The sequence below is a fragment of the Diplotaxodon limnothrissa genome, linkage group LG4 (assembly GCF_057381915.1).
Source record: "Diplotaxodon limnothrissa isolate DT_005_m linkage group LG4, D_limnothrissa_male_GT1.1, whole genome shotgun sequence".
NCBI lineage: Eukaryota > Metazoa > Chordata > Actinopteri > Cichliformes > Cichlidae > Diplotaxodon > Diplotaxodon limnothrissa.
The window spans coordinates 22,835,417-22,907,505 of record NC_140599.1 but is presented as its reverse complement, the minus strand read 5'-3'; the positions used below and the strand labels follow the sequence as shown (position 1 = coordinate 22,907,505).

Genomic DNA, 72,089 nt, shown 5'->3' with positions numbered 1-72,089 from the left:
CAGGAAAAGTGGCTCTCTCAGGGTTTTAGGTATAAAGTTGACCATAGTGTCATTTTTCCGCCATTTTCCTTTCTCTGTGACTTTGTCTGCAGAGAGGCACAAGCCCGCAATGATCCAGGCTTCAGGCTCTTAGCATCTACAACAGACCACTTTAGATCAGATACTACAGTGAGGAAGACCTATAAGGGTTTGGTCTCTGCTCACAAGACGGAAATATCACAGGGGAAAGCTGGCCAAGACAGCGTGAGAGAGCAAACCTGTGATGTGGAAAGGCAGTGCCCTATTCATAAAAAGCCACATCCCCTCAAGCGCTGCAGAGGGTTTCGCAATAAACCCATTGAGGAGCATAAGACCTTCCTCAAGGACAATGGTATCTGTTTTAGATGCTGTTCTTCCACTAGTCACATGGCCAAGAACTGTAGCACAACAATCAAGTGTACAGAATGTGAAAGCAGGAATCATATCTCTGCCCTTCATCCAGGACCACCTCCTGCAACTCTCTTTGGTCATGGCGGGGAGGGCACAGAAGAGACAACTCAGCCTGCTATAACATCGACTTGTACCGAAGTATGTGGAGAAGCTCAGAGAGGAAGATCCTGTTCTAAGATCTGCTTGGTAAAGGTTTTCCCAAAAGCGCAGCCAGAGCGAGTGACAAAGGCTTATGTCGTGCTCGATGATCAGAGTAATCGGTCACTTGCCAGGTCAGAGTTTTTTGATGTTTATGGCATAGAGGGGTCAGAGTCTCCATTCACACTTCGTACATGTGCGGGAACAACAGAAATGATGGGTAGAAGAGCTACAGGCTTTGTAGTGGAGTCACTAGACGGAGCCACATCAGTCACGCTGCCGACAATAATTGAATGTAATAACATTCCGAGTAACAGAGCTGAGATACCTACCCCTGAGGTGGCAGCAGAACATGCTCATCTAAGGCCAATAGCCCATCTCATCCCACCACTCGATCACAAAGCAGAGATCCTCCTTTTACTTGGACGTGACCTACTTAGTGTCCACAAAGCGAGGCAGCATAGAAACGGTCCTCACAATGCCCCATATGCACAGAAACTGGACCTGGGATGGGTCATCATTGGTGACGTCTGTTTAGGTGATGCTCATAAGCCTGCAGCTGTGGATGCCTATCACACTAATGTGCTTGAGAACAATCGCCCATCCTATTTCAGACCATGTCCAAATATGGTTCATATCAAAGAGAAGTATGGGTCCAAGTCTGAGCGTAAAGCCTTCCCTACCACCGAAACACCTATAGTTAAGGCATGCACTCTTGGAAGCACCATCTTCGATACATCCGAGGACGATAACAAAATCGGCCTTTCTATTGAAGACAAACTGTTCCTAGAGGTCATGAAGAGAGAGATGTTCATAGATGACAGCAACAGCTGGGTGGCGCCACTTCCATTTAAGGGACCTCGCCAGTGGCTGCCCAACAATCGTGACCAGGCCGTCAAACGCTTATCCTCTCTTCAGCGCACCCTTGAAAAAAGGCCTGAAATGAAGAGGCATTTCTTTGCTTTCATGCAGAACATATTTGATCGTGACCATGCTGAACTGGCTCCTCCACTTGAGGTGGACAAGGAGTGCTGGTACTTACCTACGTTTGGGGTGTACCATCCTCAGAAGCCGGATCAGATCAGGGTTGTGTTTGACTCAAGTGCAAAGTGCCATGGCGTCTTTCTCAATGATGTTCTCCTCTCTGGACCTGACCTCAATAATAGCTTATTGGGAGTATTGTTGAGGTTCAGACGTGAAACTGTTGCAGTAACCGCTGACATTGAACAGATGTTTCACAGTTTCATTGTAAGAGAGGACCATCGAAACTATTTGCGCTTCCTCTGGCATGAAGACAACAATCCTGCCAATGACATCTGTGAGTATCAAATGAAGGTTCACGTGTTTGGCAACAGCCCCTCACCATCCGTAGCCATATACGGCCTTCGATGTGCAGCAGCTCATGGTGAAGAGGAATTCGGATCAGATGCACGACGCTTCATTGAGAGGGAGTTCTACGTTGATGATGCGCTTATGTCAAGGCCCACAGCCAGTGAAGCTATTGATCTAATGAAGAGAGCACAGGAAATGCTTGCCACATCTAACCTTCGCCTGCATAAAATAGCATCAAACAGCTCTGAGGTTCTTGATGCGTTTTCTCCAGATGACCGTGCAAAGGGGCTTAAAGAGCTAAATCTGGAGACTGATGTGACACCTACACAGCGAAGTCTTGGTCTGATATGGGACCTAAAGAAAGACGCCTTTACCTTTCGAGTAGCAGAGACAGTGAAGCCCTTTACAAAGCGAGGTGTCTTAGCTACAATCAATGGTCTTTTTGATCCCTTAGGATTTGCTTCACCGGTTACAATCCAGGGAAAGATGCTGCTGAGAGAACTTTCAAGTGAGGCCCTAGACTGGGACACTCCACTGCCTAGAGAAAGGGAGGCCGAGTGGGATACATGGAAAGAATCTCTTGTCGATCTCAAGAATGTACATATTCCAAGGACCTACGCTTCTGCTACGATGTCAACAGCAATCAGAAAAGAGTTACACATCTTTTCAGATGCCTCCACTAAAGCCATTGCAGCAGTTGCTTTCCTAAAGACCACTGGCGAAAATCAGAACCATCAGGTGGGCTTCGTTCTAGGGAAAGCAAAATTGGCCCCACAATCTGCTCATACAATTCCAAGACTGGAATTGGGAGCTGCTGTTTTAGCTGCAGAGCTTGCTGAAGTCATCACAAGTGAACTGGACCTAAATCTTGAGGCAGTTGAATTCTACACAGACAGTCGTGTGGTTTTAGGCTATATAAGCAACCAGACGAAGAGGTTCTATGTATATGTTGGCAACAGGGTGCAGCGAATCAGGAGGATTTCAGGACCAAAACAATGGCACTATGTCCCTACGAGCTCTAACCCTGCTGACATAGGCACACGCTCGGTGCCTGCCGCCATGCTTGGTGACAGTGCCTGGCTTAAAGGACCTGCCTTCTTGTTACAAGCTAGTGTTACAAGAGAAGCTGAAACCTATGACCTTGTGGACCCCGAGTTGGATGATGAAATACGCAGCTTTGTCACTCACACGAGTAATGATGGGTCTCTGCTTGGATCGCAAAGGTTCAGACGTTTTTCCTCTTTGAAGAAACTCCTCAAGGTCCCTCTTGCAGTTCATGGCATCATTGCAAACAGTCTCGCACAGCAGAGGAACTGACAAAGGCTGAGATTGTCGTCATCAAAAGTGTGCAGAAGGAAATGTTTGAGGAGGAACTTGCCTGTATTGCTAATGGTAAAGACATACCAAAACACAGCTCTTTACAAAAACTCAGTCCCTACTGTGATGATGAAGGACTCTTGAGGATAGGTGGAAGGCTCAAACACGCCAACATCGACTACAAGGAGAAACATCCTCTCATTATTCCAGGTGGTAGCCATGTTGCCAAGTTGATAGTAGAACACCATCACCAGCGAGTAATGCATCAGGGACGGGTGTTCACAGAAGGTGCAGTCCGTACTGCTGGATATTGGATTACAGGAGCAAGGAGGCTAATCAAACAGATTATCCACAACTGTATCACCTGCAACAGACTTAGGAAGAAAGCAACTGAGCAAAGAATGGCAGATCTGCCTTCTGATCGTATCAGCACCGAACCTCCTTTCACCTTCGTGGGTTTGGATGTATTTGGCCCTTGGTCTGTGGTCACAAGGCGCACAAGAGGAGGCCAGGCAAATAGCAGAAGGTGGGCTGTTCTTTTTACGTGTCTTAGCACACGTGCTGTGCACATTGAACTGATTGAGTCGATGGACGCATCAAGTTTCATCAATTCCCTGCGTCGATTCTTCAGTTTGAGAGGGCCTGTTAAGCAGATTCGATCCGATTGTGGGACTAATTTCGTTGGTGCTTGCCGGGAGCTAGGTTTCACACTGACAGATCCCGACGTGTCAAGCATTAAAACATACCTGGGAGAAGAGGGATGCACCTGGATCTTTAATCCACCTCACTCTTCTCATATGGGAGGAAGCTGGGAACGTATGATAGGATTGTCCCGACGTATCCTGGATGCAATGCTTCTCCAAACCCCGCACTCTCACTTGACACATGAGGTGCTTTCTACTCTAATGGCAGAGGTAACAGCCATCATTAATGCTAGACCTTTGTCTCCTATCACAACAGATCCTGACACACCCTTCCTGTTGACACCTTCCATGCTTCTCACTCAGAAGTTGTGCACTCCTCTTCCCCCTCCGGGAAGTTTTATTGAGAAGGATCTCCATCGACAGCAGTGGAGGCAAGTTCAACACCTTGCAAACACATTTTGGACCAGATGGAGACGGGAGTACTTAGGGACACTGCAAAGCCGGAACAAGTGGCAACGTAACCATACAAACCTCAAGGTGGGAGATTTGGTGCTCATCAAAGACGCACAAGCGAGGCGGAATGAATGGCCAATGGGACTTGTCAACCAGATCTTCCTGGATAAGGATGGCAGGGTCAGGAAGATTGAAGTGAGGGTCTCAAGAAATGGAACTATTAATACTTACCTGAGACCTGTGTCAGAGACAGTGTTATTGATGTCCCCAAAGGACTGAGAAGTATGTGTGTCATGATGGTAAACATTGTATTCAGATATGATCTGTAAAATCTTGCAGTTTATGATGTTTCAGTTGGTTCATAATGGTATTTTACAATACCAGACGGGGAGTGTTATGGCATGCATAGGTTCTTTCTCTTCAGCACCCTCTGCTGGTCATAATGGGAATTCTCACCTGCTTTTATTTTGGTGGGGTTTTTCTGTGTTCCTGTGGGTAGTGGAAACAGGAAGCTGGTCGCTTGTTAGCCTGCAGAATATGTTGTTGCTCTTTAAAACGTTTCTGCCTTGGAGAGTTATTGCTTTTTTACGGGAAGAAAAGGATGTCAATCATTGAACTACTGACGAAGTAAAAAGCCTTAAACTTACTTCCGCCTCCAATGTTCATTGAAACCGTTAGCTGTCTGTCAAGTTGGGCAAAGGGACGCACAATAAGGACAGAACAAAAAATGTGCCCTTTCTTCACTCGGTGAGGTGATGGTTAAGCTTCAGCAGCAGTTTGCTCTCAAGGTGCATACACATAAGGTAAATGTACACCAATATTCCAATGACAGGTGTGTGATTCATATCGAAGTTATGTGCGGATTAGTGTACAATGATAGAAATTTAGTATGTTTTTAGAGGCCCGTGTGCAGTGTTGGTGCCCAGTCTGGAATTGTTACATCCATTTCACATGCTGGTTTGCCTGCAATAATGTATATAAAAATGTATATAAAAATTGGTGTATTTCAAAAATAAAACTATGAAGATATTCAAAATAAATTTCCTGTGGTGGGAAACTATTTTGTGCAACTTTTTTGTATTTACAGTTTTGAGGCATAAGCCTCTTAAATTTCTCTAACTAGAAATATATGTTAAAAAATCAAAAGCGATTTTCTTTTTTTTCTTTTTTTTTTTTAGCTTATTGCACTTTTTTGCAATTTATGTAATTACTATGCACTTAATGCATACATATTATTAAAATTTGGGCTATAATGGTTGTATTGATAGCAACTTGGAATGCTCCCACAAATGGCACTACAACATGTAAAAATATAATATAAGCTCTTAGGTTCACAGGAACAGTTTAATTAGACACACGTTTAGCATTTTTCTTTATATTCTTGTTTCCATCACTGACTAGGGATGGGTATCGTTTAGGTTTTATCCGATACCGGTGCCAAACCGGTACTTTTGAAACGGTGCCGGTGCTTAAACGGTGCTTAAACCGGTGCTTAAAGAATGGAGAACACAAAATTGGTCCAAAAACCTCTCATGTTCAGCTGTTTTTTTGTAAAAAGATAACAATGTTAGCCTTTTCTGCAGCTATAGGGGATTTATGGCATCACTCTTGGCTGGAAGCAGTGCTTAAACAATGGAAAAAACACAAACTTTGTCCAAAAACCTCTCATGTTTAACTGTTTTCCACTTTTTCTTTGGTCATTTTAGCCTTTTTGGCCAGGGTGAAGGGAGTATCTGCCATCAAACAAGAAGACAGCTGCATGTAGCTATGATGATGTTTGCTAGTTCACCTTACATACATTAATGTAATAACGTGGTTAGCCTACTCAACGTAAATTACACACGAACAACATTAAGCTACTCATGCAGAGAAGAATGGCTGCTGCTGCCATCATCATCCGTCATCATTTCTGCTACACTGGCAGGGCTAGGGGCCAGGCCTCTCCTCTTCGTGTTTTTGGGGGATGTTGCTAACTCCGGGTCCGATAACAGGCAACCCACCCGCAGTAGATGCGCTCGGTGTGAGGTCTCACAGCAAGCTATCAAATACGGCGCATTTCTCGGCTTTTAAAAAAAACGCTATGCATCGCCAGGTGTTTCATCAGATTTGAGGTGTTACCTCCTTTGACAGTATTACCTTAAATCACTTGTTGCAGGCTGCTGAGTTTGCATATTTTGCTGTGAAGTACAGCCAGACTTTTGACCGCTTTGCCTTGGTCATTTTTAATCTGTAGCTCTGCTCTAAAAGAACGTACGTACCTGGCCCCGCCTGCTATCCTCGGAAACGTAAAATGATTGGCTAGAATCTAAAGTGTATCACAGCTCAGGAAAAAAAAGCACCGAAATGTGCGCTGCTTTTCGGTCTGGTTACTACCGTTTATGTCAGAAGTGGTACTGGTACCCATCCCTATCACTGACATGTTCAATATGATTACTATCAAAGGAGAAAATAAACCCTGTGTAGTTTAAAAAAAACTTTAATTTAATCAAACTGAAATGTTGCCGAACTCTGATGGACATGTCTTTTAATCTTGTCAACAAAATCCGTAATCATCTAAAGCTGCCATTTATCATCTTGTAAAATGTTCCCTCTGCTGCTGTTGCACATCTCCCCCGACACTCTCTTCTTCACCTGTCATGTGCAGCTGGTCCAACCCCTGCATGCCTCCTTAAACTGGTGTGTTTAAATCTCTTTACCTCTGTTGTGAACTTTACACAAAGTTTGTGGTAACAAAATCAAACTGATGAAGATCTCCTTTGAAAAACACACACTCACGAGACAAAATAAAACCAGACTTCTCAAAGTAAAAGCAGAGACCTCAAAGCTGGTAGTACAAAACACAGTGACAACGTGCGTATTAGATACCCTCACTCCAAAAGCATAAATATAAAAAAAATGAATCTCCAAGAATATCACCCTAAAAAATGGCACTGAGGGGGGTATTACAGTGGAAAAAAAGCAGCCATATTTTCATCAGAAAATGCTGAATTTTAGTAAAAACAATGCTCTGCAGTTTGATACTGTCATTACAGACAAAGCGGATGTTTAAAGCATTTGGACGCACATTTGAAATGCCATAAGTCTCCTTATCAGCTGGAAATATTAAAGCCATAAAATGACTTTTGAGAGTGGATAAAAACTATTGAACAACAGCAATGTTGAGCCTGTTCCAAAATTTGAATGTACATGTGTTGAAGGTGCGACTCTTGTTGAATTATTAAACATATTTTTCTTCAATCTTTCGAGCCATAAAAAAAACAAAACAACTTTTAATTTTCTTCTGCTTGAGTCTCAGCCTCGGGTAGCTCTACTTATCATTGATGAGTCAGTTGTCTGTTTGTGTTACTTTTTTCAAGGAACAGTCACCCTTACCAACATTATTGGTAAGGGTGACTTTATGTGTTTGGTTACTTACTTAAGTGGATGTACTGTGGAAAGTTTAACCTTACATACTGTTACACCCCGGCCTAGGCAACCGGCGTGCAACACAGGAAAAATAAAAATAAGGAAAAAAAAAACAAAACAAAAAAAACTACTACGGGTCTCCACAAAAAAATCCCAAAACGAAAGTATCGACAACTACTTACATCAAAGCAAAATAAGACATTTATTTACATCAAAACCCCAAACTATTTACAACCGGGGGGGGGGAGATCGCAACCCTCACAAACTGAAACACAAGGCTTAAATACATAGAGGGAGCAATCAGGGAATGGACCACAGGAGGGAAACACAGCTGGGGCAAATCAGACCTGACGAGACAAAAAAAGGTGAACTGAACACACTGAGATACAACAGACCTTCAAAGTAAAACAGGAAACATAACAGTCATGCCTAAAACAAAACACTGACAACACCGAATCGTAACAATACATAGATCTGACAGTACAGGTTCTGAGGTAACTATTTACAAAATGTATCCTATCCAAAAGTTCTTTGCAATGTTACATTGAGAAACATTATCCTTAACATATTTGACCCGCATAAAGTACTATGGCCATCACGCTGTCATTTAGAACTGTTTAAATAACTCGTGTCTTAAGTCATCCCATCATACAGAAAATAAAATAGCCGCATGGTTCACTTTTACATCACAAAATGTTAGAAATATAAGCCATTCATAACAACCTGAAAGGTTGGGAGTTTAAAATGCAAACCAATGGAAGCAGAAGTAGAAGACCATAATGTCACAGAGCACACAATGTCTCTTATTGTGTAGACATTTATAAATAAGAGCTTAATAAAGACGCTTCATTTCTTAAGAAATATGCAGGTGGAGTGGTCTTTATCAAAAGTAGAAGTCACGTCTGTGGCTATGCCATTGTACACCACAACTTTAAAAATCTTTAGTGTGTGAGGCTGTGCAAATAAAGGGTGACTTGCCCTTCTTGAACCTGCTGTTGTGTTGCTTTTTGAGTGTTTGAACCCAGCGTGTGACAAACCATCTGTTGGGGATTGTGGATTTGACACCTTAGCATTGTGAAAGTGGGGAAATACGCTTCAGGCTGAGCATAATAAAAACGCAGTCATTCATCTTCCAACTGTATCTTTCTGTTCTGACTTCAGAGTCCTTGTTTGTTTACTGAGTCGTACTTTGGGAGTCATACTGTTGTGATGCTGGGGAGAAAAGGGTAAGGTGTGAGAGGCTAAACCATTACACACAAAACTTCAAAAATCTAAAGAGTGTGTGAGACTGCTAGCTGTGTTGTCCAGCAATAAACTTATCTACAATGTGTTAGTGACTTGTACTTCTGTCCCATTAAGCAACGGTTTAACAAATTTCACTGCAAACTATAAAAGGAATCTGGATCTGTCAAATCTGTCAACTTTGAGTAGAGTTCTGTTATTTTGACCTCTTTTATGGGCCCAAGATTTTGATTCTTTTTGCATGATTTAACCAATTATGTTTTTTGGGTTAAATAAAAAAACATTTTTTTGGACTTTAACTTGTGCCTAAGTTTCCTTCACTGCTCGGTCCATCACACATAATGTGCATGAACTTAAAATCTTTAGAGTTTCATACTTATAAAGTATAGAAAAGAATACATTTATTCCAATGTATGAAATACACTTCTTGTAAAACAAAAAAAGTTGATTCAAAATGCATTTTAAAAAAAAGAAGCTCCTGCCATCACCTTTCTCCTGTACACACACACACACACACACACACACACACACACACACACACACACACACACACACACACACAAAAAGTGCCACATTAAAAACAAATCAGCAGATCCACAAATTATGGATACAGACTCTTCAGCTATAGAGGTAAAGGTATACTTCATGCACTTATCAGCTTACAGTTTAAAGGCTTGCATTACAGTGCATTGGTGCACACTTAGGCATCTTTTATTTAACATGGTTATACCATTGTGAATTTTGCTATATAAATATGCTCAAGAGTCTATCATATGTGTGACATCCAGCTAAAAATCGAAAATATATATTTTTAAATCAGTAACTTTGCAAATTTAGAGGAAATGTTTTTGGACAACAAATGAGTCGCCTTTAAAACAGGGTTTGAATAATTAGCGCTGACAGACAGACATACTTACCGTGTGAAAGGACCGCGGATGTCTTGGAGCAGAGAAGCACGCTGTATTGTTCCTTCTCTCTTATGCATAAGCAACGCCAGCCTGTCAGAAACGCTCTGTGCGGGCAAAGCTGGTTCCAACGCACGTCGAGGCATCAACTGGCCTTTCTGCCGGCTGGCTGGTCCCTCAGCTTTCATGCTGGGATCTGCAGCACAACTTCGCACTGGCCACTGGGGCACGGCAAAACTTGCAAGTCCTAGTCTGACTCTTCACTGCTCGCAAAGAATTAACAATTAAAGAAAGTGATCCAACACGAAACTCAAATCAAACAGCGCAGTCGGAATTGTCCACAACCACGCTCAGTTTCACAAATAAACAAAAAACTTGCACCAGCCATAGACACAGGAGGGAAAACTGAAAACTTCCCAGAAACTGACATTGTAATAAATTAATCACGCTAAAGTCACCTCTACGCCTTTTTGGATAGGTCCAGAGCCTTTATACATAGCATATGCCAAGCAGACTTAGTGCGAGATAAATAATGTGTAGCCTTAGAATTTAACATTTACAGTATAAAGAGACACACAGGTCAGTACCTTCGCCATTGTCTCTAAACATTGAGATCCATTAAAAAAAACAATCAGTTTTATCAACAGAGGACCCATGAAACGAGCAAAGCTGACAGTTCTGAAGAGCACGGTGCATGCTCTCATTTCACAAGTTGGCCTACATTTTCCAGAAAGACCACACAGTTAAAACCTGTAAAAATACTGAATTAAGAGTTTTGCACTATGTTTCACCAAATTAAAAACAAATCCTGCAAAGCTGCTTCTAACACAAACATTTATCTTTCAGATCAGTGTCTAAAAAGCACCAAGCGCTGGAGCTTGCTGCTACTGGCGGATATTTTACCTGGATCTTTGTTTAAAAATGTCTTTCAGTCTATTGGTCCCTGTGTGCTCACAATCATCAATACCTCACTGGTTTCTGGTCAGGTCCCTGTTTATTGTAAGAATGCTGTTATTCACCCACTGTTAAAAAAAAACCTAAGCTTGATGCTTCTCTTCTCAGTAGCTACAGACCGATTTCAAAATTACCGTTCATTGCTAAGATTTTAGAAAAGGTTGTGGCTAAGCAGCTTATAGCTGTTCTAGATGAATACAGCATTCTGGATAAATTCCAATCTGGCTTTCGTAGAGCTCACTCTACTGAAACTACACTTCTTAGAGTCTCCAACGACATTTTGATGAGATGTGATGGAGGAGAATGCTCCGTTCTGTTGATGTTGGACCTGACCTCTGCCTTTGATACTGTGGACCATCATATTCTGCTAGATAGGCTGAGACACTGGGTGGGTATATCAGGGGCTGCTTTGGACTGGTTTGAATCCTATTTGCATGAACGATCCTTTTCTGTGGCTACCTCTAAGTACAGTTCCTCTTCTACTTTTCTTGCCTATGGTGTGCCACAAGGTTCAGTTTTGGGGCCTTTATTGTTCTTGCTGTATTTACTTCCTCTTCAACACTTATTGAGCACTTTTAAGGACATTTCGTATCACTGCTATGCAGATGATATTCAGTTATATATCTCCTTTAAGCCCCATGATGTTTCCAAGCTACAGATTTTGCATAAGTGCATAGACTCCATTAGAGGTTGGATGGCTGGAAACTTTCTTCAACTAAATGAGGAGAAGACTGAAGTGTCATGCCAGGGTGTCTCCCTCCGAGTTGGCATCTCCACCCCTGGGAGGGGCCTCAGTGTTCTGCTGATTGCTCACACCTGTGGGTAATTAAGCCGGGGACTCATAAGGCCAGCGCACTCAACCTCTCTTTGCCAGATTCTCAGCTAACCCTAGTTAGTGCAGGCCACCACTGTGATGTTGCACACACTTTGTAAACTACCTTGTCTCATTGTGTGTTTCTCTCACAGCCACGCACCAAGTTGCCAGTAGTGATGTGCGATACCACTGATTTCCTTTCCGATCCGATACCAAGTAAAATTCAGGGTGGTATCGACGATACTGATCCGATACCGATACTTTGTACAAAAACTTATTTTATTTATTGTATCTCAAATTTAAGTGTCATAATGATTAAAGGACAACAGATTACTTGTTCTTATCACTTAATAATGCAGAGTTCATCATATAGAAATAAAAAAACTGAAGTTGTGCGCTATTTGAACACCTTGCCTGCCTGCAGCACTAAAGGACTCCATGACAGACGTCTGTCTCGCCCTAGCAGCACCTGTCCCTCTCCTCCTCTTCAGTTCGCCTCAACATACGCTCGTCATATTCTGTGATATGATTTACTCTGAGGTGTTTGACAAGGTTAGTGGTGTTGCCACAACACCTCACTTTTTTGCCACATGTATCGCAAACCAGCTCAGCTGTTTGTGGAGGTAAAATACGTCCGCGCATGACTCCAATTACGCTCAGCCATTGTTGTGAGTGCGCACGCCAAGGGGCTGCAGACATTTATGCAGCCGTATTTCGCACATGACTATGAAAGGCGGAAGAGGAAGTAGTTCCTTCGAATGTAGACAATCTGAATGATATAGTTACTTTCCACTGTGTTCATGTTAATGGTAAACTACAAATTTACCCTAAATTACTAAAATATCGATATTTTAATGTGAGAATCGATTCTAAAACATAAATGACTGGTATCGGAGGAATTGATATTTCAGGATCGATCCGCACATCACTAGTTGCCAGACACAAATCTCCGCCGAAGAGCTCCAATCCGGACGCTGGACCACCTGACAGTCCCACGGGCTGTTCACCCGACTCACCTGCCTGCCTCCCTGCCTCAACGCCAGGAATTTCGGACCACTCACCCGGACCACCCACCCCTCCACGCCACTACAGACCACCCGCGGCAAGTACGCAGTGCTAAGGAAAATTCAGAACGAACAGCTTGCCCATATTCCTCCTGAACCATACCTGAACGTCTGTACTCTATTTACAGGAACTGCTGTTTCCACTGACCAACACCAGATTGCTTACTTAGCCCAGGCTGCTTAAAACCCTTTTGGTTTAGTTGTGGCATTTTGCACTTGTTAAACACACATTCCAGTTTCCTGTTTATGAACACTAACTGAGAAAATAAACGTTGTCTCTAAAACTACTTATGTGCTGTTCGGCGTCCAGCATTTGAGTCCTTTCTCTTTTGAGGCGGCCTCGGCCGTGATATGAAGTCCTTGTTTGTGCTCCTAAAAATTTTGTACCTAGTGTTATGGAAAACTTGGGTCCACTTGCTACATTTGCCAAACTGTCTATCAGGAACCTTGGTGTTGCTATTGACTCAGCTCTGACTTTGGATGCCCATGTAAAATCTCTGGTTCGCTCCTGTTTTTATCACTTGAGAAACATTGCTACGCTGAGTCCCATTGTATCGCGCTTCGAATTAGAAATTGTCATTCATGCATTTGTTTCATCTCGTCTGGATAATTGTAATTCTTTGTTTACTTATGTAAAGCAGGGGTCGGCAACCCTAGGCACGCGTGCCACAGTTGGCACGCAAAGGGTTAACTGATGGCACGACCATAGCTGGACTGGCCATCGGGCATTTGCTCGGTTTTCCTTTGTAACGGTATAAACAATGAAAGGTGGTGGATTGGCCAGATGCTGGTCGGTGTGTAAAAATTAGGGCTGGGCGATATATCGAGTTTTTAAAAAATATCGATATATTTTCATACGAGATATAAGATGTGACAATATCCTTTATATCGACATAGTCTATGTTACGTTATAATTATACTTGTGAAGCCACAAGTTTGCCTCTCTTTCGTCCACTTTTGTCTCTAAGCAACGTTACTCGGCCTCGCCTCTCCTTGACTGAATACAACTCCCCCTCCCCCATAGCTTCACCTGCAGGCAGCGACCAGATGGACACGGCAAATCTCCGTTAGCGAGTTGTGGGGCTGGACGGCGTCAACGTGTTAGCGAGCTAACCGCGCTAACCACGCTAACGACATGCAGCCCACAGGGGCTGCACGGCCTAAAATCCTTTCATTTTCTCAAAAGTTGACAGCACACCTTATGTATGAATTCTGGTTGTGCTTACTGACCGCAAACTGATTTTAGGTGGTACACGGCGCTCAGCAATCTGTCAAAAAATGTTTTACGACTTTGGTAAGCTACGGAGCTGCAGCGCTTGATGAATTGTCGGAGCATTACGGCTACCGTAGTCTGGAGCCTCGCGGAGTGATACGTACTGTGCTTCGATGTAATATTACCGTATTGTGTGTGTATAAGGACCATAAATGGCACCTGTTAAGAGACATGGTTACGAAGCGGATTTCAAACTCAAGGCTGTCAGTCACGCAGTAGAAGTTGGGAACAGAGCAGCTGTGAAATCTGTCTTTGTTATTATGCTCAGCGTCTGTTAGTTTACATTTTGACTGCACAATTATGAGCTTTTTGTTATGCACAAAAACAACATTGTTTTCTTTTATTTATGGAGCATGATTATTTAATAAATGCTGATAATTTATTTTTGAGTAATTTCTTCATGTAAATCTATGCTGTATGTAAATAAAAATGCCTGTGTGACATCTGGGACAGTGTGACTAAGAACTCTCTTTTTGTTCTTAACTTATGGCTTTAAAAAATATCGAGATATATATCTTATATTGCCACCCAGCTAAATAATATCGAGATATGAATTTTGGGTCATATTGCCCAGCCCTAGTAAAAATAACTCAGTTGTTTGGTGGTGGCTATGGCGGAGCTTCCTCAGATTCAGTAAGTGATGGAGGCCAGCAGGTGGATGAGTGAAAGGGGAGGCAGGAGGAGGAGAGACCCAAGGCAGCCGCCAGTCCGAGTGTCAGGTGAACTGAACTTCAGGTAAGAAGTTATGACCTGCAGTCTATCTGGGTCAGATATAAACCAAGTTTAGGTGGAGTTTATTTTCGTTGTGCTGACTTTTTACAGTCAGTTACAATAACTCGTACTGCGTGCTAGCTAGCATGACGGAGTTTCTATAGAGTTGGGTGGGTGCTTTGATGTTAGTGATACCATAGTGAACTGTATTTTATTCATAAGGTTAGTTGGTAGAGTTGCCTGTAAAAAGACGGAATCATCCCTCATTTAGAGAAAACATTACGCGTTTTGTATTAATAATAATAATAATAATAATAATAATAGATTGGATTTATATAGCGCTTTTCAAGTGTGGTGGCAGATTTCTTTTCTCATGGATTAATCACATATTTAATCATTAGGGGTGCAACGATACACAAAATTCACGGTTCAGTTCGATACTTTGGTGTCACGGTTCGATATTTTTTCGATACAAAAAAAATGTTCATGCCTTTTTAATTTGTCATTTATTAAAATTATAAATATATATATTAACTCAAAAGTACAGTTTTTAAATTTAATGTTGCTGAAACAACAAAGTAATAAAAAAACTAAATCTATCTGATCGAGAAATCACTCATCTTTGGAAAAGACTGTTTATTACAGAGAAATGGCTCTTTCCAAAATAAAAGCTATACTATACGCTTCTTCTGGGGTATATTCTCAGCAGCATATTAAACATATCAGGTCCCCATAAGGAGAATCATGTGCTAACGGCTGCCTAAATGACTCGGGTAAAGTTTGTAGCATGCGTGCTTGTTGTTTTTGTCTGCTTCCACTTCTCTTTTCACTAGGATGATGTCGGCGTAAATGTGCAGTCATATTCATTGTGTTCCTACTAGTGCTGTCAGCGTTAATCTCGTTGAAATGACGTTAACGAGCTACCGCGGATCGCCCGTGCATGGGACTGGACGGCCAACACGTTAACAAGCTAACTGCGCTAACGCACTAGTTCCCATCAATGTAATTGAGCATTGCGTGGCACATTCGACATACTGTTTTACTTTTGTCCATGACGCGCTTACCTTCAGGGTCATACTTCACATGAAAACCAAAATAGTTCCAAACGCCAGATCTGAATGAGGGTGGGGGAGGTTCAATTTGCCATGTTGCAAGGAGCTTAACTTCTGTCTCGCTAGCTTGCCCTGCGCTCAGTGAATCTGCGTTTGACTACTCCGCCTAGGCTTCACTGTCGAGCGCAGATCCACTGAGTGCTCAACACAGACAGCATCGTCAGAAGAAAAAAATTAATTAAAAATTTTGTATTGTTCGATACATATGCGTACCGAACCGAAAGCACTGTATCAAACGGTTCAATATCGATACGAGTATTGTTGCACCCCTATTAATCATGTCACATTAGTTATAGTAATATCTCTTTCTCACTTTACTATAGTAAGAGCACTCCTGTCAGTACTTTACATGCATGTGGAAAGTTAACACAGTCAGGCCATTGTAATGGGAGATGTTAAACAGATAGTGAGGTTCCTTCTGCTTATCAGGGATGTAAATCCTTAGGTGATGGCTAAGCAGAAAACAAGGTCATAATTCTCTCTGTGAGGGAGGCAGACTGACAGAAGTGAGGCTGCCATATCACGGTAGGGCAGTGTCTTGCCCAAGGACACAATGACCAGGACAGAGTACGGAGATCGAACCGGCGACCTTCTGGTTACAGATGCGCTTCCCAACCCCCTGAGCCACGGTCGTATTAAGGTGAAAAGGAACACAGTTTGTCCCGTACTTCAGCTAGAATGAAAAAAAGACACAAAGCTGGAGTTATTCTGTCGTTACGCTGCACAGCTGCCTCTTCTCATCTCATTCTCTCCCCATTCTCTCAGTCCTCCAAGTACTCCCATGTCACACCCCTGCTGATTCAGCCGCACTGGCTCCCCGGTAAATTCAGAATCCACTTTAAGGTTTTGACCTTGACTTTCAGGGCTCTGCATGTACAAGCACCAACATATATAAGTGAACTTTTACATCCATACATTCCCAGCATGTCCCTGAGGTCATGTGACCAGGGCTTGCTGGTTGTCCAACACACGAGGCTGAAAACAAAAGGCAACAAAGCTTTTGTAACTGTGGCCCCCAGATTGTGGAACTCTCTCCCTTTGAGCCTGAGATCTGTGGACTCCGTGGTCGCTTTTAAAAAAACAGCTAAAAACTCATCTTTTTAAACTTGCTTTTGGTTGATTTTTATTTTTAGGTTTTAGCTTCTGTGAAGCACTTTGTGATTTTTATCTTGAAAGGTGCTATATAAATAAAATTTTATTTACTTGCTTATTGTCACGGATTTCTAGAATCGATTCGATTCAGATTCACAAGGTCCCAAATCGATCGATTCGATCAGGGAGAGGATGGACAGACTGTTTTCACTTCTTGAAAAATCAGTTCCAATATCAGTTATGCATTAAGAAATGTATTTATTTGAATATTTTGTGACATTGTTATATGTGTTGCATTAGTTTGAAAGTTTTTTTTGTTATTAATAAATTGATTACAACAAACACTTACTGTCACTGAACTCATTTTATTTTCAGGTATTTTTAACATCTATGAACATAATGGTCACTTTGAACAATTTTACATGGATACTGTTAAATTCTCATTTTATTCCATACAATTCTCATTATTCCATGCAACACTTTTGAGCATAAACCATTGGTAGGGGAGATGAGCGCGGGAGGGTGTCCGCCTGATCTCGACGTGTCTCAGCGTTTCCCACATTCTTATACCTTCAGCCCCCCTTCCACAGTCATAAAACCTAAACATCCACATTCTTTATCCCACTTTTCGAGTTTCATCGCTAAATTGGTGTACTTAGGTGCTACTTTTACAACAGGGAAGCAGGTTTTCTCATTAGCAGAAATGCTTTTACAACAAGGAGGCGGGTTTTCTCATTAGCAGAAATGCTCAATAGACAGAAGAACAGAAACCCCAAAAGAAAATTACAGTGAGATTAAGAGAAACGGCCTTGTTTTACGCACACCACGGGTCAAGAAGGAGTCAGAATAATTTTTGTGTGTGTATATTTGTGTGTATTTATCCCACTTTTCGAGTTTCATTGCTAAATTGGTGTACTTAGGTGCACAAGATTGAAAACAATTTATTCTGAAAAAATGCAGATGAAGAGTTGTTTGTTGACAGTATAGATGGTTTGTTTTTAAACCTCTTACCACTCACAGAGTCCCCGGTGACGGTCTAGCTATGTCAGATGCCAGTCATTTAAGAGACTAATACTTTTTTTGAATTGAAATTGTGCTAAATCACTTTGTTCAACACAGCCCCTAGTAACATTAAAAATAAAACATATTAGAATTTTGTTGGACGCAAGAAAAACTCGAGCATCTTTTTAGGGAGCCGAACTAGGGCTTACAAGTTTTGCAGTGACTTTGCTATCTGCACAGAGCGTTTCTGGTGTGGCTTATGCAAAAGAGAATTGCAACAATACAGCGTGTTTCTCTGCTCCCTTTCACACAGTAAGTATGTCTGTTGTAGACTGTGCTTTATAAATGTCTCTTTGATTATTCAAACAGTGTTTGAAAACTTTATCGTCATCGCCAGCATGCTTTGTACCTCAGGCTCATCAGAGACAATCGTATCCAGAGAATCGTAATTTCAGTGACTGAATTATTGCCGGTCATTCGTACATTTACTTTATTATATAAAATATATAAATTAAATCTCTTTGAAACTTATAGAAAATCTAATCTTTTGGTTTCTTTTTTTTTCATAGCCTTTTATCAAACTGTTGTCTGCTACAGAGTTAAAAGTATTGTACTAGTAGTAATATAGCATCCACCATCTCCTGCTTGCATATTTCTGAAAACATCTTAGTGGTGTGGCAGCCATGGGTTGAGCCAGCCCTGCAAACCCTGTGGATGGACGATACAGTGGACAGTGGGAGGAAGCATCCTAAAGCTCTCTTTGCAGACCAGCTTGTGTGATTCTCCACTCGCCGACCAGAAAAGACAAACGGCGGGTCTCAGTTGCAGCACCTCATCCATCCATGTCTGATCTTGCATCGGCAGATTCAGCAACACAGCCAGAGACTCCCTGTAATCTATTACAGTTGTTAAAAAAACAGTCCAGGAACAGGTCACTCAGGTTAATCCTGTATAAACAACTGCGCCTGCGCTACTGTGCATGTATGAAGTGGACCGACTTGTGATCAGGCACACATGAGGCCGACCGGCTGAGAATACTGAAGGATTCAAAGGAAATCAAACTCTTCTGTCTGGTGAAATGTTATACTTACCAAATCATGCTCCCTGGCCTTATATCCTTTGCAGGTGGAACTGGACCCAGTTGTGAAAACCAATGATTTCCGTTCCTGATTTTGTCTCGCCAACAAAGAGTCCAGGCTGGTGATGATATATTTAAGAACAGAAACACACACTTATCAAATTACAAATAAAAAAAACAACCCACCTAACGAGCCCTGGTCAACCCCTCACTTGAATTTTTGATTTTCAGTTTAAGGCAATTAAATTCAATCCAAAAATTCAACCCCAACAATCAAGTGATTCCCTATGAGCAACGGTGGACAGGAAAAACTCCCTTTTAACAGGAAGAAACCTGTGACAGAACCAGGCTCAGTGTGGGGCAGTCTTCTGTCATGACTGGTTGGGAGGTGAGGGCAAAATAAAACTGAACATAAATGAGAGCACAGTATAGTTATTATGTTATAATTAACCAATCAAGGTGGACAGGTAAACTGCACCAAAAATAGCGCCCGTTATGGCAAGACCTAGACCTAGACCTAGACCTAGACCTACGTTACTTGCGAAGTTGGCAACAGCACTCTGTGGTACTTTCTCACGCCTCCTTTCACGCCTCACATTCTCAGTCTCTTCCTTTAGTACACTCAACTCCCATTCAATGTTGTCCATCCTAGTATCAATCATTCTATTTTGCTCTATGAAAAACTCTAAACGCTGAGCTATTCTCTCCATTGACTCACTTTGGAACTGCTGCAGGGACAAGTGTCAAAAGAAAAAAAATGTTCCCTGAATTATTTAAATGTAAAGGTATTACCTTTGTCAAAGGCTCCTGCTTTGCAAAAACAACTCGCTGTTACTGAAGACGCACCAAGGTAAACTGTGTTAAAGCACCTCTATTTAAGGACTCATGTGGCAGAGATGGTGACGTCGACCGTCACGGGAGACTGTGACGTGCGGCCGACCGTCACGTCACAGTCTCCCCTTTGAGAAGATCAAAGGATCAAAGAATAGCTCCGTGTCATTCCGCGCATGCTCAGATCATGCGTATTGAAATGAACGGGATATTTATTTATTCATTTTAAATACCTTGCTATATAACAAAGGCGACTGTGCATTCAAAGGACGAGGAGAGTTCAAAATAGGGCTGTTCGATATAACGACACATATGGATGACAATATGAAAAAGTCTATCGCTTCATATTACGGCAATATTTTTTCATGGTTTTTATGGCTGTATCCCAATTCAGGGTCTGCAGCCTTAAAGTACGCAGCCTCAATGGTCCTCAAGGGCCACGTACTCAAAGACCGCTAAGGCCGGAAGTGCGAGGCTTGTGAAATGGGACGGTCTAGCCTCCGTTGCGCTGCCCAGGTTGCCTAGCAACCATGATAGCTGGAAACGTGTGGTTGACAGAAATTAAGGAGAACATATTTTGTTTGTTTGTTTGTTTCTACATGAGCTTTGTGTGATTTATTAAGTATCTGAGGCTGAGACCACAGGACTGTAAAACATGACTGTTGCATTCTTGCATATTTCTGAAAACGTCTTAGTGGTGTGGCAGCCATGGGTTGAGCCAGCCCTGCAAACCCTGTGGATGAACGATACAGTGGACAGTGGGAGGAAGCATCCTAAAGCTCTCTTTGCAGACCAGCTTGTGTGATTCTCCACTCGCCGACCAGAAAAGACAAACGGCGGGTCTCAGTTGCAGCACCTCATCCATCCATGTCTGATCTTGCATCGGCAGATTCAGCAACACAGCCAGAGACTCCCTGTAATCTATTACAGTTGTTAAAAAAACAGTCCAGGAACAGGTCACTCAGGTTAATCCTGTATAAACAACTGCGCCTGCGCTACTGTGCATGTATGAAGTGGACCGACTTGTGATCAGGCACACGTGAGGGCGATCGTGGCTCAAGCGTTGGGAGTTCACCTTGTAATCGGAAGGTTGCCAGTTCGAGCCCCGGCTTGGACAGTCTCGGTCGTTGTGTCCTTGGGCAAGACACTTCACCCGTTGCCTACTGGTCAGAGGGCCCGGTGGCGCCAGTGTCCGGCAGCCTCGCCTCTGTCAGTGCGCCCCAGGGTGGCTGTGGCTACAATGTAGCTGCCATCACCAGTGTGTGAATGGGTGGATGACTGGATATGTAAAGCGCTTTGGGGTCCTTAGGGACTAGTAAAGCGCTATATAAATACAGGCCATTTACCATTTTACACGTGAGGCAGACCGGCTGAGAATACTGAAATCAAACTCTTCTGTCTGGTGAAATGTTATACTTACCAAATCATGCTCCCTGGCCTTATATCCTTTGCAGGTGGAACTGGACCCAGTTGTGAAAACCAATGATTTCCGTTCCTGATTTTGTCTCGCCAACAAAGAGTCCAGGCTGGTGATGATATATTTAAGAACAGAAACACACACTTCTTACCAAAGAAATGAATATTATTTTACAGTGTTGCTGAATCACATGGATGAATTTAACACCTGGACACAGTTATAGCGTGATGACTGGCAGGAGGAGATCTCACCCTGTGTTTCTCTGCCTGTGGTAGAGGTGGAACCAGATCAAGTGGAGCTGATTCTTGAACAGCCTCAAGTCAGAGCTGGATTGACCTTCTGTCACCAGGTACTGATGAGCCCGCTGTGGAGAAACATCACTGATGATGTTCATGAATCCCCAGCTGACTCTGGTAACCTTAATACAGCACAGAAAAAATGTCACAATATTCATTTATGTTGTGATTATTGTGATAATAACATAAACAGATGCATCTATGTCATCATCTTTGACCTTTTACACTTAACATAATTATAAAAACACGAGTATAAAAGGTGCTAAAACTCTGATGCCATCTTGGAATACTGCACTTTGTTCATGTCATTACAACATTTCTCTCTTTCTAATCATACATGATGATAATGGTTGGAGCCGCTGCGATGCTTTCGACCAAAACAGGCACAGCTTGATGACATCATCAACATGCGCTATCGCGATAGAGCGATATAATATAAGTCAAAATCTCTATCGTTGGCCAAATTTATATCGTTTCTATCGCCCACCCCTACTTATAAATACATGTTCATACTTTTATTACACAATCAGAGAGAAAGAAAACGAGAGAGAGTGCAGGACAGACAGACAGGTGACAGTCTCAGGTGTATACACTGCTACAAATCAGCACCAGAGAAGGAGGATTTAGTGTTTGTGTTATTACGAGTGCTAAACAAGAAGAGTTCCCAGATGGTACAGTGGACACATGTGTGACTCCTGTGATTAAAGCATCTTTCTTTCAGCTTAACGAGTGAACCATCAGCTCGTTCAAACACACGTTAAAAGTCCGTTCAGCTCGACACCACCTAACAGAGGCAGCAATATAACATAGCTAACATTAACAGTGCAGGGAATCCTGCTTGTGCTGATATTTATGACACTAATAGAGTAAATTCACAGACTCCGCCCCCAGCACCATAGGCTCCAATCGAAGCTGAAGTGAAGCAGTTTCAGAACATTTTGCTCTACATATTTGAGTTGTCTGCCATGCTTGGTAAGTCATTTTTTCAAAGATTGTTTCAATTATTATTATTAGCTTTTACTTCTGTGGCTCTTTGGAGTTGAGACAAAGCTGTGTGAAAGGCATTAGCCATGTTGCTCGCTGATAGCATAATAATCTGTTTTAGCTAGCCAAATACTACAGCCTTGAAAAAAAGCTTACATGTGAATTTTCAGTCAAATTTTTGGTTAACTTAAGTACACCTAAAACAATGTCTAGAATGTGAAATGTTGGTATAATGGTGCTACTTGAAGCCTGAAAACGATCTCCCATAAAAAAAAACGAGCAAACAGCAGTAGCAGATGTCTTGACTGGGTTCTACGTTAGCATTTAGATCCCTCCAGAGTTTTGTGCACATGGTTTAGGTAAAAATGAAAAAGGTTGAAGTTTTAAATTTAGTTCAGTATTACCTGTTGCCTGTGTCCTTGTCTTTTGGGAAAATACTTTACACAAGTAATGGCTCAAAAATGATTCCTTTTTTTTACTGTGCTGCAATTGATTACCAGATTATTTGTGCAATTAATTAGTGTCAACTAATTTTTAATAAATTTTTAATCAATCTCCACACAGAATATGCTGTGAATATGAAGGTGGAATATGGGGGACAGCAGAAGTGCGTTGAAGTTCCACAAAGTGATGAATGAAGGACATGCATATTGTATTGAAGAAATAAGTGATGAGAATGCTGTTATTTGCATTTGCCATGTCAGACCTTTTGATAAACAAAATTCTAATGAAAGTGAGAACATGTACATTGTTACATCTTTCAGAAAATGTTTTGAAATTGTGGTGCACAGTTCAGAATAAATGTTTTTCAAAAACCATTGCATCTTTTTAATATATGTTTATTTCCAAAGGAATTTCTAGAAGTTCAGAACAGTAAAATTTCCACTTTTTAGAATTAATTAGAAGATAACTCTTATGTAGTTAAACTAAAATACTCCTTGAGAGTTAATATATAAACTCTTAACACCTAGTTAGCATTAGCAAGTGTTAAATTATCAACTCCAGATAGATTTGGTGTTTAACACTAAATCAGAGTTAACATACCAACTCTCCAAAAAGAGTTAAATTAACACTCTCTGGTGTGGACCCATATAGACACTTTAATAGTGTTGAAATCAAATCTGACAGTGTTAATTTGGACATGCTGGATTTGGTGTGCACTGAAAAGGAGAGAGATGACCTCCCCAAGGGCTTCAATCTGGCTTCACTCAAATGTGAGCATGAATTTGAGTTAAAAACAAAACAGGGCAGAGTGGGTTGTCTATCGGTCAGGAGGTCGTTATACATCGTTGAAGTATCCTTGGGATACTGAAGCCTGAGATCCCCCTGATGCATCCATGAATGTGCACGTGAATGTGAGGTATAGAAAAAAGTGCTTGTATACAATGTTCCCTCTAATTTTTCATGTGTCTGACTGAACACACAAACTTGGACCACTGTGAGCAACAGTAGACATGTGCACTGTGGTCACGCCAGCATCGAATCCATCCAAGTTACATGGTTTATTAAAATAATCAAATTACAGCATTTACATTTATGTTAGACTACTTTTAATTAACTGCTTTAGCCCATTTACAATGAAAATTAAAAAAATCTTGTTCATGACCTGTGTAGTATGTTAACACTATTGGAAGTAAAAACTTGAACTCCAAATTTGAAAACACAACTTTCTTTTTTTTTTTTTTTAAAAAAAAGAAAAAGAAAAAAAAAAGCTGTGACTTGTGTTATAGGTATGAGTCTGTGGTCTGGGAGAGAGTCCTGTAACTCTCTGTCTGCAAAATACAGAATATAATGACCAATGTTTGGCAATTAATTATATAGTTACTTCTTTAAAAAAGTAACTGAGTTATGCAAACAACAAAGTTTTTTGCAGCTGTTTACCTAAAAATGCAGCCAAGGCGTTTTTTTTAAACATTTCAAACTATTTATAGAACAATCAGGTGTTCTGCATCAAATTTGATGCCACACAAATTATTTGTGCCACTCCAAAAAATAATTTCTGTCCACTATGAGATAAAGAAGAATACCTGCAGGCCTGACAACAGGAGATGTATCACTCCTGTAACACCTGTAACATTCAGTAGTGGCCTCATTGTTCTGACACACACAACAAAACTATTGACTACACTACACACTAACTGCACGAGATTTGCGTTAAACGTCGAAAATCTCTCACTCAATCTCAAGACACTGCCGTCGCTCCTAAAACTTCCCCCTTCCTAAACAACTAAATGCCATGTTGCCATATCGTTTTTTGATTGGTCGACATGGTATATTTTTCGACCAATAGGAAAGGTTGGGGTTTTTTTGGTTTTGTTTTTGCTCAAAGGCGGAGAGCGCTTTCGAGGTTTTCCTTATAAAACACCGTTTTTACCGTTTCTTCCCACAGTAAATATAAACAACGATAGTATTCAGGAAGAAAACCAAACGTTGCATATATTTTTATCATAACTCCGGTTTTACGTGGCCTATCAACGCAATATAAAATCTGGTATAAAGTCCACACTTTTCCCGTCAATTGTTCCGTCTGTCCTGCTCACATCTCCAATGGTTGTACACGTTGTGATTAACGTGGCTTCACTCCACATCAGCCACGCCGCTTTGCTAGCTAAAACCCCGGTGTCTGCACACAAGGACGCTGTCATAGCCTGTCAACGACGTTGATTAGCTGCATATATACGAATGTGAATCTCATTATTAGCTGGACTATGGGATAAGGTGGCATTGTTCTAATCCCATACAGGAGCAGCTAGTCACTTACTGACTAACACTGCAAAACAGAATTGTTAAAGTATTAATTTTACTTTAAATTCAGGTTAGATTTTTTTTTTGTGTGCGCAACGCAGATTTTCTGTGCGCAATTGCACTCGTGCGCAGCTTAGAGGGAACATTGCTTGTATATGTGTGTAATTGGGTAAATGTAACTTGTAGTAAAAAACACTTTGACTGATCAGTTTGAGTAGAGAAGTGCTATGCAAGTACCAGTCCATTTACCAGAAAAAGGGACATTGATGTGAACAAAAACACATAAGAACCCATTATTCCTCTCTCCAACATCGGGCAAACAGGTGCCTAATATTAGCCATCAGTATCACCCCAATCATGTGAACAACAACAAAAAATATTACAAAGTGAACTTAACCAAAATATAACTTCCACTAGCATCACATTGTTTACTTTGTTTGAAATTTAGCACTAGTTAACTTAGCTAGCACATCAGTGACCATAACATTGAAGCTTGGAGAGTGGCAGTCGACATGTTAGCATAGCTAGCACGCTAAAAGAATGCAAAAGCTAACCATCAGCTTTTTCTTATGTGCTGTTACTGAAATAAAGATGGTTTCTGTCATATGTAAAATTTTGCATGGGGTCTAATAGAATAATGTAGTAGAGAAATATGCTCTTGAAAAGTAGAAAAACTAACATGGACGTGTCTCAAATTGCAATTACAACTTGAATAGGAACCTTAAAATTGTAACTAGGTAAGGAACTTTTATAAATATTCACTTTATAAATAACAAGACGTATATCAAATAAAACCCACGTTAACCAGGTGAGATTATTAAAAATGTAGAGTTTAATATATATATTTCTTTCTGACATTCTGATAAGGATTGCAGGTAGGCTTCACAGTACACACTGTGTTCCACTTGATATGCTAAGCAGAGGAAGGGGTGGGACGGGTGGGCTTGACAAGCAGCAGGTTTTTTTTGTACATTAGTAGTGAAAGCAGAAGGAGGCAGTACATCCACAGACAACGTCTACTCCTCCACCGTATTGCTCTGAAACCCACAAAGGACCATTTGTCTTAACGATCCACATTCTCTAGAGTCCATCTACAGGCTTAGAGTTTATTCATGGTCCTTCTTACAATCCATAAAGAAAATTGTGATCGACAGAAAACATGGATTATCAAAACACTATCTAAGCGCATGCATGAAACACATTTTCACATTTTACTTTTTTTTTTTTTGCTTTTCTTTCACGCCACCCTCTCACCCATGCACGCACGCACACACATGCACACACACAAAATAATGCAAACAAACTGGGCTTTACTTTTTCAACATACTTGATGATGAGGTGAGTTAGGAAATATAGGCCAACTTAAGTTAAATGATAAACCTATGCAACTTTGTTGCAACCGATGGATATGCACTTGAAATCTGCTGTTAATTTACTGTCGTAATATTTCTTTTAAACAATTATGATTTGTGTTATGGGGAAGGGTACAGATTTTTTCCCTTGTTTGGCGACATAATAATTACACCTATATATGCATGCTTTTAAGTGGCTCCAAGTTCCAGTAATGATTCACAAAAACGTTACATTTATGCTGCTCCGTACTGGTAACAATACATGCCATAAGGCCCTAATCAACCTTCTGTCCAATGCTAACTCTTACTTGTCCTGTTAGGTATTACAAAATCAGGTAGCCTGCTATATGAGATCTGAGTCAGTCACATTCAGAAACAAACCTGCCTCCTTGTATAAATGTATGGATCCAGCACAGAAAATTAAATCCTCTAGCACACATTAATTATGTCTATAGTTCCAAAATAACAACCGGTGTGAGGGCACTTGCAATTGTCATACAATTACCACAACTATCAATATAATCAACATCACTAAAATCTTCATAAACAAAGTCCATTGAGAACACACACTGAGGCATACAGTTGATTACTTCTGGAGTGAGAATAATCTATAATTAATTTTGGCAGAGATTAATTCACACATAAAATAATAATAATTATAATCAAAAAGGCTTTCAAATGAAATTAATGGCTTATTTCTGCAGGTTCGGGAAAGGTGACTTTGACCACTTTTTGGACTCTCGTGGATGAGTAAACACTGTAATTGCACTTTAACTGACAACGTTATTGTACTCGGAATATTTGAAGGAAATTATACTACCACTGCAGCATCTGTTACATGATAAATTTGTATCATTAATTGTCTGAAAATAACAGCAAAGGGCAATTATTTCAAATTTAAACGTGCGCCAATTTTACTACTAACAACAGCAGTTTAGGGGATAAATGTGTCCTCATTATGAATTCATTAGATGGCCCGTGCAAACAAATCATTGAGTCGAACAAAAAAGAAGAGAAGATGGCATCTGTGTGCAACTCCTTCGGCCTTTAGCATGCCTGAAGTCAAAGCTTAAGAGGAAGAATTAGAAAGACCACATTTGATTTTTTTTTCTTTAAGCAGAAAAAAACATTCTGCATTTCTGCTGCAGCATCATAGTTACCTGGTGTTAAAGTGAAAAAATTATGACTCTACAGTAAACCTGTTCATTGTGTGTCGGGACAAAAATAACATCAAATTTTTAATCATTACATTTTCTACACAATAAATATCAGCACATATATCATTATTATATATTCAAGATATGCATTTTACATATAGTTTTCCTCTCAGCTTATATACATCAGTTTATGTACAGTCTTTGTATTTACACAAGGGGTCAAAGGTCACTGAACCTGAAGCACTTGAAACAAAGTTAAAAGAGAAAGACATACGAACCTAAAGGCAGTGTAGTCATCCATCCGTTATCACTCACTGTTACAGCACTGGGGTGGGAACTAAAGTTACTTTTCGGTGTGAACAACAACAGTAACACTCGCACAAAATAAAGCACTGCCATTCTCAGGCCCTTGGTAAGAAGCAGGTCGATCGATATTGGCTTGTCATGCAAACACGTCGTGGTGCTTTCTAAATAAATAATGGATGCAAGAAGTACAAAAACTTGAATCATAATAACATTCTTCTCTTACTGTGCTGGTATAAAGTGAGTTAAAGTGAGTTCACCTAAAGGTAAATTTCAGACAGAGCACTGTAGCTGTACTTACGACAGAAGAGGGGAATTTAAAATGGGGAGTGGCACTAAGAAAAACAACGTTAAATGTTACTCTGGCATGCAAAGCCTGTCTCTGGGGCTCCGCATATTCCTAATGTGCACAAAGCTTGAATACCCTGTGAGCAATAAAATCAGACTACGCTCTCGCTCCGTGTTTCCGTTTCACCCTGAGGATGGGCTTTGCTCCAAACCATGTCAGGCTCTGAGTTTCCCTAACCAAATATTGTACAACTTGCAAATATCATATTGCAATTTGATTGCATGTTCTAATAAGGCAAAAAGAAACTTGAAAACACAGAAATACAGACCACTGCATTAAACGACAAAGCAAAGCTATAAAAAGAAATTAGAAAAAAAAAATCTTTTTAATGCAATACTCATCTAAATTCCAGTCTTTCCTCCTAAAGGCAACTGTTCCTCCACTATGGCATTTTGGTGTGTTTTTTTTTTCTTTTTTCTTTTGGTAGTTGTAGTCACACTAATTTACTAGCAAGCAGTTGGAAAAGTTCAGTTTGTTTGCAGCCTGTAGCAGATGTGAGGGAGGGTTCATTTTCTGGTTGGCAATGGTGCGGCCAGTGTTTTTCCATCGGGCCTTGGCGGAGACAGTTAAAGAGTATGTACAGCCATAGGGGTTCTGGAAATGATGCCTATGGGTGATAGGTCATAGAGTGGTGCTCTGGGGCTCCTCCTCAGGCACACCATCCCCCTCTGGATCTGTCACTGCCATGGACCTCCTGCAGGGGGCACCGCTGAACTCATCGATGAGGCTGTCCAGATTGACATTGATGGAAGGGATTTCATAATTGAAGATATCTAATGGTGAGGATGGGAAAGGTGAGTATGGTGAGCAGAATAGTGTGGATGGTGATAATGAGCACCGGGAAAAGGAAGAGGAGGAGGAGAGGGCAATATGACAATGAAAATGGAGTGTAAAAATGAAAGAGAGCAGAAATAATATTAATTGTTTTGAGTCTGAACTCATGGTAAGTGGCATATGATCGAAGGAATCAGTAGATTACGTGTGCTTCACATTTTACAGTGTGGTGCTGATTATGTCAATAAACTTGGTAGAGGCTAGTGTAGCGAGTCGCTGCCTTTTGTGTCTTTTGAGACAGGAAGAACAGATATTCTGTCAGATAAAATACAATAACAAGTCAAAATGACTGCACAGTGACAAATTACATGTTTACAACAGTGGACAGATAAACATCAAGGAGGCAACAGGATGTGTGTGGAACTCTCTGGAAAGAAAATGGCACCAAGACACCAAGTGGGCTTAAAGTAAGAATGGAGATCTCTAGAGGACTGAAATTAGTATTTGCTGTGAATATAGATACTCTTACGTGCTGCTCCATTTAATGGAAGCGGCAGATCCAAACAGAGACGGATGGCTACTCCTGTGTCGGAATGAGATGGAGTGTGGCAGTGTAGTAAGAGGAAGCAGAGGTTATAAAAAGCGATGAACCTGCCAAAGGAGGAGTGGGGGTTACCTGTGACCCCCCTGATACGAGTGGCAGGGGCGTTGGAGATGTCTGCCAGCATAGGGCTGGGAATGGGGAACAAAAGGAAAGGGGCTTTAAGATGAAACCGTTGTAAGCAATGGCATCTGCAATGTGAGCGCAGTGTGATGCACTCTGGGAAGTCCTTAAGCCGTGCATTATTGGTTGAAGACAGTGCAAGGAAAGTACAGCCAACCTGCTAAAAAAGGACGGGGATTATGATTGGGCATTACAGGGTAGGTATGTTTGAGGCAGGCTGCAGGAGACCCCAGAGGCATCCACGGTACGAGGCCAGGCAGTGAGATGGAGTATATGGGGCGGGGGCGGTCTGGCTTACCCTAAAAGTCCCCCTCACACTTAGCCCACACTGAATCCCTGGCCTCACACAGCTGCAAAGTACACAATAGTAGCAGGGGGAACAAGAGAATGATAAATATAACAAAGTGACAAAATCACTGGTGTATATATATTGACAGAGCACCTCAGTTTGAGAACATCATATTGTAGCTTTATCGTTGGGTTTGTCTGGCTAGGTTTCCACTCCTGCTACCCAGTAAGAGATGCTAGACTGGTGTGAACTGTGTAAGCCTCTGACCTACCTCTGCCAAGTGGGGGTCTGGGTAACACAGATAAACAGAGAGCACATGATGAATCTAATGGCAACTTTCATACAAGCAGGACGAGCTATGCTTCTCTGATGTTTCCACACATTACCCAGAAACATCATCACATAACACAAGCAATGAATACATTGTTCAAGAGATTTCCTTACTACAGTAGCACAAGAAATGCTAATATTTACATTTTCTTATCATTCTCAGGCATCTGTGTCTAAAAGGCAACTTGTATTCATTCGGACATTTGTTTGGGAGCAGTCAGTAAAGGGGACAGGTTTGTCTACAGTGACAGGTTCTACAGAGTCCTACACTCGTCCACCGTCTCCATTGGACAGAGCCACAGCGAGTCTGAGAGAGGGCCGCTGCAGCCCCACCTGTGGGGGTGGCGGTGGGGGTGTTGTTGCCAAGGGTTGATGTTTACCTGTAGACATGCTCTCCCCAGGAGACAGTCCATCCAGGAGGCCCTGCTCCATGGGCTGAGGGACTGGGGCCACAGGTGGGCCAGTTAGCCCCGGAGGGGCTATGGGTGGCTGAGGAGGGGGCAGGCTGGGTCTCTGCCTGGGCTTAGGGGCAGGCCGCGACTTGGTGAGTGTCCCCGTCAGGGAAGGCGGGGACGAAAGAGAGTGGGGTGTACCCAGTGGGGTCTGCCCAGGGGAGGACGGTGGTACTTGACCTGGAGGACATGCCAGTCCATAAGGGGAAGGGGTGCTAGGAGGTGTAGGGGACAGGCTGACTGGTGACGGCTGACCTGTGGACTGGTCAGACATCCCTCCAGACTGGCCGTATGGGACCTTAGGAGGCACGGGAGCCAACTTCTTGGAACCTGTTAACACACCATAGTCATATTAAAGTTACCTGTGGAAATACGAATAAGACATGTTTAAAACTTCAATGTCAATGTCAATGAAAGCACATATTACTGAGGCCCTGACCTTTGCGCAGGGTGTGTGGACTGTGCTCTGTGGAGTGGGGAGACTGGCTGCTGCTTTGAGGGCTACTGCTGGGGGGTACTGTTGGACCTGCGACCTGGATGGCTTTGTGTCCAATTACAGGGGAAAGCTCTTTACTCTTCAATGAACTGAAAAGGATGGATATATATTATTATGTGAACATATAAACATATAAACAGTGTTTTGGACTCATCGCAGTCTACATTTACAGTCACTACACCATCATCACCATCATATACATGGCTGCTTCCACTGTTAATAACATTTTTCTAATCTCAAGGAAAGCAGTTCAAAATCTCAACACCTGTTTGTTATTTTTTTAATAGATTTACAAAAAGTTGGTGCACAATATTCTGTATGGATGCAGATGCTTTCAATCCCCCTGCAACAAAAGCTACTTCTGGGTGTTTCCTTATTCACAAGGGGTTGCCACAGCAGGTAGCTCTACATATTTGATTGGGCAGATTTTTACAGCAGATGCCCTTCCTGATGCATCCCTGGAGGATTTCTGTCTCCCTCTTAAAAGGAATCATGGCTCTGTTGCTTGGCAAATGTGTAAACCACTACACTATAGAAAAGAATAAGACAAACACTTCAAAAAATAATTGAGCAATACCAGTATATTGACTATATATGTGCTAAGAAACTCAATTACTGGGATGTGACATTCATTTTCACGAGTGATTAACAAACAGAAAAATTCCACCTGGGCTTGCAGAACGTTTGCCAGATTTAGTAAACAACAGGGTGTGAATACGGATTGAATGTGTCTTTGGACAGTGACAATACACTCAAAATAGATGAGAGACACTTCATGCAACTAGATATGACTGACAAAGTATTAACTGAGTACATAAATGAACCGAAGTCGAGTGACTCTAAATAAACTGCATGAACAACAATAACAAATAATTGCTTAAAAACGGTTTAGAAACTTTGTTTTACATGACCCATTTGAATACCCCCCCACCCCTCCACCATCACCACCACCACAAGTAAGAAAAAAACAGACAAACAAACAAAAAATAACACACTTATAGAAGTGCCATTTAAAGTTGCCATCTAATTAAATGGTATTCGTTTTAGTTGTACATCTTCAGCAGACTTCCGAACCACAGGTCATCAGCTTTCCAAATCACAGGAAAAGTGTTAAAAAAACAAGTTCTGACCACAGACAGAGATTTGGTGTAATGATTCACACCGTCCTGTTTGGTAGTAGCACCAAAGACTTCTGACTCAAGAAACTATCAGAGGCAAAACTGTAAAACTCAGCACTTTGGGTCCAGCTGGAGGTACTGCACTGTTAGGGTTCCCATTTTGCTAATCTCATAAATCCTTAAAATTCTTCAAAAAAAACAAAGAGGTTTTTCATGTACTGTGTGCTGGTTAGTAGAAAAACTGCAGCAGACTTGACAATAAATACATTTCTATTCTAGTTCGAAGCCATTCCTTGTGTATTTATCATCTACTCAATAACAGCAACAAACTGAGCGCTATATAAGCCAGTAACATCCTTGGTTGCTAGGCAACCCAGCTGACAGGCATCCTGAGACAACCTGTGTGTTACAGAATCTCAGCTATGCAATTTGATGGGAGAGGTAATAAAAAAAGAAAAAAAGAAAAAATATGAGCCAGCGAGCTAAAGGAGAAATACAGCTGCCACTCTGTGATGCATCCATAGTGGCCAGGCGTGTGTTGTATTTACCTAGTCAGCCTGGGGGGTCCTCTCTCTCTGGCACAGGGGCAGGCAGCCCACGGCGGGGGCGGGGGCACGGATGAAGGGAGGCTAGGGGGGTTGCCAAGGCTCTGGTCATGACGGGTTAGTACCAAGGGGGTTTTGACGTAGAGGGGCAAAGCATTAGTGTCTTGTGGGGGGGCATGCGACATGTCACCAGGCGGGCTGTGTTTGGGGAAGTGAAGACAGCTAGGTTTGGGGTTCGAATTGATGTCAAGTGACGAGGAGGAGGAGGAAGAAGAGGAGGAAGGGGGAGGAACAGGGGGAGTGAAGCCAGACCAGCGCATTGGGGGTGGGGGTGAGCCAGGCGGCTGGGACTCTGGACCTGGTGCCACAGGGCGAGCGCAGGGCGGGGGTTTGGGATAGAAGTGGTGGGGGGCAGTGTGGCACATAGAAGTGGGGTAAGGGGGGGGTGGACGGTCCTCCCCTGGGGGCGGGTGGGCATGAGAGGTGTCCGGCCGATTGAGCGACACGTTGTCTGAGCTGTAGATATTAAGAGAATAGACAGCACAAAAGAAACAGCTCTATTGACTGAACAGGGAAACGCACTGGAGCGATATAGGATAAGCTGTTTGGATGATTAAGGTGTGTTAGTGTGTTAGTCAGTTCGAAGCCGAAACCAGTTGGCAAAAAAAAAGTGCTGCATCTTGCGGTGGGCAGTGGGTACACAGTCAGCTTATTGCAAATACAAAGACAAGCACAAAGAAATAGCAAAGAAAATTAAGTTTCATTGTGAAAGAAAAAATGATACAGTGTGTAGGACTCCCTCTGTGATCACCTTGTGTCTGCACACTGCATAGAGCTGTGAGGATCCTTCTCTGGAACCAAAGTGCTGGTCTGCAGCTTTCAGTAATACCAAGTTGAGTTGATGACTGAAACTCTCCTCACTGCTGGATATGGAAGCCCTACCCGCCTTAATCCTATATGACTTGTTTGTATCGCAGGTCCTGCAGTCAGCCCAGGGCAGTGTGAAACAGACACAAAACCCTTTCAAAGGCTGAAAGAGCCACAGGAAATGGGGGTGGGGGGGAGAAAGACAGCCAAGCCAGAAGCCATAATATTTCTTGTCTGCCACATAGGCAGAGCCAGTGACCATGAGGTGATTACTCATGTGTTTAATTGTGATAATGATACCAAAGAAATTGTGAAATCAGTCTGCGTGTCAACAGAAAAATAACTAATTCACGACCAAAGCTGAGAAAGCCAAGCCACAACAATGGGATATTGGATAGATTAGCATGCACGCAACAACTAGCAGGTTGAAGCTTTGCGTCACGTAGATAAACAAAACTTGTTTATACAGTATTAGGACTAAAATCCTTCAGATTTGAAAAGAAATGGGCTTTTTTTTGGCAAATTTTACCCACAGTGACCTGACAAATGGACACAAGGACAACTCTAAGAATGTGTGATGTCTGAAAACAAATTCAGAACAGAATGCGACATGAACATGTTGAGGGAGATACTCCAAAAAAAAAGATGGAAGCATTGCATATGAATGGAAGCATGGTTAACACGGCCAAGAACCAGTGCAAGATGATGGTAATGATGGTGATGACAATAAAAACGAACACGGGTGGATGCATGGAGAAGCGAGGGCCAGGGTCTCCACGGTGACTTACCAAACCCTTTCTCCAAGTGGAGGTGTGGCAGACGGAGAGATGGCAAGCTCTCCGGGCTGCTCGGGGATGAGTGTGTCTGCAGGGGAGCCGGGGCCTTGCATGCCTGGAGGAGTGGAGGAAGCCTTACGCGCCAGGGTGGATGAACCCTTACGAGACACCCAGGAGGTATCCATAACCCTGACGCCCATACTGGAGACAAAAACATGTACAGACTCATGTGTGACATCAGCAAAACTCATGTGAGGCAAGTGGGGATAGTAAGGAAAGAAGTCGTGGGAAGAAGGAATGATACAATACCTTTGTATCTTCCTAATGCTGCGTTAGTAAGGGAGAAGAGAGGCAAAAGTGACATGAGGTCATAAGTAATGCAGACAAGGGTCACAAAATGTTTAATATTTGATATGAAGCAATGATTATGGCAGGGAGATGAGTAGAGGGAACAGTAAAGGGATTCAGAGAGAAAGTCAGGTCATATAACCAGTATGTGCTAATCTGCTGAATGCCATTTAGAGGGTTATTTCTTCCAATTAAACCTTTATAGTCTAAGAAAAGCTCAGGCTTCTCCCCCACATTGAATAGTTGCTTAAACAAATTTAGATTGATGCCTTTAGTGTTACATCCTTTGTGTTCACTTGATTGGGGTGTTTTGTTCAAGGTGTTGGTTCTAATTTCTCCAGTGATATTCCACCGTCTCAGTGAATGAGTCATGCCAGGTGACGTGCAATCCAGACTGTGAACGAGGAGTTGGGTGTGGGAGGATGGGATTGGAGAAATATTTCCTCTTGAAGAAAAAAACCTAGCAGCTCTCCATCAGAAACCTGTTGCCATAGAGACCATGCCATTCAAACTTATTCAGCCCTACGTATTTAAATGAGGGCAGTTTTCAGGCTTCTCTTGATGAATCCTGATAATTAAAGGTACACCTGTATATATTACGGTGAGATAAGATATTTAACAAGAAACTGATTTCTGTGCTGCTTATGAAGGCTTCTGACTCATCCGAATGAAAACTTTAGATCGGAGGATCTTAATGTGCAAACGCTGCTCTCCTCAAATATAAGAATTCAGTATCTGTTGCCTGAGAAGAGGCGTGGGTGGAAAGAGAGAGACTGAAGGAGAGTGAGAGGTGGGTAGCAGAAGTGAGCACTTGGCATCATACCCATCTTTCTTGTAAAACTCCAGCATCATGTTGTCAGTGGCGACACTCAGTGGGCGTCGGCTCTGATCGTGCTGCTGCTTGCGATCGGATTGGTCCATGTCTGGTGAGGGCATAGAGCTGTAGTTGGAGTTGTGGTTGGTGTGGATCGGGCTTCCATAGCTGCCTGTCAAGTTGAACTCAATCTCTGAGGCAGAAGCAGACACACCATCAGCATGTAGTCTATTATACTTACAGTAATGTTTAGAATTGTGTGCGTTTTGAGTGCACACAATTACTCCAAAAAAACCCACAGTTAGTATGAAGAACTGAAATAACTATAATAAAATTAAGATTAAGCTATGCAACAAATACAGTACTAAAATGACATTTTAATGCTTTTTTAGCATATGAAAGTCTACAGAGAACATCCAATCAATAACAGTTAATCTTCAATTTAAGTCACATGCTGCAACATCAGCATTGCACTGTGCTGTGAATCAATGTATAATAGTAGTTGATACACCAACCAGGTGCTGCTGTTCAAATCCACAAAAATGAAAAAAAAAAAAAGATGTATACATTTAAATATCACCAGAGTGAGTTTCTTGCAGTCCCTTCAACATACAGAAATATGAAACATCAGTGGTTCTTTTATTTCTGAAGCGTGACAAAAAACAGGCATTACCTTTGTTAAGGGTCCATAGTGTCTTGTCCATTGTTAAGTATGTTTATGTATGTTTTTTATTGGGTTAGTCAGTTTGCTGTATTGCTGTATGGTGTTTGTTTGTATCATTATTGTCTTGTATTATCAGGCTGGGGAGAATAGCCATGCAACCATATGATTTTTGAGATGTTTGCATGATTATGACATGCAAAACTATGTCCATTTGAATAAAGCTAAACACTTTTTTGTTCTGGGCAATGTTTTTATCATCTCAAATCCCCTAATTGTTACTTACAATGATATAATTTAAACAAGAAAACAGATAAGATGCCCAGCGCAGTTACAATTTTACATACATAGTGTGTAATCCCCACCTCCAGGGAAGAACCAGTCAGCATGCTGAATGATTGGCTCGATGATGCCAACAATCTGTAGGGACACGGTCGTCATCATCTCTGTCATGTTCCTGGATAGAGCAGACAAGTGAGCTATAGCAGAGTCACTCAATCGTTGGTTTAAATCCAAAGAATAAAATTATTAGTTGCTTTAAGAATACATACGGTTCATTGTGTGTCCAGAGCAAGTTTGGTCCAAGGACAATAGCCATGTTACCAGGAGTCATCTTGTTAGCATCCTGATACTCACTCAGCTTGGCTAAGAATTTGATCAAATATCTGTAGGATTGGATAAAATTAACTGTGCATTTTAAAAGTATAACCCACTGTTTTTGGTTAGATGTGACATGTCTGCTTGTACCATTTACTGATTATAAAGTTAAAAAAAAATAATAGCAGCAATATTAGACGTGCCACCTGCAGGCAGTAAATAAGACTGTAAAACAGCATGAGTTATTGCCTGCAGGAGGTACAACTACGAGTACTGCAAAGACATTACAGTAATTTTCTTGTCAGTGATTCTTGTACTTCTAAAGTTGCTGATCCTGCTGTTAATATTATTTCCTGTAGGTGGCACAAGTTGAGTAGATATTTGTAGGATTGAAAGGATTTCACCCGGATTTTCACTTGGATGTGGTCCAGTTTTGTTTCTACATACTTTCCCGGTTTTTGATCTCCTAATGTTTTGTTTATGATAGTAAGGCTACACTGAAACATGTGCAATCCTGCAAATCAATGGGCAGAAAATCAGGGAAAGAAACTGACCTGAAATTGTTTAAGTTGTCTGTGGGGAGTTTTTCACATGTTGCCATCAACGCCTGTAGTCTCTTGTCAATGTCTTGAATGCTGAGGAAATATAAAGTTATTACGGTTTACTGTTGCTCTACTTCTTTATAAATGTCATCATTTTTCTTTTTGACAGTTAGGGGCCCTGTACTAACACGCTGAACTGGTTTCTATTTTTAATCACTGCCAATGGCACAATTTGAGAAAATACTCTTAAGAGTACAGCAACTCACTTGGAGGCTTGAATCCATTCATCATAAAGTTCAGTGGTCATCAGTGGATCTGGGAGCTCACGAAGGTATGATTTCAGGGCCCCTGTGGGATTAAAAAAACAAGGACAGCGTAAAAACTGGTCAGCTCTTTGAAAGAAGTGGAGGGTTGTTTTCTCTCTACTGGCGAGCCCATGCTCCATATCTCTACTCCCCTCTAGCAGGCCCTCATAGCTAGTGCATCTGCCAAAGTCAGACAGCTCAACACAGATTTCATGCTAATCTGTGAAATGAACAGCAATATCTGAAGAGAAAGCTCTTGGGAAGAAGACATTTTCCAAAGAACCACATTTGCAAAGTGCATTATGTCCAAAAAAAGACTGCAAACACTTCAGCTTTTTACAAATGAACTTTTGATCATGGAGTGAAAATAATTGGCTGTTTACAATTTAGCCTCTAACAATTACAGAGAGTTGGGATTGTTGTTATGGAAATGTGCTTTGAACAATGCATTTATGTGGGCGTAGATCACCTGCGATGGCGTGTGGATCGGAGGAGTACTCCTGCACATCAAGAACTCCACAGTCCAGGGACGCTTTCAGCTTCTTCAGCTTGGAGGCTGATGGAGCCACTCTAAAGAGGCCCTACAGCCCCCACACAGGAAACACGTGATGTGTAATTATCATATCTAACACATCTGAGCAGGAACACAACGCAGATTTTGAATATTTCCATTAAATGTTAATTATGGACAAGTGATTCATGTATATGAGCGTTTCTTCTACCTCCTCTTGCATGCCGCACTCTAGCAACATGGTGACACAGGCTTCGATGGGGAAGGCAATCTCTCTCCCACTTATAGTCAGGTGTTCCTCCAGGGACTTGCCATACGACGGCTTCTCCACCCACGCCTCTGCAATACCAAACAGTGCCCAGAATCACACGTGGATAAAAACAACCCTATGCATCATGTCTTTTGTCTAGCAATTGTAAATTAACCATTAATTAAATATCAAGGTGCATAACTGTTCCTTAATTATGTTGTTATGTAACATGCCAGGCCTATTAGTGTATTCTTTACTGATCATCTTGGTATTCCTTCGGGTACAGAAATGGAGCAGATCTCAACACAAACACACACATAGCTCTTGACACAATGCATGACTCACCTTGGTGAGCTTTAATCTGGGGTAGGACACTATGAAGAATCTCTAATGACTTCCTGTGATATTCTGCCTGCGTTTCTATCAGCTACAGAGGAGAGCAGGGGGAAATAAAATATAAGATAATGCACCAAACAATTATGATTTTAAAGTCATCTTCAGTGTTTACTACAGCTCTTGCTTAAACGCAAAAAAAATCTGATTCTTATCAGCCGCAACGTTAAAATGTCCGGCAGGTTAAGACAGCAACACTCATCGTCTTATTCATTCATTCACTGACACGTAGTACTCATCGCTGCGCACCAACCACACCCACCAATTCAGGCAATGACATGCCCTGAAGGCAGTGGCTTCAACCAGTAGGGCAATGCTCACCGCCAAATAACAAACCCGCTCGGACATGGTTTTAATCGACACAACAAAGACACCAAGGCGTTGACCTAACCGAGCCTCTTAGAATCCTAATCTGGATATGCCAGAGAAGGCCTGATCACAAAGGAGCCAAAATATCAAGTTTTAATGCCACATGTCCTGTCCATACCCCAACAGGTTAGAAGTGACAACATGAGTGGGACCTACATGATATGAAGCAGTTGTGTAGCTCCCATATTTAATGTTGTTGGTGTAAATGAACTCTTACACCAAAAGACAAAAAACAAAACAATTTGCCAATTTGATGACATATTTGACTTACCGTCTGGAAGTAGTTTGCATAGTCTATTTCTTTGGCCATGAAATTGTACATATCTGCTGACAACTGATCCTGAAAAAGAAAAATCGTCTTAAGGAAATAATCTCACTAACATCATAGATAGAACTTTAATATCATTCCATGACTGTGGCCCATTTGTGTCTGATTCATGTGCAAGTGTTATAAATCAAAGAGGAGGGCAAAAGTAGCTGGATGAAGGCATGATATACACGTAGCTCTGATCGTTGACTCACTCTGCAAATTTCCATCCGATTGGCTGTCTCCTCCATCTCCTCTCTTAGGGACTCAGACTTGGCACCGGGCTGCAGAGTGCTGGGGTGACTGGATGACTTGGATGACTGTTGATATCTGTGGGTAAATGAAGCAGTCGCCCCTGCTTTAGACATTCCAAGTTTTTATTTTAGCAATACACTAACCACAGCAGGTTTTAGCCTCACTGTTTGAACACTGTTCACCTTGTTCGTGCTGAGTCCATGTCCAGGACAAGTTTAGCTAAGTGCTTCCTCTGTTTCTGGATATTAGGAATGTCCACCTGAAAAAAAAATCCAAGGAGTTAATATGAAAACAGTCAACTCATTATACTTTGTTTCTGCTAATAGCAATGGAAATAAAAACACCAAAATGCAACTTTTAACTGGTACATTAAAATAACACTATCTGCTCACCTCCGCAAGGACATAAAGAGGCTCCACCACATCTCTCTCTATCTGGTACTCAAACTGAATGAGTTCCTGGGCGAGCTTCTCCTCTGTCTCCCCACAGAGCTTCAGCATTTTTCTGTTGGTAAAAGCCAAGCACAAAGTCATAAGCAATCAAATACAATTAAACACAAGGATAATAAGGACAGAGAAGAATTCAGCTGCCAAATCTGTAATTAAAGATGACTCTGTGTGTGTGTGAGTTAAGCACAGGCGTATTAGTAGTCACTAACCCCAGGAGAGAGTCTTCCCCCAACACTGCAGCCCCTTCTTCCATGCATTGTGCCAGGATGGTAAGCGGTAATTTTTTCTGACGGTACATAGAAAAAATGTTACACGCACTTCTGTAAACTTCAACAGTTGCCAGCAGGACTGACGCCCGTACTCACAGAAGGTGACTTTACAGATCTCTTCTCCATATCAGTCCCCTGCTGACCCTGCAGGCAGGCATTCAGTTTTTTGTGAGTGCTGTGTGACACCTGCTTGACCAGATCTAGGCGTTTCTCCACCTGGGAAAGCACACGCAGAGCAGGTGAATGTGCTTACATGCACACATGTATCCTCACAGATGCAACATAACTGTCAGCTCTAACGCAGCATCATGAATCAGCACCTGCTCTCTCTTCACGGTACATACTGACAGTAAACCTGTGATATTTTAAAAAAGGATTGAAAAAAGGCAAGCTTTCTTGCCATTTCTTCAATTAGTCTTCAGGAATAGTTCTCTGGGCTTCTTGAAGGACATTTAGAGCTCTTCTTTGAATTTTGGCTGGTTCTGTTCTGTGTCAAAATAATAAAAGGGCAGCCCTCAGCCCTGACTGATTGGGCATGATGGGAGGAAAACAAAGAAGCAAAAAAAGAAATCCTCTGAAAATGGTCATGTTTGAGGATTTGACTGAAAATAATTGAAAAAGCAGCCAATGTCCAAAGAAAAAATACAAATAAAAAACACTTTGGAAAGCTGGCAGAACTGTGACTCAAGTGCACTTTAAAAAAAGTACAGAATATATAGCAATTAAAGTACATTGTTCCCAATGTACCATGTGGTGATTTTGACGGACATTATTTTTGATGTTTAATAATCATTATCAATTTATTACAGACTACTAATAATTCACTGCTGTTCACAGGTGCACATATATACACATCTGACATCACAGCTCCCATACACATCTACAGCTCACCTGTAGAAGGTCTTCGCTCAACACCTCTGTTTTTTCTGCTCTGTAAAGATAAAAAAACAAACAAACATATATATTAATACGTTTTCTTTCGTATTCTTAAATCCACAGAAACACGATTGCATGTGGCAATTTTATCAGTATGTAGGGAAAGATATGGGAATCAATTCTAGACCAATAAAACATTACTGCAAGATAGCAGAAATTCTTGGAAAATGTTCATTCATCATCTTTCCTATGCAGAGCTTATTAAATTTCATATATTAAACACTGCATTCAAGAAAGAGAAGCAAACTTTCTCACTGGGAAACTAACCCATGGTTTAAAGTATTCGGCTTCTCTCTTCCTTGTATTATTTTATGTTATTTTTTGTTTTCTGATGAAAACAAATGAAAGGAATTATTGCACAATGCGCACAAAGAATTACGAAGCTTTGGTATGCTCTTCATTGGGTAGGCGGCATCTTGGTGCTTCCATATACACACAGAACAGCTGCCACAATCACACAGTTTCTGATTCACACAGGAGAAATAACATCAGACATGCTACCTTTTTAAGTTCTTGATGACATGCCAGTTTAGTTTTGAATAATTTAACACATTTTACAATTCTTGCGTGTCTTTCTCAAAATGCTGTGGGTATAGAAGGCTCATTTACCAATGTGGCAATGCTCCAAAATTTATAGGCCGCATGCACACCTGCCTCTTTGGTGTAAGTGGGTGAGTTTGTGTAAGAATGCAAGTGTCTCTTTAAGTTATCATCTTCAACAATGCATAACAACAGCACATTAAAGCCGCCGATTCAAATGTGTTAATTCCCACTGCATCACATCCTACTAAAAATCCAGCAGATGGGGATTGAGCCAAAGACTGAAGGAAAGGGCTGCAGAGCAGATGAAGCAGATAAAGCTACTCATCCGGAGAAGTGAAAGAGCCATTAGTTCAGAAAAGAGCAAACCACTGGATTTTACAAATACATGGTGTCAGCTCAGTTCAATCAGCTTTCATTTTATGACTTTAGTCAGCAAGGACATTTTCCATATAGCTTAACATGCCGTTTATGATCCTATAAGAAAAGACAGAATAGCCACTTGTCTCCTAAGAACAATTTTATTGTACATTTTCTTTTTTGTGGTAAACTATTACAGAATCTGACACCAACCAAACTTTAATGCATGCAATATATAAACAATATATAAGGAATACCTAATGTGGAGGTTAACATATGCTTTCTGCCAAGAAACAGGGATCGGGCAGACCATCTGACCTCCTAAAATGAGGCATTTTCAGATCCCCAGCAGAACACAGTTACTTGGGACTTCCCTTCCTGTACACACAGCCTCTTCCTGTGATTGTGCCCAGACTATGCCCATGCCAACCGCAAATAATGAATCTGAATTTATCTTGGCAAAGCAAATTATATAAAGGACCTTGGTTTGTGCAATAATTGTCACGAGCCAGGGGAAATAATTCAGAAGCATATTACCAAAATGCTGTTTTCATGTATGTTATCAAACAGGCAACATAACAGCTCTCTAAAACTGTTGCTAAAAAGAGGCAAAGTATGAAATGACTAAAAAGTGTCTAATGTTGACACACAGTTGTTTACACATTACCAATAACAGAAAGCTGAACTATTGAGACATTAGCATCTCCAGCCTCAGAGAAAAAAAAAAGTGAGCATGGAGCCATGGGAACTGGGTCAAATCATGTACCAGTGGATCTAATCACAGCCAGCCTCTCGGAAAACTGCTCTACTCAATGAGCTAGGAGGCAAAATACAGGAAATGTGTGTGTGCATGTCTAAGAGAGAGCGACAGAAAGATAGCAAAGCAAGAGATTTCTGGCGTGATTTATAAGGATAACTGCGATCGCAGATTGCAGATTACATGACAAAGGGAGGACAAAAATAACCCAAGCAGCACACTAAAGTTTGGCACCGTTCTGCTGAACACTCCACCAGACAAAAAAACTCTGAAATGCCATGGTTTATGAAACAACCTCCCATGCAAGACTGTATTATGTACTGAAAGTAGGTAGTTGCTCTGCATTGTCACTGCCACTGTCTATTGCAGGCTGATCAGCTGACTGGATTTGTTGTTTAAAAGGAGGCAATAACAATTTAAATCATAGACATCTAGCATCCTCAAGGACCGCAAGCGGTGTGGCTATTATGACCTAGACATCAAACAGATTGGAGCCTATCTTCAAAGGCAGCGCTGTCTTGTTCTATGAGTTTGTTTGTTTTCAGAGAGTGGCATTTCCTCTTAGGAAAGCAGCATCGCACATAATCTTGCTGCGAAGATGCAGAGAAAAAGCAGCATTGTCGAGGCATGAAAACTGGGGGGTACTGAAGTTTCTTGGCCCTACCGAACCTGATGTAAGTCTAGCTTCAGGGACAGCTTAGAGGTGAGGAGAGATGTTCTTCTCAGCAAATATCGTGCAAAGTGAGACCTGGGAGGAAAATAAAGACGTGGGAGAGTTGGCAGCCTCGCAGGTGGTATGCTCATGGAGGGAAAGGGAGACGTTGCCAGGTTTATGCCAACCATCTGCCACTATGCAGGCATTCCTTTACCTGGAACTGGTGATGACTCAATACAAACACGTGCACAGTCATCTAAAAATACGCAGGTTAATGAAGTAATGTTCAAATTGCAGACATTTATTACAGTCTTGCATGCAAAATGTAACACTGGTGAAAAGGACTTCAAATCGGAGCAATGCAAACATGAACGATCCCAGAGAGCGGAGGAAGATAAATGAGTTGACACAATATTTGCGCAAGATGATCAGCTGCCAGAATGACAAACTTTTTCTACATCTGGGAGGAACATTAGCAAAGAGCTGACATGAATAAAAGTCTAGGTAAGGTCTGTTTAGGACATATTTGTAAGGTTTCAGAGATTATAATTCGTTGTATTTCTGTTAAGTTGCAGTTAAAATGTTAGCTTGCATCTATATATTTTTATCTCAAGCTGTGTCAATGTTGGACAGCTGCATCGTTAACCCCCCGGCACTGAGCATGGTTTATGAAAGCATAAATAATCCATGCTGACATAATCAAAATGCGAATAAAGAAGCAGCCGCTGTCTAGAACATATTGCATTGGTAGCGAGCCAATTGCTGGCTGTTGCTGACTTTCAGTTTGTCTGAGATTCAGCAGGACAAAAAGGAAAAAAAAGGTCATTATCTGGTTTGCTCACACTGCTAGCATGGCTAACAAAGGCCCCTACTCTGAGGCCTGGAAGAGCTACACTGGATGCTAGGTCTTGTACTGCTAGGGGAGGGTAGTGGAGCAGAATGGTGGCCCTGGGCCTCAGCGGGGCATTGCACACCCTGGAGCGCTGGCATGAGATCCACAGTCAGTTATATACATACACACAAGCAATGACACACACAAAAACCCACAATGGTGTTTATGCTTGAGATGCTCCGTGAATATTTCTCCACTGATTGCTTTTTGTTTTCTCTAGACCTGCATCGTGCATCTAAAGGCCCAGTTGGTTTCTACCCAAACGATGAGGCGGGGCAGGCGATGGGATACGGGGTTATTAAAACAGAAAAACCCACTTACTGTAGTTGTCCACTAAACTAGGTCACAGTTCTGTCAGGTATGCAACTGTGAGCACATACATGCACACAGGCATGCACATATACACACACACATGCGTCCAGAGAAGGAGTGAATGAAAGAGAGAGTGAGAGCCTGCAGTGTTCAGTAATGTTTCACTGGAAACACAAGCACTGAGTTATCTCTAATAACTTTATTCATGGTGCGCTGAATAATTTCGACAAAAAGGCGCGCAACAATGTGGCTTAACTGTGTTTTTACACTTGTCATCTTCCGAAAGACACACACAGACACACACACACACACACAGCAGCTAAATGACTTCAAATGCAAGCAAACAATAAACTACGACAAAGCAGCAAAGGTCAAAACAATCCTTTACTTAGAAATGAAACCTTTTTTTTGCCACCTTTTTTGTTAAAGCTATAAATTTCTTCACCATTTTGGGAAATGTAACATGTGCGCTGGCAGAGTCAAACGAATGTGATGAAACAGCTAATACTAAATGAGCGTTTCTAGGCAACCAAAGCAAAGGAACGACTATATTTGCTGTGCACAAAAAAAAAGGAGCTGGAGAATGATTAAACAGCAAAGGGGAAAAAGAGGTAAATAAAACAGGAAGTTGTTATTAGTAGATCAGTGCTTCCTGTTCTGAGCCTATTGACATTCTTGAATGGACGGAAGTGAGCATGCTTAAAGGGAGTCACCCGTCTCGTTTTTCTTTTTAACAATGCCAAGCTTGTCCAGTTCATTTATAGCAGTTTAGTACTAAGAATTATATACCAGAGAACTTTATGTACAGTGGTATCATCATAAATTTAGCCTTTAGTGATTCATTCTCTGCATCCCTGTTGGAGATGATATCATGAGCAACAGCCTGGGTCAACCCTAATACTTTGACATGTCACGTCAAAATATTGATGCAGCAATGCTATTCTACTGCTTTCTCTTGCAATCCAGTTATTGAGTCGCTGTTAAACAGTTAAACAGCTTCCCTGACATTTTGACTTGCTATTTTACGGGTTTTTGTGGGGGGAGGCCTCTCAGATAAATGAGGGTAATGCGAATGGAAACTTAAATGAAGAAGAAGATATTCACAAGAGGAAAATGGTGGATGGTGGTGGAAAGCGAATCAGATCTCTAATTAGCTCAACTGACACATTACTGGAATGAACAATAATGACATTACACACACACACACACACACACGCTCACACTGACATTAAAGCGCAGTGAATAAATACACAATCCCTATTTCTTTTTTTTTTTTTTTTTCTTTTTTTTTTTTTTTTACCAATTTAGGGCAAATTACTTCAGTTACACAGATCTCATTATGTATCAGAGAAGATTGTCTTGTGATATATTGCAGAATTTCTGTGACACCATTATTATCATGTGAGTTCTTCTATTTGCCACCCTGCTGTGTACATGATCACTTGTACAGGAGCCAGGTCAATAGGGACAAAACGAAAATAAAACTCCACAGGAGAATCTGGATCTGATGGGATTAATCAATCTCCTTCAAAATGTTGCAAGTTTTGTTGTTTGTTCTTTAAAAAAAAAACAAAAAAAAATAAAAAATCAGTACCGAGTTTTTTAGTTGATCTTTAGTACAGGGGCTCTTTAAGAGGTTAGTCTTTTGAATGAATCAACACGAGTGACATGGAGAGGGAGAAACAGCGCTTCTCTCTGATATTACATCATCTCTCTTTTGATGGCCAAAATGGCCCCTTGACAAAGGCTCTTTATCTCTACCATACCCTGTAGTATGCTGTCTCTGAAAGGCACTGATGGGGATATGGGAGGGTTACACTTATTTAGCAACGGCTCTCGCATGATCTAGCGCACACTTAATGATTCACTTCTGACTGTTGATGGCTTCATAATAATTCATAACACCATAATGTCGTTCCATGTTCAGCTAGAAATGATTACAAAAAAGACAATAACAGCAGTGAATCAGATTGTGAATGCAACTTGCTCCAAGATTTCTATGGTTCCAACCCAGAGAATCAAGGCTAAGAGGAGGAACAGAGAGCTGAGAGGTGGGGGACGCTGCATTTTCATGCAACAAGTTACCTGTCAGCGACCATATGCCCTTTTAGAGCCTGGCACACATTCTCACCAAGAGGTGTGAATGTGTTAATCTTGCACTGAATTTAAAAACAAGCACAGACACCTACTTCTTATTCTAACAGTAATTTGTTTTCAGTGTTAATATGGTCAGCTACATATTAGTGCTCAATGCTGTTTCTGCCCCTTCCTCTCTCTACTTTATACAGTGCAGTGAGAAAGTATTTGCTTCATTGCTTATTTATTTTGTCACACTTAGATGTTTTAGATAATCAAACAAATTTCAATAGTAGAAAAACCCAACATAACTCAAGTAAATACAAAATGCATTGTTTTATATGATGATTTCATTTATTAAGGAAAAAACGACAACAACTTATCCATACCTACCTGATCCTGTGTAAAACAATAATATGAGCCCTAATCATAATAACTTGTTGCACCACTCTTGGCAGCAAGAACTGCAATCACGCGTTTCTAATAACTGGCAATGAGTCTTTCACATCACTGTGGAGGAATGATGGCCCACTCTTCTTTGCAGAATTGTTTTAACTCAGCCACATTGGAGGGATTTTAAGCGTGGACAGCTTGTTTAAGCTTATATCTCAACCTAATATTAGTACTAAACTTCGATTAGGTCACTCAAAAACCTTTCAAATGTGGACTTCCTGGTGTGTTTTAGATTGTCCTGCTACATAAGCCGAGTGTGCTTGAGCTTCAGGGTATGAACTAATGACCAGACATTTAACTTCAGGATATTCTGGTCGACAGCAGAATTCATGGTTCCATCAATTACATCAAGTCGACCATTTCCTAAAGCAGCAAAGCAGCCCCAGAGCATCACACTGTTTGACCACCACCATGTTTGACTGTTGATATGATGTTATTTTTTATGAAATTCTGTGTTAGTGTTACACCAGATATAACGGGACTGAAACCTTCAAAAAATGTGGACATTTTCCACATCCACAATCTGTAAATCGGCCACCTGCGTGCTTAACAATAATTCATTCGCCTACTGCGTCAGAAAAGAGATAGAAACCGAGTAAGAGACAATGCATGAAAGAGAAAGCAGCCCACAAATGACTGCCATTTTCAGATAATTGCATTGTGGATTGGTGAGCTAGAAGGCACAAGTAAGAAGAATGCATCTATCATAGAGGTATTTGCGAACACCACAAAGGTGGCAGAAGCAGAGTGCAAAGATGGAATGTGGGTGTGTTAGGGAATGAGATAGTCCTGGTTTTTTTTTTTGTATCTATATGTAAATGTTACTGTGCAGGAAATCATATTCTTACAGTCTTGAATCATAGAATCTTTTTAACAGTCTGTCCTAGACCTACATAGGACAGTGAGTTGGGAATAGAGAAATAGGTCAAGAGAAATGAAGGGTGGGAGCTGGATGAACCAATATAAGCTTTTGCTTGCTTCCTGTAAGGACACCAAAAAATTAGAATGTCTTTTTTTAGACAAACGCAAACACTAAAGTACAGGAGAGTTTTCACGGAGACTAAAATCTCAATTAAAGGTTAATGTCCAAAAATAATATTTATAATACAGGTCTCTCCTGCTGTACCAAAACACATTTCTGTTAGCACTAAAGTATGCATGGCTGCACACCCTTTTGCTCCACAGAGGTAATTGGTCAAGCTGGTGATCACATGACATGGGTCTCACCCAGGCAAGCTGCAGCAGAAGCAGAAGCAGCAGCAGCAGCCGCCTTGGAGAGCCAGAGGGATGCTGACACAGCACACCTGAACACCAACCCCCAGCTAAAAGAAGACCTTCATTATAGACTTGCCATTACAAATGCCAATACAAGACAAAAAGACGAGCAGATATAGTAAAAAACAGTTATTAAAAAGATATGAGTTATGAGTCTATTCTTAATAAAGAAACCTACAATAAATAAACTAAAGCATAATTTTATTATTAAATCTTGTTTCTAAATGATAAAATGTAACTCTACATATTCTTAGTAACAGGACCTGTCACTGGTATTATCAAATCTAAAGAGAGCACTGAGTTTCAGGGGGACCAAAGGCCATACCCACAGAGAAACCCTGCTCCAGTCTGAGGATGGTTAAAGCTTGAGTCAGCAGAACAGTTAATATGAAGCCTGTTTTCACTGTTTTGGCACTTTATTCTTTCCTATAGGAGCCCTGCATTACTCACAGGACAAAACCAGCGGAATTAAAAGACAGCTCAGGGGTAAAGCTAAATCAAGTCCATTTTACTTAATGCACTATATAATAGTATATCTTCTGCAAGAGCAGTGTGCAAGGAAGAGCAGCAAAATGACATTGGCATGATAAGACTGTTTCTTGTATAAATGCTTGTAAAAGTCCAATAAATCTGCACATTTGTGATATGTACACATTTTTCCCACTGTCCGACACTAACACTCTAAGGCATGTAGGTGCAGAACACCTGGATCCACACATAGTGTATGCATACAGCATACGTGTTTACTTTATTGGTGGTAATATCAAGAAACATTTATGTTACGCGGTTTAATCTAAATAAGAGCTGTTTAAATTTAGCTCTCCAAATGAACCATGCTTCAGCACCTCTATACACCTCTTAAAATCCTTCAAATTATAAGTGGTGGAGAAATACAGACATAGTTACTGAATGGAGACACCTGCTCTTTTCTAGCGAAAGAAACCTCAAAACAAACAAAACATGATCGTCAAACCAGCATGATCGGGTCATTAGTTGCTAGATTTGGTTTTTCCAGATAGATAGTGATCTATCTCCATTGGCATAGCCAGTGTTTGACACTGTTCAAGGTCACCACAGGGTCAGATCCATTACTTCTTGATCCAAAGATCAAATCTCTGACTATGGTTTGAGAGTGGCAGTTCTTGTTATGGACCACTGTTATTATTAAGAGCCCAGCAGGGCTGTCCGGGGAGAGTTATGTTCCTCATTATCACTGTGGTACAAACAGACCAACTTAGACAGCCCCAGAAATGAGCTAATTTTCTACTTACACTAGCACCACTTGGACCATCTGCATTAAATAAGCTGTATATGTGCACGTACACATGCATAAAAGGAAAAGTGCCATATCTTCTGTGGCCATCTGAAGTCCTCCAACCTGCTTGCCCACACACATATCCAGAATCACACCCACACACACAAACACTCTAATGAGTCACTAGAAGAAATGATGATAAAAAAGACTGAGGCTAGAAAAAGCAGTATGACCTATGGGGAAAACAAAAATGATAGCACCAACACAGCCTGCAATGTGTGCCCCTCCGCATAATAATAATAATAATAATGACCCACACCTCCTGGTCCTAATCCCCCACCTCCCCTCCCACCCCCCTGCTGGGCAGAGAACACCTTCTGGCCCAGCGCTGCTTGACAAGCTGCTTTCCCTGAACACAGAGGGTGGGGGAAGACTGATAAGCCCACTGGATCGGTGTAAAATGTCACCGGATTTCAGAACCATTCAGAAGCAGAGCAAGAACATGAAAAGATTGGACGGTGAGGACAGAGGTGGAAATCTGTCTTCAGAAACCCCTAATTTAGTTTTAGCACGTTCAGTGGAATGGAAAACCGTCCATTTAAACTGACACATATCATTCCAGAAGCGCATCAGGGAGGCGTGATCACGACCTTCAGGAATTCACGGAGTGGATAACTCACGCCTAAGAGGTGCTTCCCTCCTCACAGCTGATATCACTGCGTAATAAAAACATTGCGCCTTTTTCTCATTTTCCCCTCACGTCGCAGCCCACACTGCATCCGTCTGCATCACGTTTACCTATCGACAGGTTCGGTGACAGGAGTCTATTTTAATCACGACATAACTTGGCAATGCCATATTTGTCAAACTCCACCGATGATACTCTGTCATAAAAATTGGGTCGTCACTATTTGATGGTCCATGTCGCTGTGATTTTCTATATTTAACATATTTCCGTGGGCAGGTTGGAGCTACTGTGGCAATGCGCCTACACGCTGCCTATGCGGTAGCCTATTCCAGTTGGTATTACGCATAGAACACTTAGGGCGTTTTGAACATGAGGTATACAATATACTTCAGTAAATAAGCAAAAAGCGCAAAAAGGGGAAAAAAGGGGCAAATTAAAGAATGAAAGTCTGTTTGCATTCATCCGATTCGCATCCTTCTGGGGCCATGCAGGGGGGTTCTCCTCTCTTTGACTTGGCCAGTCGCGACAATAGCGCACGGAAACGGTTTCCTTACCTTCCCACCGTTTGGTTGGCGAGCTGTCGCATCCGATTGAATTGCTTCTTCATCTTGTATTTTCTCTGTTAGCACCTACGAGGGGAAATATTCCGCATTACTTCTCACAATACATATCTCCATCCTCCACAGAGGTGCAGCACAAATTCCAATCTCCCATTCCCCCCCTTTCCCTCATCGCAAGCTGCCAGCGCCGAAGAAGTATTCCACGATTACATATTTTCAATTGATAGATATATGTATATTTTTTGCACATCTATATTTGCTCCATTGCCTGCGCAGGGATGCTGGACCAGTCCACCGCGCGTACACACGGGCAGGGAGCGACAGCAGTGACAAGTAGCGGCTGCGCAGCAATGCAGTGTGGGAAATGTAGTGTATCTATGGCTGACTCTTGAATAAAGACTCTATTCTTGCCGGTTCCTGTGAGCTATTAGGCTTAAACGGATCAAATGTGTATTCATTTTTGCATTTTTGTATTTATTTCTTATGTGTGTGTGTGTGTGTGTTTCTGTAGATATCAGTGGTTGCCTATACTGGTCCACTGAAAGCGTGAAGGGAAGCCCAGTTAATTACTGATTGACTGGTTGATTGATTGAGAAAATTTTACTATTCATTTGTATTTTTATTTTTACCCTTATGGCAAATTAAGCTGCTACAGGAGTTTCAATAAGGAAACGTGCACTCAAACCTCCACTAATAGCTCAATTACTGTAAGTCAGCCTTGGCCACAACCCCATCTAATGTCCATTATGTGCCAATACATTGCCAATTCACCCTTTTGTTGCATTTGCACAACATCCCCATCTAGTGTCATTTGTTTGCCAGTGCAATGTAACTACATGGCACATGTAGTATTAAGTTATAATATTAAGGGGGAAAAGTTAATTATTACGTGAAAAATACGAAACTTTGACTGAAGTTCTTGTGCTCATAATGTAATTTTTAATGACACTAAGAATAACACACATATTTCTGAAATATATTTTCTGTCCTATAACTGGTTGGAGTGCAGAACTGAAAATATCAACTATGAAGGGGTCTTTCTATTTGTCTCCTTTGTGAAAGTTAAAAGTAAGGGCATAGGCTTTGTTGCATCTGTGTTATGGGCTCTTTGCTGCTTTTAGGGTAACTGTCCAGAAGGGAGCAGTCTTGCTTTATAAACCACTTAAAATTTTCACAGCTGCAGTGTGAAATAACAGTGTTAGCATCATAACGTCCCACATTCAAACAAAAATGATGTGTGAGCTCAAATGTTTGGACTAGCTGTACTTGTCTTTTGTGCATGCTCGTCTGCTGAGTTTATCACATAAATCCAAAACTTGCAAATGTAAAATGCATATTTATTAGTCACAGTGTCATTGCTGCTTTTTTATTTATTGCCTGAAAGCACTGTGCAAACCTTTATTCAAGGGAAACACTGCTAACAATTGTGACTACAACCTACGACACATCATTTTGCGTTTTTCTTTTCTTCTTAATGCTAAGCGAATACTTATAAATTAAGCTATAGGAAGCCTATGGATAGAGCTATCATAACAAAATATGTCCCTGCATGTCAGTTCACAGCACAAAGCAGTTAAAACCTCTGACTAGGAGTGACGCCCTCTGGCTTAGTGTCATATGCCTTAATGGGCCAACAGGTGGGGTACACGCTGCTGCCATAAGGTTCAGAGGCCTCGGGGAGTAAATGATACAGAGAAATAGCTGTTTTCTGCCCTCATTAATCTCACATGTTGGAAATTGAGAAGGGCGGGGGAACCTTCAGCCTTGATCTCAACCTTTTGACCTTGTCAGATCATTTGTTTTCATTAGTCCGCACTCAGATGAACTGGCCAGTTCCAGTTCAGACACCTACCCTGCCCCCTTAAAGAAGGGAGGATTCCTAAAAGTATCTCCAGGGGTCTTCTTAACTCTAGAGCCCCCAACCCCCAAAACGTACTGCTCTAGAGTCTCTGGACACTTCTAAATCAGCGTGGATGATTTCTCACATCCGCTTAGCCTGTTTCAGAAACGCTTTCACCGGTAATCCCTGCACAATGAACAGTATGCCCTTTTTCAGGGTGAACATAAACTTAAACCACACGGGAACTGTGTGGTGCATTTCAATGTTAAAGAAAACTATTAAAGATCTCCTGGGTTTACAGTATTTTTGCAGCATATTTCACATTATGGCACAACGGGAAGAAAAAAATGAACCCTTCATCTGGTCTCCTGCTGTTCGTGCCACTGAACGAGATGACTGAGTGTTCTTCCTCTCACTCTAATGCTCCTTTAGCTTGGCAGTTGGGGAGTAATTGGCTCCCAGTTTGTCTAATGAAGCCGTCTCTCAGGTCATGACCTGTCCACCTGATGACCCACTGCTGCTACTGATGTGTCCTCTGCACTTCGACAGTGACCCGGTAAGACGGGTGCCTTGTGGTTCGTTCACTAAGGCGTGGTATCATAGTCACTACTGCAAAGCAACAGGACCTTCGCATGCAGCCAGTGGAGGTGTTAGGTCTTGCTGGAAATGAACTGGTGGCATGTGTTTGCTTTGTTCAAAACAAACAAAGGTAGGGCCTTAGGAAAGCTTTAATGGCATGTTACGAGATCAGGTTAAAAGCTGCCCAGTCAACAAAGGCACGATTGGTGGGATCGTCACGCTTGTGTTTTTATCTTCAGACAGTTAGCATCATATTACCCACATCAATTAGTCCAGGCGTGAGGAGTGGGGTGCTACAAGCCTTTGGTCTTTCATTAAAGAGAACTAATATATTCATCAAGGAAGTGTGGGCAAGGCAACAGATAGACACAGTGGCCCCCCTTTTAAACAAGAAGAATTTACCTATTTGGTAATCATTATGACCCTGTTGATAACCAATATACAGATCTGTGTCAAATTACTTTTAAAGGCCATTCTTTGGAATTAATATACTTTAGTTCTTGTCTCTCGGGTGTGGAAACAAAAAGTTCTGCACAGGCATTAACGTCAGCATTTCAGGTAAGCCCGAGAGCTGAGGCCTGACTTTGTGGTGTGTCTTTAAAGGGTTACCTTGGGCCATAATGAGTCTCAGCAAGCCAAGCACCAGGCCTAATGAAAACACTGTGACATCTGAGGGCGAAAAGGCATTACGGGTCTAAACTACAGGGGTTGTTTTAACATGCAAATGACAGAAAATGATGGTTATCACAAACACCTTTCAGACACACTAAATGCAGGTCTGCTAGCCAGTGGGCCTCGAGTCGAGAGAAACAGCAGAGCGTTAAACACTGATGGTGTGTTGGACATGCAACATATGAGAAAACATAAAAATACTTTTTCGTTTATTTTGCTCTGGACAAAGCAGAAGATAACACTTTAGCAGAAAAACACATGGTTCTATTTATACAGTAAGGTGCGGATTAAGAAGATGGCGCTATCATATCAGCTACGAAGGTGTTATCTTTCACAGCACATCACCTAGATCTTCTAGCATGGAACCCGCGCCGTATCGAGGAAAATTAAACCCGAGAGCAGCAAATGAGCTAAAAGCATACAAATTTTCATCATCTCGGTTGGAAATAAACAGTCACATGCGCGCTAATGAAAACTGTTGCACTCGAGGTTTTCATCTGTGCAGAAAACCTCTCCAGAGAATTGCATTTCCACTTTGATACAAAAATAATGAGAAATGAGAAGTTAAACATAGAAGACCGGCAATAATTAAAGATGTAAAGGACGCTGTCGGAGTGAGTTAACATAAAAATAAATCTTGGCTACAACAGAAAGTTTGTTCTTAAAGAAAATATTTAAAGCCACCTGGCAGTTGTAAAATTGTTGAGTCATTACCCTCTTATCGTTTTGTTTTACTAAACTGATCATTACGTAAGTTTCATAACCAATTGCCAGTTATAACAACCTAATATTATATAAAAGGACTTAAACCATCTTTTATCATTTAAACAGGTAGTGGTTCACCAGAGTGACAGGTCTTTGCCTGTGGCAAGCTCAGTGATGTGTTTTACAGGAAGTTTTTGGCATGGTACACTTGGTCAACCTTTTTTTGATACCAACTCAATAACTGTGCTCGGGTGTGGTGAGTTGCAGCTGCGGTGTATTGTGAATGTATTTGTGATTGGAGTCTGCATGTATACACATGCAAGCACACGAAATGCAAGCTGGGTTTTGCTTGAAAGAGAGCCTGAATATGCACTAAATGTTGGTCTGTCTTTTCTGTTTAGAGGTTAATATGTGGAACTTTTTAAATACAATACTGTGCAAAAGTCTTGAGTCATCCCTCATTTTAACATTTTTCTATGTTTCCAAAGAGTCCAACGTTCTGGTCAATTTTTAAAAACTGGTCTTGAGTAATAGTTCTGCAAGCCACTTGTAAATCCTAATGAATTAAGCCTTAGCTTGACGTTCTTGACGGCTCCTCCTCAAATAAATCCGCACTTCCGAACAAACAGCCTCACCAGACTATTTGTTAAACTTCACAGAGGCTCTTTACTTTGACACCAAGCTATTTACGAACATCGTGGCAGTGCTATGTTTCACCCTGAATGCTTACAAAACGATTAATGATGCGAGGTGATGAGAGACAGACGGGTAAAAGGAAACTGTGAGGCTCTCTCAAATAAATGACATTTTATTATAATAATTATCCCACCTTGTTGAAAAATAACTAAGTTGTACATGAACACTAAATACTGCTCAGAATAATGAATTAGGAAATCAGTTTAACTCATTATGGTGTTCTTGTGAAATACAGAAAATGAAATTAACACAAATACACTATTAAATATGAAAAAATGCATTTAGGCTCCCATCAGTCATTTTAGCATAATTCAGCTGAAGGGATGAACCAGTGTTGCGTCTACTCAAAACAGACAAATTCACAAAGAACCAATTTTAAACTGCACCTTTTGGCACTTTGTTATCTGCAGCCTGTTAAAACACACACACACACACAATTTGTTCCAATTCTTTAGCTGAATCTTTGAAAAGTGCTAAAGATAAAACAATTTGACAAGCGGAAAATAGTATTTTTGTACCAACAAGGTGATTCGCAAACAGCTAAGGACACATGCTGTGCAGTGTGTCCTCTAAAAAATTGAGGATACTGAACAAGTGGAGGATGAAAGAAGAAGTGTCAGGCCTAAAAATCTATCCACAGCAGATGAACAGCATTGGAAAGTGAGAGAAAAAACCCAGCAAAAGCCTGACACAGGACCTGAGAGATGAATCTGGCCTTTCATTTGATCAGTCTACTGTTCAATGAAGCCTTATCAAAAATGGTCTCAGTGAAAGGGTGACTGGGTGCAGGACAGAAAAACACAAAATGGAGCATTGTTAGTCATGGATTGGTTCCTCCAGAGAGCAAACCAAAAAGCAGCAAACATCCAGAGAAGAGCTTTGAATGTCTTTCAAGAAGCCTGGACTTCAAATCCTAAAGACGACTTAAAGAAATTACAAGAAAGCTGCCTAAGACAGCTCAGGCTGTGTTGAAGAATAAAGGTTTCAAATATTGCTTTCGCAAACTATGCAAAATATAAAGAAATGAAGGGTTGTAAACAGGATTGTATACCTCTAGAAATGGATAAAGCTGAACTGGAAATCATGGGTGAGGTGGTACTGCTGTACAACTGTACCTGTGTGATGCTGGTGTTTTAGGAGCAGATGTCACATTATAGGCCTGTAAACTGAAACATGAGGCCACTGTTACCCTCCCTCATTATATTTTCTTATTACTTGTGTGTGAAGGAGCAGTCCAGGTTCAAATGTGCAGTAGATGTTTAAAATGCAGGTTAGGAAAAGTTTCAGAGGGGCATGTGAAGTTTATGTGTGCAGCTTGTTATCAGCTTAGATATGAACAGGTCATAAATCAAAATTTTAACATTAACAGAGTGATCTGTTTTAGAGAATTTGAGCATTTTCCTACTCATTATTATGAGAGAGACTGCAGCTGTAACGCCACACTTAGATATTGTTGCAGGTGGGGCTGGTTCATCGTTTACACAAAGATTTATCCCAGCAGATCACTCACATACGCTCACCCACACAGACACAGAAGACTTTTGATATGAGACCAACACACGGAAACCAAGGCCTTGAGACAGCCTTGGCATTTTATGGATCTGAAAGACAGATTGAGCTCAGATGGTTCAGGATTTATGATGCAAGGCGAGCAACCTGAGGGACAAGCCAACTCCTCCCTGTGCTGGCAGCCACTAGTGATAGAGAGATTTACAGTCGGGATATTACAGCTGATTGCTCATAAAGCATGGGAAAAGTAAAATGTACAGCGAGCAAACAAATTTCGTGTTCTTTTGCAGAGCCTGAAGCTGAGCTGAAGTGTTGGACGTTTGGAGTATATGTTTGACAAAACAGCTCAAAAACCTCGATCTAACAAAGATATTATAATAAAGATGTTTTTGGTGTTTGTCCACACTTCGTACTGTAGTATGTACAGTAAATCTGGAAGAGGTTGAATTTTCAACGGGCTGTCAAATCCCAATGAAATATACATACACTGCACAGATTTGTAGGGCACTGGTGTGTTTATTTAATGCTAATGAGCGCGGTTAGCCTCGCTGAGAGAGTTCATGATTGTTAATGCCGTATTTGTATTGGCCTCACACTACTCCTTCATGCTCTGTTAAGACGGGATCAGTATATTATTAAAATTAATGTTTTTGCAGACATATGGCTGAACAGAATCAAGGTTGCGTGTTTGTCTTTTTTCCCCGGGTTTGTTTTCAAAAGACTGAACCTAATGTAAAAACCAACCTCTTTGTCCTGCTGAGATTTCAGGAATGTAGAAAGCATCATCCTTGGTGAAGAGCTTAGGTGACAGACCGACCTTATTTCTCTCAACCCTGAGCTGAACTCCATTAAGGGCTGCCTCAAGTCTGTAATTTTACCGACAGCCTCTTATCATGTTTGTCTTGTCTCTTCCTCAGGGGGTTGACTGCTTGCCCACAGACAAGCTTTACTTCATTTCAGCTGGCTCTCCACAGAGACATCCGTGACTGGATAAAAAGTTCAACTGGAAGATTCGATATTTACTTTGTACATCTCTAATCACAGCATTTCAGAGAAAAGTAGCATTTCATTCTTTCCCTGGGAATGTCTGAGTTACGTTTTCAATGGAGTGATTGCACGCACGCTAAACTTTACTTTATGAAACTAGACGGATCCAAGAGGGTATTTTAAAAAAAAATATTTTAAGCAACATTTTTGACAGTGATTGATTTTCATTGATTGTGGGATATTATTTTACTTATGCACATTGCTTCAGTGGTTAAATCCGACATACTTGTATAATTTTCTTGCACAGCTATTATTTGAAATCCGATCAATTTTATGAGGGGAAGATGTTTTTGAATACCCCCAAAATGTATAGCTTAGTACTGCAAATGCTTAGCCCTGGAGCCACACAGCTTTGTCATCTTAGCCCAGATCAAAGCGAACCTGTCCAGTCTGACAGGAGCCAAGGCCCTCGATGAAGGCTCTGATGAGCTTGCAGTTGGAAACCAGAACTTAGTCAGCACCACGGGTGGCATGAGGCTGCAAGAGGAAATTTTGGATACAGTAGTTCTTAGAGATGCTCCACAAATGTGAAGTGAGATCCATATGAAGTCCTAATCGGAAAATGATGAGGGAGATAAAAGAAGATCTAAAGATGAAGTATGACTGGAATGTTGAAACAAAAGCACAGAGAAGGACATGTGGTGCTGAGCATAATGCGTCTTTAGAGAACCTCCACCCAGACGGAGCTTCAGTGAGAAATTTGTCTTGGCCCCAGCCTGAATTTCTTGTGACCTCAGAGCGCTGCTGACATGCCATGTTTCCTTATTGGAAAATAAACACTGGCTGAGAATAAAGATAAAAAAATGAAGTCACAGGAATAAAATAAATGACTTATGAAGCTGCGTGACAGTATGTTCAGTTTTATGGAATCTGTGCTTTGAAGTAAAATTTTAAAAAGTGCATATGATTTAGAGAGATTAATGAAAACTCAAGTATAACATATTATTTATCAATAAAATTTGGATGTTGAGTTAAAAAAGAATAAAATTGCACATTTTCCATTATCATATAAAGTTTATTCAGTACAGTAATAAACACAATTCTTCACAGAGCATAAATGGCAGAATCAACATAAGTTTTTGAGTATAACTCATAATGTCTGCATGCATAAACCTGAGATGTGCAGGTTAAGAAAACTCTCTGAACTTCCAGTTTAATTTACAGAAAGCCTCCCTTGTTTTTCCTCCTTTATTTATAACTGGCTTCACCACTTTGACTCACAACCCTGGCATCTGATCTGCTTTGCTTTCAAAAGGCCACATCGTAAATTCCTAGACCTTGATATTTTCCCTAATTTCCCACAGGACTGTAATGATGCAGGCTTCTTTGTTGAAAGCACCTGTTCTCTGCTCAGATAATGGGCTACATTTCCATCCAGGATATACTCCCTAAGGGACACTGCAAACCTTAGACTTGAGGGTATCTAGTTGCCACGATTGCCAATGAGCGTTCACTGCAACCTTTTGAACGCTACCAGTCAGTTGTGCTCTCTGGCTGGTAGGATCTGTTTATGGAAGTGGTCAAATAGCAAGGTCGTGTTATCTTTTGAAGTTTTTTTTATCTGTGTACATTATGATAAAGCAGTCATCAGGGTCAAATATACTCAGCATGAATGTCTCAGGGATTTACTTCAGAGCCATGTACATTCCACAGTCTCTCCTTGCCATGTGTCACTTTTTGTTTTCTTTAAAGTTATGCAAGTACAGTCACTCTGAAGCAGCAGGTGAAAATATGATAAGATTTCTGAATGAAAGCATTCCTAAACAAGATAAATTACATTTTATTTAAACTCAGATATCAAAGGTAGTCAGCCGATAAGCCAGCTTGTTAACTAGTAAACATTCAGTTTATCATAAGCCGTATCAGTCTCCTGCAAATAAGAGCTTTTGTTTAGAAGTCTAGTTTAGAAATCTTCTTCTAATGTTCGACATTAAAGCTCACACTTCTTACCCAAAATATTGTACCATGACATTAACTACGAAATGAAGACATGGATATATTTTTCTAAATATCTAAACATTTGATATATAACATTTCAATTCAATTCACCTGTATTTATATGGGGGTCATATGGTAAAAGCCTACAATAGTAGATTAAAAAAAATCCCCCAAGTTCAGACTTTTCTCCTTTAGCAATCACCTGGCAACAGTGCAAATGAAGAACTCCCTTTAAACAGGAAGAGGGAGGGGCAGCCATCTGCTGTTACGGTTGCGAGGTCGGAGACAACACACACAAACAAAAGAGAGAACATAGGAAAAGAGGATAAATCGCAAACTGTGAAAGAGAGGCAAAAATGACAAAAATGTAATGACATACTGGAGTGTTGCATAAACTCATGGGGAGTTAAAAGATGGGAGTGGGGAAGAAGTGCTTCATGGGAAGTCCCCCAGCATACCTAAGAGATGGCTCAGGGTCACCTGATTCAGTCCTCACTGGAACATCAATTACTGTCAAAAAATTTGTGTTTTTGTTTTTAATCAAACCTGTTTTGCTCACGAAGATGGAAAAATAATACAGGCAACTGAGCAGACTATAACATAACAGCTGAAAAGTTGTTTTCGCTGCTGTCCTAAGCCTTGACACTATGAAGCTGCAAATGTTAACCTCAGTTCCAGTCACTTTGGACATTAAATGATTGAGCATATTATGCTTACGTACATAAAGGTAAACGTGACAAACACTGTACCGCTGTGCTGTCCCTACACCTTGTTTAAAATAATCAAATGAGAACCTTACTGTCTGGAACTGTCTGGGGTTTTGTTTAAAATGTGTTAATAAAAACAAAAATTAAAACAAGAAAATAAAGGTTTTAAAAAAAGAACTAAAAAGAAAATGCCAACCAAGACTGGTAGAATTCAGTCTGATGGATGAATCATGGGTGATCACAGCTAATGTGGCTCAAGTAGAAAACTGACAGTAAGAGATCATAACCTACAGCAAGCCTTTCACTTACTCAGGTGCTGTGAGCCCTATTTTGAAATTTACCTCTTTAGTTCCACTTAAAAGGCCTGTCAATAACACACTTTATATACCATTAAGAGACTTTGGAACACACTATCTGATGGATAGTTTGTGTGGGCTTTTCCAGGCTATGACAGTCATTTTCTCAGTGGCTGTTAAAACCCGAGCTCAGCTTAGATTTCTAACTTTTATGAACATGAAGCAAAGATATGTCGAGCTGGTAGGCGAAAGCAAATGTATCTGATATTATTTAAAATAAATCTGAAAGTGAGGTGCTAAAACTGTATCATAACAGATACTGCAAACTTGATAATGAACTTGTAACCGTCTGGATATTGCCGAAAAATAAAAATTAAAGAAAAAAAAAAATCAAACAACACAGATGATGCCAGGAATTCACAGCCTTTTTTGATACATGCGAAACAGCTGCCAGAGGAACTCAAATATTCTCAGTACCCTTTTCTTTGTGAGTTCATTGTTGATGACTTGTTTCTTACACTGAATAATCTACCTTTTGTGCCACTGGGAGAAAGCAGTGAAACAAAAGGCTGTGGTCTATGTGCAGCAAAATACAAGAAGCATCCTTATAGAGTGAAAGGGAGGTCAGAACAAATACACCATGTATGTTTTAGTTTTTTATTTGTCTAAGAGGAGAAATTAGACAGCGACTGCATCCAGATACACCGCTAACTCTGTATATACTCTCCAAAAATTGCAAAAAGCATAAATGCATCTGCATCTTTTTGCTGTTATTATAGCCACACTGACCAATATTAAAAAAGCTAAAATTATAATGGGAATTTTAGCTTGTGCAGGACTTGGCAAGGCCAGAACATCTAAGCCTGCCTGAGCTTTCCAACCTGTCACAAGGTTTTGTTTCCATGTCCAGGAGGACATCAGTATGGGGTAAGACTTTTTCTACAGGATCAAGTGAGGAAATCCGCTCAGGCTACGGTGGCTTTTCCTTAAGAGAAGATAAGATGGTCTTTAGCACGGCTCCAGAGAATTTATAGACATTTTAAATGGCCTTAGCTAGAGTCAAAGACCTTGAAGGAAGACTAATGGAGTCAGAGAAGTGTCTTGATCGGCCTCTCAGCTTACCTAATAACCCTGTCATTAGATTGAAGGCTTTGCGTGTGTAGGATCTCGGTCATCCCCGCTGTTATTTGCTTTTTCTAGGACAGAGTGCCGGATGAGATCATCCATCAGTCGACTTTACCCTCTAATTGGCTCAGATCTCTGACATCTGCAGGTTGCTGAGACTCTTGTGCTATGCCATGTGTTTATGTTTATGTTTGTATTTGTCTATATGTACACATTAGATATGACCATAGACGGCACACAGGATGCACAAGTGAACACGCACGCAAGAGCACAGATGGTTTACATTTCCACCTGCTTCCCTCTTTCTTCACACAACTGCGAGGATGGTGAAAAGAGGTTTCTGAAAAGACGTTGACAGGACAAGGTGATAAGCGAGCACAGGATAAAGCAGTGCCATTGAAGTTCTATTGTGCAGGCAGATGTTTAATAAGACTCAGCTTTAGGGTTCTTTTTTTACCTGGCAGTAAAGTAACAGCACTCTTCACTAATGCGAACAGTCACGATGTTAAACGGTTCTATATTTGAACTTTCTGCATTTCTTAATTGCATTATAATTGCAGACTGGCAACCCAAATACACAAAAGGAAGATAAGGTTGTATTTGTTTATAACAAGAGTACACATTTTAGTGGTTAACACACACACTGAATCCCATGATTGGAGTAGGAGTGTGTGCTGAGACACAGGTCTTTATTTGACTGTCTGGTTTTCATGTATGAGCTGGGTGCTGTTTATGTCATCTGTTTAGGCTGCAGAATAGAAGTCTGTTAACACAGTCCAGGATGTGTAGAACAAGTCAAGCGCTCCCTTTAGTGTGTCCACTTTGCTTTTCATCGGCCCTTGTGAAGTGACACAGAGTGCAGAGTGCGTGTGTGTGTGTCTGCTGGATATTGTTTATTGTAACGGATGACAGATGGAACAAATTAACACACACTTTTATAGAAATCTGAAAAAAACAACAACAAAAAAACGTGCTTGGGCACCTTCTGTGCTCGTGTGCGTGTGTGTATTTGTGTGCATCTGTGTGTATCCTCCCTCAGGTGTCTTTTGTTCTAACTCTAGGTTTCATCCTCCCAAAACTGTGCACCACTTTGAAGTTTGTCAATCCCCCAGCACGGAGACAAAAAGGAGGCCTTAGAAAAAGCTAACAATAGGGCTTATGCCCTCTTTGATAACTGCTCTACAGTGTTTCTCAATCACAAGCAAATAAATGATCAATGTGATAATAGTTTATCTTTATAGCTCTTTCAGTCAAATTACCAGCGAGCTGACTACACATCTATACAGATGCTGTAGTATTGATCATATTAAAACATATGAGTGTTCTTGAGCAGCTAGTGCCTTGATACATTATATATTAATGCTGATCTTTCTTTCCTTTTTTCTTTGGCTCTTTGGCACAAGCTTCAGTCTTGGCTTTTCTCCCACGGGTCCTTCACACTTATAAATACACGTACAGCCTACATTCATTTATACATAAACATCATAAAACAAAGTGGCTAGAGTTTGTAAAAGAGGACATAAGAGATCACATTAATATCAAATAAAATACTAAACATATACTAAATCTGTGGGCGTTTTCATTATTAGTTGCTAAGTATTTTTCCCAGTGGCTTGAAATGTGGCTCAAGTCTGATTCTTCTACTGTGTGTGAACTTTAAGCGGCTGCATTACACAAGGCGAAATTCTATGACTTCTGAAATTTCTGTTAATTTTTGGACTAATTCAAACTTTTGTCACCTGCATAAATAACAATACTCGATCTGGTATGGACTGCAGTGCCCCTATGATCCTAGCTTATAGATTGGAGGCTAATATAAAAGGTTCATGAGCTAAAGTAGCACACCTGGGTCTCCCAGCCTATTAAAGTCAACCCTTTGATTCACCTGGTTTGCATTCAAAACATTATTATTATTTTGTTTAACCAGAGTGGTGTGATTTATGTAGGCATTGCTGTGTGATAGGACAACTCTTCTTGCACACCCACCAAATGAGAGCGCACATGCTTCCAAGCCCACCGGTGACTCCACACATCCTTTCAAGGAAGCATTTCATTCATCCCCAAAAAATGGAACAAAACAAAACACTGTGCATCGTGTTCAGGTTTGAACGTGCCCCTGGCCTCTCTCTGCCATCCACCTGGCATCGGCCTTCTTGTGTGTTTGTACCTCCAACAGCACATACGACACACATCCACTGACATTTGATGTTTTGAAGTTTTGGTAAAGTTTTAATAAATTCCACTTTTTTATAAGTATATTTCATCTGTGAACTCCTGCTTCTCACTCTCCTTGAGCCAATTTGTGACAGGGAACATTACATAAGAAAACTAATATTTCCCCTTTTTATTCTGTTTATCTGACGCTCCTCCATATGAGTGTTCCAGTGTGTTTACACTTGGCAAAAACAGACTGAATTTGTCAGTAGAACCTTGGCTTCAGCCAAGTTAGATAAACACATTGTATCTCTTTCAAAACAGCAGTGTAGTAGTTTGTTCATTGTGATACTTACTTAGATAGTTTTCCCATTTTGTGAGCTCTGAATGTGGAAAATGTCTCAGTGACACATCCACATGAAAACGGCATTACTCATTTGCACGTCAAATGAACAAGCTTTTTGGACTTTAACTTTACTGCTGATGCTTCGATACTTGAACTCAACAGTTCAACTTCCACTCAGAGGTACAAGTACACAGAGCAAAGATAAACATGATCTGTACACAAAGTGGAAAGGGCAAACCACAAGTGCATAGCTCCAACCAAACCCCTTGGTGCACACAGTTTCCCAAACAGGTTATCTTGTGCCTGTGTCCTGTGGAAGTGCAACTATTAGGATTAGAAAACACACACACACTTAGCCGCACACCACACGCATATCATATATAGCAGTGTCTGAGAGATGAGATAAGGGGCTTAGATGAAGGGGGCAGGGTGGTCTCTGGCAAAACTCTGACTGACATGGCAGCTCTGGGGTAATCTTGCTAATCCTCTGCTAGCTCAGGGGTGCAGTGGGACTGGAGGCCTTTGACCCTGCACCAGAAGGAGGTGCTAACACAAACACACTGAAACAAACTTTTGTGCTTCCAAATTCACAATCACGCATCTTCATCGTTGTCGTGATTGCCGTGGCCCCACCCCCACAGCCTTAAGGGGTAAATGATTAACTTTTATGGTTCGTGATACCGTTTGTTTGTGTGGAACTACACGTTCACATTTTTGTGGCGTTAGCAAGGCCGTTCGGAATCATTATGAGGCAATTAAAGGTGACTCACGTGAACCGGTTATAGCACAGAAATGTGGGAGGCTGTCAACAAACAGCTGATCTTTGACACATGTGTTAGTTGGATGTATGTTTGTGTCAGTAAGTTATAAAGTTATAAAATCTGTGATGGCTTGATCTCCCTTGACAGAAACACGTATGTAGTAACGTGCTTCCATTTGATCAGTAGGTATTTAAAAATCACACGGGTCAAATGTGCAAATGAGATAATAGCGTAATTAGTATTCCTTTGTTTTTAAATAAATAAATAAACACATTTTTTATCTATTTCTATTTAGTTAAAATAAAAATTACCTACTGCTTTCCTTGGTGGTTCCCTGTGCTATAGTAAGCCACCTGTAAATTAAATTGTGCCTTACACCAAAGAGAGACCTCCTCTGTTATTATAATCATAAATACTTCAACTTCATTCTTTCATAACTAATTATTTTTATTTATGTATTTATTTATTTTTAAAAAGGCATATTTTGATTTTATTAAAGTTCCGCTCCAGGCTGAAGTTCGTGTGTGTTTTGGTGAGTTTTTTTTTTTTTGTTTTTTTTTTTTTTTGCTTAGTCTACATTCAGCGCTTCACCTGCATCAAAGTAGACCAAGGCTGAAAGAAAAATCCCTGAACTTTCAAAATAAAAGTCAAGTGATATGGTAGAGAAAAGAGGTTTCTGGCCGACTTCTAATGTGCACGGAGGGGAAAAAACAGGAAAAGAAAAAGAAAATGTCAAAAATCTTCCAAAATTTGAAATGTGTGTTTTTAAAAAAATAATATTATTGTGTGTAATATTTTTTAAGCACAACCTGAATCGATGTTGTTCTAGTAATAAAAATGAACAAATCACAGTAAGTACCAAAGGGTGGCACATATTATCATATGAATGTAAATTTCAGCCTAAATTATGATCAGTGTGTGCTGTAATGTGAGTACATAGGTTTTTCTTCTTCTTCTTCTACTTATTATCATCATCATTATTATTATTTGTCTATGGATAATATCCTGCCATAGATTTAAAGTTATAATCTGATCCACTGTCTATAGATTGCAGTTGTATTAAAGTAGCGTATGCAAAAAATCTATATAAGGAAAAATGTATTAAATAAAGACAAATCATGGATAAAATGTGAATATGCGAGTGTAGACCGTATGTATAGATTTCTTTTACCACTTGACAACGCTTACTTTGAAAAGCTTATCGGAAATGATAATTTCTCTGCTTGACGCTCTCGCCTGAAAATAACTTGGTGCCTCAGAGTGATCGCTCAGACGCTCAGAGGCAGTGATGGGAGGCAAGCTGGTTCCTGACGCGCATATCGCTCAACTGGTGATCTGTTCGAATTGCTTTTTGCCGCTCAGTTTTTTTGTTTTTATTTTAAATTAAAGTATTTTTACAGGTATTAAAGTGGAACTAGATGAGCATATGCAGTTCAGTTTTACTTCCCATGTTGGTTAAACGCTAATTTATGTTTTGGGAAATTGCGCAGCGGTTGTCCAGGAGCAGAACTATGGCAGAGGAGTGAGGCAGCTTTGTCAAAATGCAAAGTAACTGGAATACAACTTTGTCACGGCGGTCCTATGGAATATAGTCCGATTATACACAGTCTACATGTTGTGCCATCATCCCACGTGAAAAACAAACTCTTTGTATTTTGCATAATGCTGTCCCTTTGGGTGTATATGATATATTGCTGTGTTGGCTACTGCTCCACTGTTCCAAACCTGACGTACGGATCGGTGAACAGACGCGAAAACCACGCAGAAGTTGACAACCAGGGGTCCTCTTTAGGAGCGTCCAGGGACTTACTAAATAACGAGAACGAGTTGGACAGCAGAGGAGACGAGTGGGATGAAATTAGAGGCGAGGCGAAAGCGTTGGATGATAATGCCATGTCAGGTTCCCTCAATGAGTCGGAAAGTAAAAAGTTGCCCCAGGCAATCATCATCGGAGTGAAGAAAGGAGGCACCCGGGCGCTGCTGGAGTTTCTGCGCCTGCATCCGGACATCCGAGCGGTGGGAGCGGAGCCGCACTTCTTCGACCGCAACTACGATAAAGGACTGGAGTGGTACAGGTAGACTAGCTCACTCATCCTCACAGTGCAGTATTAAAAACCCACGAGTCACGCACACGAGCGCTACAAAAACACGCCATGCCTCATTTTCCAAAAAGCTGTTTGCTCATTGAAACGTGGGCTACTTATGTGGACATAAATCTCCAGTTGTCTGCAAATGTATCGCAATAATTGAGGTTTACATTGCTGTGATTGATCGTCATATTTTCAATCTTCATAAAACCCAACAACCACCTTCTCCCCTGGCTTATTAAAGACACAGTTATATTTACATTTCTACTAAAGCCTTTCATGTCCTGAAAGTCTAGCCTCACTTAACCAAAAGTTACGCCTGTAAATCATTTTGACAGGTAGCCTCATAACATCAGCTCTGATGATCGAGCTATGTGTGAAAGTTGATAAGAAGAAGAAACCAAGAGATTACATTAAAAAAAAGAAAAATAATTTTACGCGGTGTATTTGTCACAGCGAAAACCATGTAACACTCGATTTCTATTTTATGAATATTAACAATAATGAATTAAATAAATAAATAAATACAAACACTCATACTGAGATTATGTAGTGTAGAGTGTGTCATGTATTATGGGCTCTAGTTAAACAGATTCACAGTTTGTCATGCTGATTACCAATCATGAAGGAGGAATATATAATGTAAAATATCCATTGTGGAAAGGAGGAAACACCATGCAGGTTCATTGCCTCTAACTGAAGCTCAACCATGGGGTTTATCCACAAAATAAATACTGCTGGTGAGATGTTATTTGTTTCCTCCTGTCATAGAGATATCTGCAGCACTGTATAATCTCTATATCTACCAGCATGAAGAGCAGGTTCAGGCTTTTAGCATATAAATGACAAACTTTTACAGTTTTAACAACTGTCAGTGAAGTCAAACCTTTAATGCACTCTAAGCACTTGAATAAGTGACACAGTACGAATTCACATTTTAATAAAGGGAAATTGTTATCATTTGCGCAGTTTTGTTTGGCCGCTTTTCCAAGTTGTGTCGATTTACACAAAGGACAGTTATTTTGTGCGTGTTTGCTTGACCCTGACTGACAGTTCCCGGAATTTTTCTACATCTATCCTTGGATCTTGACTTTCGCTGGCTTTCCAAAAAGGAGAGCAGGCACCAGGGAGAAAATGATAATGCAGAGCTTCCATTTAGACTTGACCTGAATTCTGGATGCGGTTCAGAGTAATAGCCTTTGGTTTATAGCTAGGAGTCAGCAAGTTACATAAAACTGTCATCTAACTTCCTGAAGTGAGATTCAACTTTCTGTTGATTCATTTGGAGTAATTTGTTTCAGAAGCTCAGTCGATCAGAGGCTCTCATCACAGATCTTTGGTTGCTTAAACACTGAATAAGGCAACATTTTTACTGTATTCTCTGTCATGGCAACTGTTGTCCTTGTATGCAAGCTCTTTACTATCACCTCAGCTGCACAATAACAATGCACTACTCTTAGTGGAAAAAGAAAATACTGTAGATTGGAACTGAGTGCTTTACATCAGAGCAGCCACATTGTTAACAAGAGATAATAGGAGATACTGCTGCTTCAGGTGTCCATTTGACTGAGCCCAGGGATTAACAGGTAATGTCAAAGGATGTAGACACTGTTTCAAAGCTGGCTTCATAGAGCTACAATAGGGGAAGCGAAGCATTGTTCAAAGGACTTCTTGCCTAAGCTCCTTTGAGAATTTCCGGACAGGTTTAGGGCATTTTTGGATGGTCAGTCTACGGAGAAATTCTTTTGTCCATCACTGTAGACTCAAAAATAACATGAAACCGTCCTGCGCTTGAACACTTATTAGTCTTCATGCTGTTTTAATCTACAAGTAACACATGTCTGGAATGAATGATGGCTTAAAGAAAAGGAAATACCATCATTAAAGATGGATAGAATTTAATGTTCATTAAGTAAAAGTCCAAGAAAAAAACCTTTTACAGATAAGTGAGGCATACTTACTTCTTGTTCACAGTGACACATGCACACTAAACACACAGTTAGTGGCTGTGAGAAGCAGTTTGATCTTGAGAATGTTTAATGCGTAATGAAGACTTCTTCTTTTTTCAGAGAGGTGATCCAGCTAATTAAAACAACTCGGCTTGAGTTGTCACAGTGAGATCGCTGTGCCACAAATTGACCCCCTTGCAGCACAGCCCTGTGACATCTAGTCAGCCCTTAATGATCATTTAGTGGTGCTCAGAAAACCTCCGGCTGCCTTTAAGGAAGAGTGCATTGTTGCTGGATGATCTTTAAAAGTATACTCTGTAATACATTTGAGCTTTTGCTGAAAAAAAAAAGTCATCAGACAATCCTGTGTCCACACTAACCAAGCCAGAAAGAGGCATCCACTGACTTGTTGGCCCATATCTTTCACTTCATTGCCCCCCGACTAATGGTGAGCAGTGGCTTGGGGAGAGGTGCGTTCTGCTGGGTGGGCTTATCAGCTCCTGGGGTGGCATTGAGTTGTGCCCGCACCATTTATCTGCTGTGATTGGTGTGTTCCATTCTGTTGGAGGTCTGTTGTGTCCATCCCTCTGGAGCCCCACATAGAGGAGGGGCCCTCGCCCAGCAGGAGGCCAACCACAATATAGCATGTTTTCACTCTAAGGCAAAAAAAGCGAAGCAGACATACAATACCACATGCTTACTCGAACAAAGCGCAGGAGGCAACTTCCAAAAGCCGTGGGAATGGCTTTTTTAGCACAATTCTAACTTCCTCCTCTATATCTTTTTGGACAGGTTATCTTCTGTTCAACGCTCTGATCAAGGTCTTTTGGGCTCTGTGCAGTAGATGTGACTTAATTGCTGTAATCATGTTTTTCCTCTTGAGGTTCCAAATATAGAACAATGAAGAGCTTTCTTACTAACTCATGGAGGGTGTCGGAGAACAGGGCCTAATCCTCCTTGGAGCCCCGGGGGAGCTTACTGCAGCCCAGCGGCAGATAGAGGGCAGTAAATTTAAAGTGAGTCCTTTCTTACTTTTGCGTGATGGAGCTCCATGAAAAGGGATGTTGGAGAACCCCTGAGGATTGCAACCCTGACAATAAAAGAGCAGACAATTAGTGTGAAACATGTTTTCTCTGCCTTCACTTTGTATGCAAATGTGCTCAAAAGGGTGAAAGTGCCCTTTGACGAAGCCCAGCAGGAGTTCATCAGGAAGAGCATTCACTGGAACCCGCCCAAGAAAAGACTCAAACACTACGCTTAAGCTTTTTTAGCCCGAAAGTTGACTTTCAGATTTTCTGTGCGAAAAGTTGCATTTCCCAGGAGCGGGTTTATTTAAATCCACTGGTATCTTTTTGCGCACTCAACACTTTTAGCTGCAAGGACACATGAGAACTGGTGTAAGTGAGACAGCTCTCGATGAAGGTATCACCCGGCTTAAACTAATGTGTCAGCACACTCACAAGAAAAGAAGTTTTGGGGGTTTTTTTTCCCAGCAAACCATGAAACCTTGCACTTTAAGAACTTCATTTCCTACAAAGACCTTTTTGTTTGCTAGCAATTCCTAGAATAAATCCTATAAATCGTCGATACTAGTAATGTGCGCATCCTTCCCTATTCCAGAGATTGGAGGCTTAATTTGCTGCAACAACCCCCTGGGCTTTTGCTTGAGGCAATTTGTCAAACCACAGCACTTATTACAGCACTTTGGAAACACTGAAACAAAACAAGTTCACTCCATTATATCCCCATGAGTTGTTGACTTCCTCATCTCTCTCTTTTGTAGTTTCTTCAGGGAAAATGTGTTGTTTCCTGAAGCTGTCTTTCACTCTGCTGCAGAGACTCCCTGACAGAAAGTCAGGGCAACTTTAGAAACAACCAGTCTGCCTCAGCCATCTTTGTTTTTCTTCTTTGAAGTCTTGTTTTCGTTTTCTGATCCTCTCAAACCACCTTGCATCTGTGAGGAATAGTCTAATTGTTCCAAACATCACATATGCCAGAAACATAGATGTTGGATTTCTTTTCTATTTTATAATAACTCTAAAACACAATTTAAGCTTTTTAATGTACACTATTTCTATT

At 41.0% G+C, this 72,089-nt stretch overlaps 2 protein-coding genes across 2 annotated transcripts in view; one reads left to right on the top strand and one right to left on the bottom strand.

Annotated features, from left to right (window-relative positions):
- Positions 1-29,020: 29,020 nt before the first annotated feature.
- arhgap44a (Rho GTPase activating protein 44a) lies at positions 29,021-51,646 on the bottom strand. Its single transcript, XM_085351887.1, has 22 exons — positions 51,594-51,646; positions 41,732-41,771; positions 40,937-41,056; positions 40,781-40,857; positions 40,515-40,626; positions 40,305-40,381; positions 40,083-40,197; positions 39,832-39,900; positions 39,144-39,225; positions 38,760-38,887; positions 38,507-38,618; positions 37,999-38,080; positions 37,745-37,825; positions 37,145-37,258; positions 36,959-37,050; positions 35,942-36,125; positions 35,080-35,097; positions 34,783-34,971; positions 33,131-33,643; positions 31,408-31,553; positions 30,897-31,298; positions 29,021-29,172 (listed from the first exon to the last, which is right to left on the bottom strand). Exons 1-22 carry the CDS (start codon positions 51,644-51,646, stop codon positions 29,021-29,023), a joined length of 2,958 nt encoding a protein of 985 aa, XP_085208013.1.
- Positions 51,647-67,257: 15,611 nt separating this feature from the next.
- Positions 67,258-72,089, top strand: part of hs3st3b1a (heparan sulfate (glucosamine) 3-O-sulfotransferase 3B1a) — a 12,319-nt gene continuing 7,487 nt past the window's right edge. Inside the window, exon 1 of the mRNA XM_085351662.1 lies at positions 67,258-68,049. Coding sequence (XP_085207788.1) covers positions 67,556-68,049 — 494 coding nt within the window. The 5' untranslated portion in view covers positions 67,258-67,555. The remainder of the gene's footprint in view (positions 68,050-72,089) is intronic.

What these genes read in the sequence shown, in the direction of transcription:
- arhgap44a (XM_085351887.1), bottom strand. Translation starts at nt 51,646, where the DNA reads ATGAAGAAGCAATTCAATCGGATGCGACAGCTCGCCAACCAAACGGTG. An exon ending in GCCAACCAAACGGTGGGAAG is followed by an intron (nt 41,772 to 51,593) that starts GTAAGGAAACCG and finishes TTATCTTTACAG; the next exon opens with AGCAGAAAAAACAGAGGTGT. An exon ending in CCACTTGGAGAAAGGGTTTG is followed by an intron (nt 33,644 to 34,782) that starts GTAAGTCACCGT and finishes TAATATCTACAG; the next exon opens with CTCAGACAACGTGTCGCTCA.